This window comes from Xiphophorus hellerii, chromosome 9 (genome assembly GCF_003331165.1).
Source record: "Xiphophorus hellerii strain 12219 chromosome 9, Xiphophorus_hellerii-4.1, whole genome shotgun sequence".
Lineage (NCBI taxonomy): Eukaryota > Metazoa > Chordata > Actinopteri > Cyprinodontiformes > Poeciliidae > Xiphophorus > Xiphophorus hellerii.
The window spans coordinates 20,931,460-20,996,312 of NC_045680.1; the positions used below are offsets into that span (position 1 = coordinate 20,931,460).

The 64,853-nt window shown below is 40.1% G+C and overlaps 4 protein-coding genes and 1 pseudogene across 4 annotated transcripts; 4 read left to right on the forward strand and 1 right to left on the reverse strand.

Annotated features, from left to right (window-relative positions):
• Nucleotides 1-8,009: 8,009 nt before the first annotated feature.
• On the reverse strand, nucleotides 8,010-13,409 carry prdx6 (peroxiredoxin 6). The gene is made up of 5 exons (XM_032571212.1): nucleotides 13,218-13,409; nucleotides 11,895-12,051; nucleotides 9,619-9,762; nucleotides 8,755-8,901; nucleotides 8,010-8,593 (listed from the first exon to the last, which is right to left on the reverse strand). The coding sequence occupies exons 1-5, from the start codon at nucleotides 13,307-13,309 to the stop codon at nucleotides 8,468-8,470; spliced, it is 666 nt and encodes a 221-aa protein (XP_032427103.1). The 5' UTR covers nucleotides 13,310-13,409; the 3' UTR covers nucleotides 8,010-8,467.
• Nucleotides 13,410-14,733: 1,324 nt separating this feature from the next.
• plpp6 (phospholipid phosphatase 6) lies at nucleotides 14,734-20,392 on the forward strand. The gene is made up of 2 exons (XM_032571211.1): nucleotides 14,734-15,378; nucleotides 18,431-20,392. Exons 1-2 carry the CDS (start codon nucleotides 14,895-14,897, stop codon nucleotides 18,796-18,798), a joined length of 852 nt encoding a protein of 283 aa, XP_032427102.1. The 5' UTR covers nucleotides 14,734-14,894; the 3' UTR covers nucleotides 18,799-20,392.
• Nucleotides 20,393-20,619: 227 nt separating this feature from the next.
• LOC116725271 (dimethylaniline monooxygenase [N-oxide-forming] 5-like) lies at nucleotides 20,620-25,709 on the forward strand (annotated as a pseudogene).
• Nucleotides 25,710-28,917: 3,208 nt separating this feature from the next.
• LOC116725270 (dimethylaniline monooxygenase [N-oxide-forming] 5-like) lies at nucleotides 28,918-36,574 on the forward strand. The gene is made up of 11 exons (XM_032571210.1): nucleotides 28,918-29,046; nucleotides 30,707-30,845; nucleotides 30,946-31,134; nucleotides 31,227-31,392; nucleotides 31,737-31,879; nucleotides 32,008-32,204; nucleotides 33,546-33,681; nucleotides 33,773-33,992; nucleotides 34,116-34,188; nucleotides 34,304-34,556; nucleotides 35,568-36,574. Exons 2-11 carry the CDS (start codon nucleotides 30,714-30,716, stop codon nucleotides 35,715-35,717), a joined length of 1,659 nt encoding a protein of 552 aa, XP_032427101.1. The 5' UTR covers nucleotides 28,918-29,046; nucleotides 30,707-30,713; the 3' UTR covers nucleotides 35,718-36,574.
• A 5,448-nt stretch (nucleotides 36,575-42,022) lies between these two features.
• LOC116725193 (dimethylaniline monooxygenase [N-oxide-forming] 5) lies at nucleotides 42,023-47,864 on the forward strand. The gene is made up of 11 exons (XM_032571099.1): nucleotides 42,023-42,305; nucleotides 42,714-42,847; nucleotides 43,421-43,609; nucleotides 43,697-43,862; nucleotides 43,943-44,085; nucleotides 44,177-44,376; nucleotides 44,840-45,073; nucleotides 45,215-45,336; nucleotides 46,547-46,619; nucleotides 46,698-46,767; nucleotides 46,846-47,864. The coding sequence occupies exons 2-11, from the start codon at nucleotides 42,716-42,718 to the stop codon at nucleotides 47,203-47,205; spliced, it is 1,689 nt and encodes a 562-aa protein (XP_032426990.1). The 5' UTR covers nucleotides 42,023-42,305; nucleotides 42,714-42,715; the 3' UTR covers nucleotides 47,206-47,864.
• Nucleotides 47,865-64,853: the final 16,989 nt, after the last annotated feature.

Here is a 64,853-nt window from a genome sequence, read left to right on the forward strand (position 1 = left end):
GTTTATAGTGTTGTACACAATTTATACAAGAAGCGCTACTCCAATATACCAATTGCAAAGACCTGATAATAAAATGACTTGCCATGCTATGCAAGTGTTCTGTCTGCACAGATGAAGAGCTAATCAGCTCTGGATGCTGAATGCTTGAAGCTGCTTGAGCTGATTGATTACTTCATCTAAATTTTATGAATCCTATGGGGCTCGCGTAAAGAATTGAACTTTAAATCCCTTGTGGAGAGCTGATTAAGTATAGAAAAATCGGGATGGAGTTGAACACTTTGAATTTTACAGCCTTAAGCCCAAAACACATACACTGTCCACAAGTTTGGTGGCTTAATACTTTGACACAAAGATATGACAGGATAGACAATGAGCTTCATTTCTTCACATTTGGACCTTTCTTGATTTCTGCGGTAGACCAACATGCATGGAAAGTCACAATAGCAAAGTGACAGCAGTGTAAGAGCTCAGCTTTGTTAAAAAGAAATTTGGTGTTCAGCTGCGATGGATTGTGGTCCCCACCCTTTGGAGATCGGGAAAGGCCAGATCCTGGGCACTGACCCTACAAAGGTTTAAGCGAGGCTAGAGGACATAAGCGGTCGCTCTGTGCAGCTTGATGTTTGGTGTGTGCCTGTTAAGCGACTGAGTTGACCCCAGAATCGTGGCCGCTGGGTCAGTCAGAGGTGTGAAGCCACTGACCCAACGTCTAACCTGGTGTTTCGGGTCTTTCTCTTCCCAGCAGTCAAATCCAAACACACACACAAAAAAAGGAATCAAAGTCACACAGAGTGTTCCCTCTCTGCCATTTCCATCCTCTAAGATCCTCAAGCCTACCTGTGTAAATAAACGCTCCAGTCACCTTCCCTCCTCAACGTCTACTATTTAAGATAAACACAAGGAGGTTGGGGTTGGGGGTGGGTTAATGAGGCCAAGTTTAGGGAAGAGGAGGAGCGAGGAGGGAGTGATGGGGAGCTGGAAAGTGGGGTGGAAGGTAGGGGAGACCCCGGGGAGCTCATTATACTCGGTCGGAGAAGACGTTAACTTGCTAGCACAGATTCAGGCCCACACCTCCAAATGTTTTTAACGCACACACAGAGACTTGTTACTCTCCGGGTGTAGCGTACGCTGTTGTAAAAGCTTTTAAAGCGTGCTTATTGAAAGCGGTAGCCAAGACATCCAACTGGTTTCTGGAGGGTTGAAGCGCCATGAACTAAAATTTCACGTAAAACCACAAAAAAAAAAAGGTGACATTTGTTAAAGAACTGTTCCACAAAAGATTGAAGTTAGTAGATTTTCCAGCATTGGGGGTAAATTTATATTTTTTACCTATTCTTTTAATAAAGAAACAATCGTTTTCAATATAGGCACATGTATTTTATTATTGGCCCGTAAAATATATTTCTTGTTTTTTTTCCTTCCCTAGCCTTTGTCAGTGTTATTCTGGCTCTGTTTATTTACAAGTCCTTGTTTTATGATCATCGCTTTAATTGATAGTTAACTATGGCTCTGCTCCCCCGCTGTTAGATGAACATAAACAAGCACTAAAGCAAAACATATGTGACTCCCTCCACCCCATGTGTACGTGGACGCAACCCGGGGGTGTGAGAGCCAGGAAAGCCAGACTGGTTTCATTATGCTCCAAACTAGCTCATTATGGTTTGGGAAAAATCATCCAAACCCCGAGCTGTTTCCATGGCAATGCCATCTCAGCTCTTCCTCTCCTCTTTTCTCCTTCCTACGGCTTCGGCGCTCGTTTTAGTTTTTTATATTTTTTTGTTTGTCTCATCCTCCTCTTCTCGCCTAACAATCTGAGTGAACACTACACACACACACACACCCACACACACACACGCACCCACACACGCACAGGAAAATGGCACTCTCTTCTCCCAGAGATAAAGTTTCACAGCTACCCTCCCTCTGCCCTTTTACTCTGGCTGCCTCCTGCTTAAAGACAAATAAACCAGTGGAAAAGAAATAGTGGAAAAGAAAACAGCAGGATTTTTTTTTGTCTCTGTCCTTTTCCTTGCTGCTTTACTTGTGTCCATTTTTTTGTTTCTAGAGAGTTTATGCTCCCATGCTTCCACTTGCTGTTTTTTGTTGTTTTTTTTGCAGACCAGGATTGTGTGAGACAAAGCAGGAAAGTGTCACAATGAAACTTTACTCTTTTCATCCTAAGTTACATTGTGAAATTACCTTTTTTTTTCTTGACTTAAATCAAAAACAGAACTGTTTTTTATTTTACTTGTTAACAACAACAACAAAAATGATTCCATTTCAATTTATTTGGGTAGTTCATCCACGAGTGCCTGGTGGTTGACCTTGGTGTCTGGGGATCAGCGAAGTTCTGTCCGATGAAGACCCCTCTAAATGGTCGTCCAGGGTGAAAGATCAAAGGTGGTGGCATGTAAACTCAAGGGCAGGTAAGGTGGGAGGCGTGGCGTTTCTCTCTCCCTCATAATGTGGCCTTTAGGATGTGGGATGCCCTGGACACAGTGAGCGTCCTGTGTAGGGGTGTTAAACTCAGGTTCAAAGCGAAAGTGAAAATTTCTGCTCCAACGCATCAAAAGGAATCAGTGGAGGTAGTTCAGACATCTGATCATATGGATATATGAAAAATATAATCTGGATATATGAAAGAAAGTGACTTGAGTCCTGTTCTTACAACTGGCAATACATTTGTTCATCTGAGCCCAAAAACAAGTTGAAAACTACATGCCTTCCTTTTAGTAAAGCAAAAGCGCAAAATTATTTTAAACGTTTGGATCTACGATGAAGAACTTTCTACTATCAAAAATTAAATCAATAAACCAGGCTCCTTTTTACATTTTATTGAGTGCTTTTGTCTCTACAATTTTGGCCCACGTGACAAAAAAGTTTGGACACCCCTGATCTAAACTAATCGTGCTCCCATGTTTGAGAACACAATGAAGTAGATCAGAGCTGTGCGGTTTCTTCTCATTATTGTACGTTGTTTCATGTTTTCTCTCGGTGACCTTCGCTCCAACCCCGCGCGCACTCTGCACGCGCGCGCGCTCACACAGGGACTCGCACTTTATCATGTGAGCGACCATTTGCGTTGTCACCTTGATGAAGCTCTTGGCGCCTCTCTGGGGGCCGTTTTAAAGCCCAGACATCCTTAGCCATTACTCAGGTGAAACGCCACCGGCTGGTGATCAATGTGTCTCTAATAGCGAGCACGAGAAGGAGCAAAAAGCTAGAGAAAGGCAATGAAATTGATAGAGAGAGATAAAGAGAAGCACCGAGAGTGACTGCACTTTTTACCATCTCGTTTATCACCCTGTTCTTTGGGAGCACTAACCCGCTGCTCTAATAGCCTGTCTGGAGAGAGTATTTACAAGGTGCCATCAAAACAGCTGCATTTATCTGGGCACTTGAATCACACACCTTTATCATTACGCCCACATGCATGTGTGTGTGTGTGTGTGTGTGTGTGTGTGTGTGTGTGTCTACTGAAAGGCCAGTTGACCCTTTCTTTAGCCAGAGAGGGAAGTGTGAAAAGGTGAGGCTCGACTGCGAGGCGGATAATGTTCCTTAAAGTTCAGCCAGATCATGAGGCCATCGCTCCCGTGTCTGTTTGTCTGCCTGACCTTCAGTCTGCTCATCTGTCTCACTGCCTATCAGTAAGACAATCTCCGCCGTAATGCTTTTGATGTGCGGCGCTTTCAGAACGCGAACACTGCATAAAGAAGACGAGGGAAGAAAAGTAAACAAAGAAAAAAAAAGTGCATGTGCAGTTTTTTTTTTGTTTATGCATGGGAAAAGGGAAGCTGAAGAAGCAAAAAAAAAAAAAAAAGACCTTGATAAGAGGATGGAGGAGGGGGACTGATTTTGTGCGAGTGTGTGGGAGACGGGAAGAGCGGAGAGTGCCAGGCGATGCTGGAGGGAGGCTGGGCGTCTGGAAAGCATCAAGCTGTAGCCCAATGCGTGTGTGTGTGTGTGTGTGGGGGGGGGGGGGCGTGCATGTGTGTGTGTGTGTTTTAGTGTGCGCCATGCAGCTCCTCTGGTCTCTGGCTTGTTAACCTGAGGGTCACGGGCAGCTTCAGGTGATGAAGTCAATGCCTGGCACACAAGATGGGAATAAAGACCTCTCCCATGGTGAGCACATGTTCATGAATAAACACACATATTTAGAGGCTTATATGCTGTGGCCTCTCTGCACCACAACTCTTTTAAGGGAGTAGTTTGACATTTAAGGGATTATGCTTATTCAGCATTCCCCTCCCCCCCGAAAGGTAAATAACGTAATAAATTCAGTTCTTATGTCAGAAGGATTAAAGTTGTACCACACTGCTTTGGAAAAAGTATTCAAAACTCTGGAGCTTCACTGCGAAAACACAAAATGTTGTTAGCAAGTATTTTAGGTCTAATTTCTAGTGCAAATATCTTAGTGCACTTGCAATAAGACAAAACTAACTTACAAGTAACTTTTCAGCAAGAAATAGGAGCTCGTTTTAAGTCAATAATTCCTTAATATTGATGAAGTAGAACTAGTTTTAAGTGAAATAATCTACCATAGTTAATATAATTGTTAGTTATATTATAGAACTAATACTTTTTTATAAATATTAAGGAATTATTTACATAATACAAGCTTCTATGTCTTGCTGAAAAGTTACTTGCGAGTTAGTTTTGTCTTATTTCAAGTTTACTAAGATATTTTCACTAGAAACTAGATCTAAAATACTTCATAATATTTTGTGTTTTTGCAGTGTCCCCAGATTGTTCTGCAATCACAAACTTTAATGTATCTTAATAAGAATTTTATGTGAAAATCAATACAAAGTAGTGAAGAAATGTTCTACAAGTAGAAAATCTGGAAAGTGTGGTCCATACTTATAATCAGCTCCGTTTGCTCTACCACCTCTACCTCTATTGACTTCAAAAGTCATTTATTTCTTAAGGAGATTAATTTAATTTCAGTATACACCATGTTCCAAATTATTATGCAAGAGATATTTTCTCAGATTTTCTTAAACGGTCAATGCAAATGATGGTCAGTATAATTTTCAAGTCATGAACTATTACAGTATAAATCAATTTACTGAACAAAGCTCCCAATGAGAACAGTATTTTTTTTAAAAATAAAAAACTCAAAATGCACTGTTCCACATTATTATGCACAGCAGATTTTCTAAACATTTTATGGATTATAAAGAACTGCAAATGGTCATTCTTTGAATGTGCAGCATTAAGTGATCACATGTACTAAAATCAAAAGCTTTTTCAATCAAAAACATCTTAACAGACGAGTTACATGTTAACATTTCTACTTGTGAGCTCTGGTTAGGGGCCCAATAGTAGGTTCATGCACTCTGGAGGATCCTCCACCTTGAGGTTCCAGAGGCTCCATCAGCTTCAAATAACTGTTTGCTGCTTTGTAAGGGCATTTTAACAGCTGCTCTCTTAATCCGATGAATTTGTCTAACAGAAACCTTCCTCGTTATGCCTTTATCTGTACAAACCCATCTTTGTTCTGAATCAGCCACAAATCTCTTCACAGAACGATAACGCTTCAGTTTTTGTTAAGTATCTAATGTTTTTATATCTTGTCATACGGCACTACACTATCTGATGATTTTCGTCAGCAGAGAGATTCTTTCTCTTTCCCATATTGCTTGAAACCTGTGGCCTGCTTAATAATGTGGAACATCCTTCTTAAGTAGATTTCCTTTAATTGAGCTCAGCAGACAAACTAATCAACTCAGCTCTCTGAAATTAATTATAGTGATTCAAAGAGCCCTGACACACAATACCATCTATAAATTTAATAGCACAACAAAAAATGTTGTTTATGACACTTAAATCCAATTTGATAATAATTTGGAACCCGGTGTAAATCCAGTTGTTTGTCAGAGAATAAGCATCGTCGTGACGACCAAGGAGGAGGAAGAGTGTTAATCACTGGTTAGGATTTTCCCCTTCAATGCATCGCGGCAATGATCAACATTATGAAATGCCTTTATTAAGCAATTACTAAATAACACATTGAACATGTCAGAGAAGGTGCTCTGGGCAGCTGCAACTCATCCTCATCACCAAATTTAGATAACCAATTTTTTCTGGCAAAGTCAAAACTTTAAAATCCACATTTAAGAGTTTTTATTCATGCTCTCACAACTAGTTTGTAACATTTCAGATTTGGAGAATTGAGACACCAAAAACCCTCCGCTCTGTATCTGTGTGCATTGTGTAGTCAAAAGAGAAAAAGACCAACAGCTGGTACAATGTGTGTGTGTGTGTGTGTGGGGGGGTGGGGAGGCGGGTGTGTGTGTGTGTTTTGCCTTATGAGGCCTGGATAGGGATCGGTGTCGAATTACACAGGGTAGTTTGGATGAAGAGAGGTGGAGTGAGCGGGCACCACAGCCAAGAAAGTGAAGGGGTGACAGATGAACAGCGTGATGGGAGACGCGGGGAGGTGAAGGGGGGAATCGGTACTGGCTAATTAAGCCAAAGTCTGACATCCAAAGCAGTTCTCGTGCTCTGGCACAAGCCATTGTGGTCAGGAATTTGAGAAATGCATTTGATCAGTGCGGTGTGTTATTTTGGATGACTCCTGGGGACAATGCAGCCACCGGAGAAGTGAGAAGGAGAAGAGAGGCATCGACTTCATGAACATGTAAATCCTTATTTCAGTGCATCGGAGGATGAAACTCCTATTGAGCTCATTTGCTGTGGAGGAAAAAGGTAAAAGCAAAATTCCAGTTCTCAGGAGTAAAAGGGAGCCGAGCATTATTCTACTGGACCCCGAACACCTTGTGACTCCCACCTCGCTCATCTTTCCCTTTTGTCCTCATGGTGAATGTGCGTGTGTGTAAGATGAGTGTTCACCTTTAGACTAAAGGAGTTAATATGATCCCCAGCTCTGCAGTTTTGACAGCTGAATAACCCAACGAAGAAACAGACACCCCAATCTTGGCTTCGGTGTCCTGTCTAGAGATGAAGCCAGCCTGCTGGGAGGCGTTGGGATTCTTCATGAGCGTGCAGCACTGCGCATAAATATCATGAAGTTTTACACATTTCATAACATTTCCGCCTTGTACTTCGATATACGTTATTGGATTATTATGTGATAAACCAGCTAGAAGCAACAAAAGTGAACTGGAAAGAAATTTATACTATATTACACTGATTTTTTAAGCATTTAAAAAATATATATTTTTCCAATATAACATGTTCTAGGTGCAGAATGCCTATAGTCTGATAACTAAATCAAAACCAGTGCAGCTAATTGCCTTAAAAAGTCATTTAACGGAGTCCATCTGTGTGTGATTCAATCTCATGCCAAAGTTGTTAAGAAAACGACAAAGATTTTAGGCCCATATGTAAAAAAAACAAGTGCAGCTAAAACTGCAAACATGGAGGTGGCAGCATCATGCTGTGGAAAAACTTTTGTTTTTATTCCATTCAGTTCAACTAAAACCCAAATACAGGTATATTACTACGGTTTAAGATCCTGCTTTTTTTCAAGCACCATTACTAGGAATCTTTAGGAAGACATTTTGGCACCAGTATGCAATTAAAACATTTCATATAGAATTTTACAACATTCTCCATAAGAATAAAAATGTGTGAAAGCATTAAAAACAAATGTTCCTCTAGAGAATAATGTCTGTAAGTGATAATGTCCTGAGTATGCTTCTTCTTAGCCCCAGGGGTCAGACTCCTCTAAAGGCTCACAAGATAAACCTGAGAGGTCAGGGGATGATTAATGGAGGAAAGGGAGAAACAAAAAAAATATCACAATTCAAGATGGCGGTATTCCCCCCAAGCCCCTACTTTTCACCAAATGAACGCAGAGTTTAGAGAGGGTATGTGAGAAATTAGTATTTAAAATGCAACTATATTATTGTATTTATTGTGGAGCTTCATAAAAATCATCAACTTTTAACTGAGAAGTCAAGCGGCTTGAAGTTTCATCCTTATGTCACCATTTGAAAGTTCTTCACGCTCGTAGTTGCCAAGCAAAACTCAGGGACGATAACGCATACAGAGGAGTTTCAAAAAGTGTTTATTTGGCAAAAAGAGAAAGAACATGATGAGAGAAAGTTGATTGAATCCTGTACGTGCAATGAATGAAAGTCGGCTCTGAAATCAATCTGTTTTTGTCATTCTTAGATGTGGCTTCAACAGTAAATAGTCATCTCAGTTCATGATGCTTCTTGTTCTTAGTCGTTTATAACAGGTCGCTTCTTTCACTCCAACAATAGGATGTTTCTATTCCATGTTGGAGGTGACGTGAACGCTTAGCGCCATCTACTGGCAGAGTACAGCTCTGCAGCGACAGAATAAAAGCTTTATGTTTGAAGGTTGGAGGAGGACATCTAGTGGTTGGTTATAGAACCTCTAAATGTCTACATGCAGAAAGGAGTAACAGATTTGGATGAAAAAGCTAAGCATAAAGCAGCTATGTATATTTTTTAATTTGGTTTGTATTTCTTTGTCTTCAGATCTGAGTGTAGCGCAGGTATTTTTTCCCAGAAGGCATCTCTTTGGTTGTTACTCCGTTGGGGAAGAGAGCGGAAGCTTCGGAATCGGGAAGTGAAGGAATGACCATGACTTTCTCACCAGGCTAATAAGAAACAAAACAAAGCAAAAATAAATCGTTAAGTAAATAAATAAATTAAAAATAGACAATGGTTTGTCACGTCACATGATTAAAATAAGTAGCGTGTCATCTACTTGAGACTGGGACAGTGCTGAGGCTGTGTGTCCGTAATTTGAACTTCGTACCTTCCAGTCGACGGGCGTGGCCACCTTCTTCTGCGCCGTCAGCTGCAGAGAGTCGATGGCTCTGAGGATCTCGTCAAAGTTCCTCCCGGTGGTGGCAGGGTAGAGGATGGACAGCTTCAGCTTCTTGTCCGGGCCGATCACAAACACCTGAAATTAATCCAGACCATATTTGAATTTTGTCTCAGAGAGCAAGACTAAGAAAGTATTTCCTCTCAACCAATCAATGCCCTGAGAATATAAATGCTAATGGATAACAGAGTGTTAAACGTAGAGATGTATAGCTCTATGAAAGAAATGAGGGCGGTAGATAAGGAAAAGAGGAGCTAGGTAGGATACATGAGGAAAGAAAAGGAGGAAGGACACAAGAAAGGAAGCAAGGAGAGGCATACACAAGAAAGGAAAAGGGGGAAAAAAATTAATAAAAATCAGGAAAAAAATCTTTCCCCAACGCCTTTCTAAAAACTTAACCAGAGCCTCACAAAATACTGAAATCCCATTCCATGGTTTCTCTGTCTGTGCAGGAGTACAACACAAGTTCATTTCTGTAAAATTTTCTGTTCAAAAACTGCAACATGTTCTCTGTGGACCTGCAGAGGTTGGAGTCTTGAATCAAACAGAAGAAGGAATTACAGTATTATCTCCGTCTATAAAACGTGCATCACAGAATGTGCTGGGTCATTGCTTGTGGCCTGAACACGTGGATGTTTTCAGATTTGATGCACTGAATTACCATTTAAAAAAAAAAAAAAAAAAAAAAAAGAGTCTGATGTCAATTTTAAGACAAACCTGATCCAGAGAAAATGGTCAAACTTGAATTCTAGTTTTTATTCGTTATTGAAACCAGGCAGAAAGCAGGATTCTTACGCAGCGAGCAGTCAGGGGTAGTCCATCCTTGTTCCTCTCGTCGGGGTCCAGCATGCCCAGCTGGACCGACAGTTCTCGCTTGTCATCGGCGATGATGGGGAAAGGCAGAGGGGTGCCGGCCTCATTGGCAAACGCCATCACATCCTGTAACGGGGCGTCGGACGCATTATGCTTCACACATTGCTTAGAACTACAACTGGAAGAGTTTTCTACAGTGTCACTGTAGCTAGAGGTGCACTGGTCAGGCTGACATTGGTTCTAGCTTTAAGATGAAAACACATTAAAGAGAAACAGCAGTTCTTTAATAGAAGCAACAGTTTTCAATTAACTTCAAAAACACCATAAAAAAGGATGCTGGTTATTAACCTATTACTTAAAATAACACCCACACTTAAAATAGTGGGAGTGGTTAGTTTTGATTCTTTTCTTTTTTTTTAATAATAGCACAGGTGAAAGTCGCTAATGACATTCCAATGGGTTCAGAAAATGGACTTGTATCTGTTCTGGTCTTGTTAGAGCCCAGTGCTGCTTTAAAAACGGCCAGAACACAATATTCTTTCAGAAAGACTTGAACATGCTATAGGGATTCAGGGAACACCCCTAAGCAGGTTTATTTGTCTGACAGATTCCAGTTTGTTGATACAAATCAAATCTTTTCACAGTCCATTTGGGGAGTCCCACAGGGTTCAATGCTTGGAGCAATTCTCTTTACTTTCATCTCCATCTATGCTGATGATACTCAGCTATATCCATCCAAAAATCCAATCCGTTAGGTAGACTACAGGCATGAAGACGTAAAAACCTGGGTGACTAATTTTTCTGCTTTTAAATTCTGATAAGACAGAATCTTTGAAAAAGAAAATAAAAAAAAGAAAGAAAAACTGTTTTGTAAGTCAATTGATCTAGATTACATATCTTGTCCAGGACTGATGCTGCAAAAACTAGTCTAAGAATTAGTTACGTTATGGCTGGACTTCTGTAATTGTTTGCAATCAGGAATGGGAAAGGGGATCCTCCCCCTCTCACATATAAAGCCCTTAATAATCAGGTGCCATCATACATCAGAGATCCAATTGGTCCATATGTTCCCAACAGAGCGTTTTGCTCTCAGACTGCAGCTTTACTGCTGGTCCAAAGAATTTCAAAAAGTAGAATGAGAGGCAGGAACCAGCTTCATGAGGCAGATGTCTACTTTTAAAACTACAAAAGTACAAAGCAAAAACCAGATTCAAGGGCTACCGCTGCCAAAAATGTAACATTATCCTTAAATCGATGATACACTTGGCCGTTACTCCCAGTGTTTAACCATGCATCTCTTCTAAATAAAGCTATTAGCTGAAATTTTGCTGTGACTAATGCGCTCTCTCTCATCCTATAAGCTTGAAAAGTGGCACCAAACTTATCTAAGATGTGTTTCTCTCCTAGACGAAGCCACTAAAGGAGCTACGGCTGCCATTAATTTCGTACTCTTCTGCGACATAGAAAGTACTCTACAATCAATGTTTCCGTGTCTTTTTTATGCGTAAGCTCCGTCTTCTCAAACATGCGTGATTTTCTGCTGCCGCTACGTGCTCATCCCGGAGGAGTGAATGCTGTAAGTCAATGACTCAGAAAACTTAACAGATTAGAGTGATAAGATAGATAGAGTTGTTTGACAATTGGAATAATTTGGAATGCATGCAGGATTGGATTGCATAACTTTTCTTCCCCTCTGCCTTGAGATGACATGTTGTGATTAGGTCCCATATAAATAAACTGGACAGGTGGGGTGGGGGGGGGGAAACAAAACTGTACTTTGGGTGCAGATTGGCAAGAAAATAAACTGGATGATTCCAACCGCTGTTTGTTGCTCTTCTAGTTGGGACGTGCTCAAGCGCTAATGTTTAACTTTACTGGCCATGAGCCAGTAAAGTTCACATGGATTAAACTAAACTTCCTTAGCTTCTTATAAAACATTTCTAAATTAAGAATTTTTTTTAAATTTACCCACCAGAAATAGTAAAATGTATTTTATTGACCAATAAACATTCATGAACTAGAGGAGTGTCTCTACGGTTGAAATAATTGGACTTTGAACCAACAGTAAAAGTCAATGAGCACAAAACGTCAATAAAGTGATGAAATCCCTGATTCAGTTTGAGGTTTATCAAAAATAATCCTGCTTCCCCTGGTCATGAGGACTTCAAGCAACCACGCCATTAGAATGCAAACAACTACCGATCGTCATCGGTCGATCCACAAGCACTCTGGGTCTGCTCCGAGTTAGAATGCTTCACCTTGCTCCAGTTCTTGTGATCCTCAACGCTGTCGATGGACAGGGCGATCATCTTCACCCCGCGCTTCTTGAACTCATCGGCGAGCTTGGCGGCGCGCGAGAGCTCGGTGGTGCAGACTGGAGTGTAATCCGCCGGGTGGGAAAACAAGATACCCCACCTGCAGGAAAAAATACAATAAAATCCATCATCTCCACCGGGCGGATTGACGTCAAGCTTTACTCACGAACATATGATTTTAACAGCACATGACTGCTATTAACAATTGGACCTCAGTAAAGCCTAAAAGGTCAGTGGCACCTCATTCTAGCCACATGTTTGGGAACCTCAGGCTGAGGCACAAGCTTTCTGGATTTATTATTCACAAATCCCCTGAAGTGTTGATAAGAGCAACATAAGTTAAGAAAATGATAATGCTATGGCAGACATCAAAAGCAAACATCACATTGTTTCTTTTGATTTGGCATCACATGCAGTAAAAGGGAACAGAAAACCCCTCGCCCCAAGCGGTATGAGGATCACCTGATGTCTAGCTGGCCAGGATCACACCACTTCCCCCCCCACGACCTCTGGAGCAGATTCTAACAACAAATTATTCAAAATGGGTTTTGTCCTGTGCTTTCCAGGGACTCGAGCTTCCACGTGCATTGGCAGGAACAATCTTAATCGATGAATAGCATAACAGGAAGCAAGAAAATCTAGGACGCAGCTTTAACAGATGACTGCCTCTCCCAATTCCCACCGTGAGAAAGAAATGAGTTAGTGTCCAGCACATGTGTTCATCTGCCTGGCGTCCGCAGGAGGAAAAGAAATCCACAAAATTTGAATTTAGAGGTTGGTGACAACTGGTTTATCCTGTTTGGCCAAGATTGACCAGTTTTATTAGAAAGGAAACATCTAAAAAGATCGTGCAGCATGAGGAAAACATACAGTCCCACCAAATCAACACTATTTTTGAACAAACGAGCCTCAAAGTGTATGTTTTTACATTAATTTCATAAATTAGGCTGTTTTCGAGGCTTTGAATTAGTTCTGTGCTCAGTGAAACATGTAAAATAAAGATTACAGGCAAACAATTCAAGTTATGCACCCTGCTTATATAAACCCATCTATTGTAGCCAGCTGGCATCACTTAACTGGGAAGCCTTACGGAGTCAGATAAACACAATAAAACTACATTCAGAACTGATCTGCCGTAATGTCATACTTTCTACTCCACACTTTAGAGAGCAGGCTTTCACCACATGTTACACATGTTACTCAAAGATGCAGAAAATTGAGAAGCTGTGGTGAGAGGTAGAGCTCTTCCGAGCTGTGCGCACTTACGAGTCGCCCAGAAAATCGTGAAATTTAATCCTTCCGGAGGTCGTGTCCGCCTCAAAGTTTGGGAACACTTCTCCTAGCAGCATCCCAGGCATGGCTGGCTCTAAGCTGAAGCTCACACGCTGAAGTAAAAAGGCTGACAGACCTGGAAGAGAGCAGCAGGCACTGCGATAGCGGCTCAAGGGAGCATGAATGAACCCGGAAAAGGGGGCGTGGTTAAAATAACGCACTCTTTACCGCTGACCAATCAGAGAAGAGGCGTTAAATTCGTCATTATTTCTTTTCTTTTCATCTTTAACTAGAACCTGAATGGATAATGTAAACTATACAAATACAAAAAGTAAGAGAAAGAAGCATTTTATGTATAAAATGTCATAATTTTATTTAGTTGTAAATGTGCAGAGAAAATGACGCTTGCACTCACAGTGTTGAAGAAATAATTTCAAATTATTTCAAAGTGAGTTTATGTGAAGGCATTTTTAGCGATAGTTTTATAGTGATAATGAAGGAAAAAAGCTGGGATTTTCCAGTAAGATGGCAGAGCCCTTGTTTTAGCTGATTTAAACAACTTAAATCTCAAACTTAAAATGTTTATAGCCACGGGATACACTGTTATCATGCATCTTATTGCCTTAGAGAGTACTGTAACACACGTAACGTAACTACAACCAGTGCAGTTACTTTTAGATTGTAACAAGTACTGGCAAATGGAGTGCCTTTAATCAAACATCGTCAACTTTTACACATTCTCTACAATGACAAAATGTGTGCGTAGTATTGTTTTTTTTTTTGTTTTTTTTTTTTTTTGTTTTTTGTTGTAGACCAAAGCAAAGTAGTTACTAACAGTGGAATTAAATTCAACAGGGTTTTGAAAAATATTTCAAAAGATGGGGAAAAAAGTTTATTTTGCTTTACCTCGCAAAACCTGTATACACATTTAAAGAGCCTCAGTGTTAACTATTTGGTGCAAAAAAGTGATTGAACATCGATTTATTCACTGCATGTTTATGTCTGTTTGTATCAGGTTGAGATAGAGCTGCACACGAAAGCGGCCCTTTAAACTATTCAGACTACCAACACAAAAGAGACGCAATTAAAACTGTCAGATGACTTATTACCCCGCGATAATAACTCAGAAATAGTCCAAATAGTTTGGATGTATTTTTTCGTCTTTCCCACTTTCTGTTTCCGTTTATATCATAGGTTTGTGATGCATTTCTATCCTAACGAAAAAGATATAAAACTTCAGATATTTCACGAGATATTAACGTGTGGAAAAACCTCACGAAATCCTTACAATGGCCACCGTAAGAAAGACTTTCAGTACTCAATTATGCCGCATTAACTAATCAGTACATTATTGCGAGAGAACCTTTTGCGTTGCTTCGCAAAATGTAACGCAAAAGAAAAAAAAAATTCCCATGTCCCATAAGGGGTTCCGTAGCGTAAGGTCCAACCAGAACAATGCAACAAACACAAAGAAGACTCAATTTCCCAGGGTCCTCTGCGTAAAGAGCAACAAATATGGCGGTTCGCTTCAAGGTACCCGGACGTGACAGGAATTATCAACAGATGAGCTAAAGGAGCGAAAACCTTCGCAAAGCGGCTGACATTTTTCATTCATCGTTTTCGTGTCATTTTTTTCTTGAGTGGACGGGTTACTAAAGCATAGAAGAGGAAATGCCTTCTCCAAAGGCTAAGAACGCCGGTCGCAGGGATGGCAGCCCGGTGCTCGGCAGCAACTTCGACTTCGTGTCGCTGACCAAGCCGCTGAACCGCTCCTCCCCGCCGCACCTCCTCCAGCGACAGGGCTCCGACCCGACCACCGCTCGCCTCCGGGCCTCGGAGAGCCCCTCGCGTCGCCGAGGCTCCGGCTCCTCCACGGGCTCGGCGAGCGGTCAGGGGCCGCCTGAGGAAGACGGCATACGGCTCAACCCGTCCCTCATCGGCATCTCGCTCAGCTCCCTGCTCGCCATCGACCTTTGGCTGTCCAAGCGGCTCAGCGTGTGCGCCTGCGAGGACTCGTCGTGGGGCAGCGCCCGCCCCTTGATGAAGCTGATCGAGGTATCCGGACATGGCATCCCGTGGCTGGCAGGCGCTGCTTACTCCATGTACAAGAGCGACAGTGCTGCAGGACAGGAAGTCATGCTCAACCTGCTCATGGGTAAATGCGCTCCGTCATGGGTTCATTATTGTAAATAACACAATAACTGGACTCAGTACTAGTTCACATGCAGACAGCATAATAACCCTGCTTTGCTCTGCCTCCACATCTCGCATAATCCTCGCTATAAGTGACTGATGCTGCCTGTCATGATCATAATGTTTTTCTTTAAATGTGGAAGCATCACCTGTCATTGTCACCGCTGACATAATATTCTGCAATATTTCATGGTGAACAACAGGGTAATACAAAACAACCAAATGTTTCTCTAATCTCAAAGAAACAGAAATTTCCCAGATTTATTTATTTACATTAATTCAGATCTTGAGTTGGGATGCTATTCACCTTTGTGAAACACTTAAATAAGGGGGAAATAAATGAGTGCTTCATATAAGCGAAGATCCAACACGTACACCGGAAACAATTGGGTTTAAACGAGATTCTGATCAAGGGAAGCATAACATTTCTAAACCGCATAGGTCCCGATGAAACAAAAAATAAAACCACAAATATTAGAAAGAATGGAAATAATGAAAAGCAAGTAAAATCTACATTTATTGAGTGGTGTTAAAATGAATTAGCAGAAATTAAATAAGTATTCATCTAGTTCATTCATAGAGTTATAAAATCAAGATAGTTAAAATAAAAGTACTCATACTCTCTTGTACATACTCATCCCCCTAAATGTTCTTGCAACTTTACTTTGATTAGACCATGAGCAATAGAAACAAAGGTCTAATTAGGGACAGATTAATTTTATTTTTACTTAAGAGTTTTTGCTAAATTCTAAAACTTTCATTTTGTCCATGGCTTTTAAAGTTTGTAGAAAATCTAGATCACATTAGACCTTTACAAAGAGAAAAATCTAATAATTTAGAACAAATGAAGCCAAGCATTTGAATGCATCACTTATGACGTGACGAGAAATACTTGTTTTCATTAGCATCTTTCTAGAATCTATTCTTCTGAGGGGTTTCCCTGCAGATTTTGGCAGAGTTGCCCCGGCGTTGCATGAATTTTTTAGCACTCTGTTGCTGGCGGACATAAATCCTCCCAAACATCAGGCGCGTCTTTGCAGTTCCTCTAATCAGAGCTGATGGTTTTATTCCCTTTTACGTACTGGGAACATTTCTGCAGCATCATGGTCTAACATTAAAATGCGCTGTCGCCACATTAAGCGGTTGTCACACTGAACAATATTTACAGTCTGCGTTCGGTAACATGAGAAGTAGACGTCAGCTCGGTTCACACTCGGTTTACCCAGCAGACTAGGATGTGATTGTTGGTGTCAGATTATTTTAGAGGTTCACGCTTTGTTTTCGTCGACAGTTTTGATCTGACCGCGTTTTTATTTCCCATCATTTCTAAATAGCTTTTGCTCCAAATACCGATTTGGCAGTTTCAACTCGCATCTCACTAAACACGATTTACCGGCTTCTACTTGCAGAGTAGGAAATCTAAAGTTATGAAGTACAAAGACATCCCATTTGTTGGCACAAAATGATGCATGGTTTGTTCAAAACTGCCTTGTGGAAGTGGACTCCAGGAATATGAAACGGTGAAAAGGCAAACTGACCTTTGAGAAACCTGTTAATGTTAGTGAGATTAATGTTAAAAATAAAAAACAGTGAATGGGTTTTAGAATACCGTACTCTAACTTTGCTCCTCCGTTCATTAAAAACGGTCTAGTGAGCCATAAACTCTTGGAATAAACAGATTAACACCATTAGATTAAATAAACACTAACGCTTAACATTTGCTCATCCTGTCATATTTTGGTCTGATTTAACACCAAATAAAGGTCATTATGACCCAACACTCTTCATTTGTGCAGCACAGATTGATTTTAACCATCTTCTAAATATTTATATATTTTTTACAATATAAAAATTATAGTATTTTTTAATTTAACCTGTTATATTTCTTAATTTTCCAAGCGGCCCCCGTATAAGCACTTCTCGGTGGGATAACTAACCGTGTTAAAATGTGCAGCCACCATTATTCCCATTTTCTTCTCTACTTCAACGTTTTAAGCTCGATGTTCACTGGACCTGTACATCGTCGTGCATTGAGTTGGAGCTGCAACAGAGCCGGCTGTGTTTCTGGTATTGTTGCATGTATGGAGAGTTGCAGGCTGCACCAGTCTCTCACACTGTGTGGACTTATTAGGACACTTGGAGTAAAGCCATTGGGCAATGTTATTAGTAGCACATGTAATTTTAGTTTTAGGTCAAGTCTGTGTAGGAAAACTTGATTCCAGGAGGACTGAGGAGGTGGCGCTCTGAGGTTTAATCATGTCGCATGTTTCTGATGAGGTACTACAGTCTCTTCTGAGGGTCAATAAGCATTTACTGAGTCTGGAAACTTGATTAATAAACTCGGAGTGAAAAATTGTGTGTTGTCAGATTTGAGCAAATGTCAGTTCTGAGACTCGGGCACTTTCTTCACACAGCCACCAGATGGCGCCAAGACAATGATGTCTGAATGACTGAAGTTTGATGGGTTTCACTAATCTTATAGTGCAATCTGTATGTGGAGTAGGGCTGAAACAATTAATTGTGAACTAATTTAGTAAATTATTAATCGTTAACTTGAGTATGCAGACTCAAAAAATGGCCACTGGATGAAAAAACAACATATTCAGCGCAGTAATTAAGCCAAAACTGTAGAAAACTATATGTTTTGCATCTAAGATAAAAACACCTTTGTCTGTAAATATGTTCTACACAGAACTCTTTAAGTTTAAGCTTCACCCGGTTTAGATTTACTAAAGGAATGCTATGGAGTTTAGGTAATAAAATGCTAATTTTCTTATTTCAAAAAGCAATTGAAGTATTTGATTCTTTGCATCTTTTAATGTTTCTCTAACACTATTAAAAGGCTTATTGAGTTAAACAACATATCTGTAGAGTGTGCCACTTTTTTATCCAACTAATTGTCAGAATAATTGATAGATTAAAATAATTGTTCGTAATGTAGAGGTAGTCCTCCTGTTTGTGGTGCAGCGTTGTGATGTTCTTCCATGTCTGCTTCTTCTTCTTCTCTCCCACAGGCCTTCTGCTGGACCTCATCCTGGTCGGCGCGGTCAAAGCGGTGGTGCGTCGGCGCCGGCCGGCTCATAACCAAATGGACATGTTTGCCACCTTCTCCGTGGACCGCTACTCCTTCCCCTCCGGCCACGCCACCCGAGCCGCCATGTGCGGCCGCTTCCTGCTGGCCCACCTGGTGCTGGCTGCGCCGCTCAGGGTCCTGGTCTTGCTGTGGGTGGGCCTGGTGGGGCTCAGCCGGGTGCTGCTGGGCAGGCACCATGTTACCGATGTGCTGTTTGGGTTTTGGATGGGGTACTGCCAGTACAAACTGGTGGAGATACTGTGGCTCTCTCCTGAAACTCTACAGGGGCTGCTCGGGCATTTAGCTTAAATTTAGAGACTGAGAGGAAGAGAGGGGGTGTGAAATGGTTTTGCTTTAAGGGCCTCTGCACATTTTTTATTTTCATTTCTCTGCTCTAAAATTATTTTCATTGGGGTAGACTCAGGAGAAGAGTTCCCCAAAGTACTGCTTTCTGCTACTTTACAGACATTGTTTGGTTCTTACCTTTCATTTGGGTTTGTAGGTAGGAAGCATCTACTAAACATCAACAACATTATGAAACAAACCTAACACTGCGCAGGTCTGTTTTATGTCGCTAATATGTTTGTAATCAGGCAAAACATGGGTTGAGTCTTCTGAGGGGTCCTGAAGCTGGCCTCTGTTTGGCTGAGCAGCTCAGATCATCAAGACGGGTCTCACAGACGCTCCGTCACGCTCAGATCTTTGGAGTTTGGCACTCGGGTACTCTGGGCCAGATAAAAGCCAGGATCCAAATATCTCTGCAGATCATCGTCAGCGTTAATCACAACGTTGATACCGATTAGTTCATGGGTTTAAAGACCAAATTGGAGGAGACTCTGCTTAGCACTTTAGCTAACTCAACTTTCAACCTACCTGTTCACCAGGATACACACGGTGACTAAATACACTTCTAGGGCCAAGTTGTGCTTATGTCTTTAAAAAAAATCACATGATCAAGATAGTTTTTGTTATTTTCCATTAGTTAATGCAGAGGCAAGAGAACATAAGAAGTAGTTTTGAGTTCCGATCCATAAGATGCACTAAAAAATAAAACTAATGCATGTTTAGATGTTTTTCTACTACTGTGGATAAGTCACTGTTGTTAAAGTGAGATTTGTAAAGTTGTTTCAAACATGTGGGTTGGCTGGACCATGTGATACATTACCAGGAGTTCATCAATAATAATATCAGCCATATGGTGTCCTCCTCCTCCTTATTCTCAGCGCACATAGATGATCTAGTCATTAACGTCTAAGATTTCATATTCAGCCCATCACATTCAGAGTAAACCCAATTAGCGTCTTATAATCAATATTGTCATCATGTTTACACTTTTTCTGACTGATAATCTGTTCTGTTGAACTGCATTGATCTGGTTTCCCTGCTCTACCAGATCAGATCTGACCACTGAGGGGATATTTTAAGGATTTGGGAGTCGAATGTTGGGTGTTTACACTTGATCCTTTTGGCCATGTTTGCTTGTATCTGTGGATTTTGCTTCACCCAGCAGCAGCAGTCATAAAGTTCTGGTTCACTAAGCCATATTAATATCAGCGGGAACATGTATAAGTTTTCAAATCTTCTACTTGATATACTCTAGCACTTACAATCAGTCATCCGTCACAGCGCCTCCCTGCTTTGGGTGTCAAGTTTTTTATTTCACTTGATTATTTCCTTTTTAAGTACCTTTTTTAATAATTTAGGGCTAATGAGGGACAAATTCTCATCTGAATTTCCAACATTTAAAGAAAATCTCTGAAGAATATGCAATTAGATAAAAGCTAAACTGTTGTTTTTAAGGACTCTTAAGTGAAACATTTGCAAAAATAATCAGAAAAAAAAATAAGAGAATTGTTAACTGTAAAGTCAAAATTTCTGAGAGACTGTCTAAGCATATTATTTATTTAGATAATCAGCTAACGCTGATACCTTTCCACTCTGCACGGAGAACAGTTTCAGGCTTTCTACACTGTAAAGGACATGTTGCATCGTCATGGCTACCTCCTCAATACCAACATATTCACTGAACAATAATTACAGAACATCTTTAGCTGTACAGAAACTAAAGACAAAAATCATAGATGTGCTGTTTTATTATTATTATTATTATTATTATTATTATTATTATTATTATTATTATTATTATATAAAAGTTTACATGTGTGATGCTCATTTTCTCCTCAATGTCAAACAATCAAATCAACAGAACAAATGTATGCTTTAGTGAAAAAAAACAACAAAAGTCAGACAAAGGCTGAGGTTTCAGTGAAGAAGCGCTACTTTCCTTTTTTCATACGAGAACTAGCAGAAAATGAACTACTTCCTCTACTGCAGGTGTGTCAAGCCTGTGCTCCCGGTTCACACTGCGAAAACAATCCTTGGAAGGTGTCGAGAACTTAGTTTTGTGCTCTAATGATCCAGTATATGGCCTGAAAGTTCATAGAGGTCAGCAGGTGGTGTACAGTTTTGTAACTTTCTTTACCACGTAGAGTAATAAAAACTTAAACATATCTGCCTGTCTGTGCAGCATGCCAAATAGAATTAGCCTAACCAAGAACATTTTCCAGCTTTGCTGGAGCTGATGTATGCTATATAGTGTCAAACACATTTTCATGACTGTGACAAAAACCGAACTAAATCTTATTTCTCTTCTGCAAACTAGCAAAAGTTGCCTTTCTTGTGAATGTGCTGCTGATCTTTGTCTTAAAATCCCTCATCATTTCTTTCTAAGATCTCTAAAGGCAATAACCTGCAAATGGGCCAGACTGACATCCAGGTGTCTAAACATGATGAGTCTTCCTTTAGACTTAAGCTATTATTTCACAGCGTGTGTTTGAGTGTGCATGCTTAGGAGTTCTTTTTTTTTTATCATCATCCATATGATTGCACTTAATATTTACATAAAAACAGAGCATTTCCGCAAATCGTCAATGCGTTGTAGTGACGTCATCGGTGGAGATGACTCAACAAATATGTGTGTTTAATAGCAACATGGGGTCACGGAGGCTGAGGACCCTGGTTTGAGGTGTGTGAAGCTCTGGTTAGCCGTAGTGGCTTTTTGCTGGTTGGCTTGAGCCAGATCCAGACGCTCCATTCGACAAACTTTTCCATCGGCGACTGTTTGGTTGACGCGTGTCAGACTGTGCCCTCTTTCTGCAGCAACGGACCAACGGTCTTCCCAGTACGTGGCGACTTTCCAGATTTCAGCGTCCTTTGCTGTTGCGAATCACAATATGCTGAATAGCACATTTATGACCAAATTTGTTTTATGGTTGTCCTACTGTGAAGAATATGAATAGACTTTAACCTAAGAGAAGCAAAGTAAAATAAGTTGCTACACTGTTAGAATGTGAGTGGTGGATAGATTTTGCACTCATCAGCTGTTTTCGGTTTTGCTTACTGAAAACCCAATATACTGTATTGAAGCTTTATCTTGAAGTGTCCAGATATATGTTGGTGTGATTGCATTGTGTCGTGTCAGTACATTTGCTTCTGCTGTTAAATATGTTAAAAGATTTTTAATTAAATGGACGCAATTGAAACCGCTTACCGTCATTTCTGATGCATGTGTGTGACGTATTATTGGAAAAATCTACTTTATTTTTCAGCTCATAAAGATTTTGGTTTACCCAAATGAGCATGTATCATTTCAGGACAAGATGTTTTTAATTATGCACTAAACACCAGCTTTAATACCGGAGTTCATCATGGTTAGGTTGGGTCAAACACTTTTTACATGAGAGCAGTTCATAAATACTACTGCTACATAATTGGTGGTGAAATATTTCCGTCTGTGAATCAAGATAGTACCAATCAGTCACTCAATTAAGCTAAAAGTTGAAAAGAAACCAAGATGTTGAATGAAGAGATTCAAGATGTTCAAACTATAGATTTGAAGAACAACGGCACATTTTAGAAGTGGAGAGTCTTCATGCAAACACACAGCAAACTCTTCAAATTTTCATTTGAAAAAAAAACAAAACGTATCAATTTCCTTCTAATTCACGTGAATGAAATGAAATAAAAGTTAAACTAAATCATCTGAATGCATTAATCTTCAAGGGAATGTAAGTCACAACAAATGAGAAGGCCCCTCAATATACTAGAAAATGTAGAAAATGCTTTCAATATTTCAGTAGATTGAAGCTGGACATTGTGCATAAAAAAAATAAAAAATCATAATACAATCATGCAGATGGCGTGTGCAGCGAATGCCACTCGTTCACCCGCCAGCCGTCTCCCACCACTTGATTGGAACACAAACTGGACTTTAGTCGAAGAAAAACCTCACTGATTTGGATAAACATTGCTCACGCCAATAAAAGCCTTTTTGGGCAATTGGGTCAGAAAAAAAACCCAATGAGGCTCTGCGATGGTTCCTTTGTGTATAAAAGACTGCACTTCCGGTGATGCTCCTCCAAACTGGACAGAACAGCGGCACACAAGGATCATCACGGTAAGAAAAGGCACACTAGATCTCTGTCCATTTTATAGGTAAACCATTACAGTCCATGTGTGGTTTAATAAGATGAAACTAAAGGGCTCAAGGAGTTTGCATGGGCCGTTTGATTAGTGTTCACTCTTTGAAATGATCTAATCAAAAATAAAGACAACAATCCAGTGCTTTCAATGAATTGTAAGATTGCCTTTGCCCTGATTTGTACTTCTAAGAACCGAGAAGATTTTATGACAGAACATGAAAGCAAAAGCTGATAAGAATATGATGCAGACAGCAGCTGAACTATTAATTGCTTTGGGTGCAAGTAGGCAGATAGTGAAATACTGCAAAGGTGTACTTTTGGTTTAAAATGTCAAAGCATTTACAGAAAGTTGACTTATGTAACGTAAGGACACTAGATGACACAAGGGGAGGAAAGTTGGGGAAAAAGGTTTCAGCAAAGTTGCTATAAACACATTGAGAAATGGGGAAGAGGAAAAGGAAATGAAACCTTTGTTAACAATGGAATTGCTCAACTAAAACTGCACATATGGTTGCTAAAATTGAGTTTATTTTCTGTCCTGTTGCAGCTCCTTCATGGTGCAGAGTCGCATTGATCGGGGCGGGCCCCTCGGGTCTCACCAGCGTCAAGGCTTGCCTGGATGAGGGCCTGGAGCCCACCTGCTTCAAAAGCAGCGACGACATAGGAGGACTCTGGATGTTCAAGGCAAGATGCCATCTTTAGTTGAATTTCCCTATGTTTAGTCAGCAAGTACAACCTCGAGAAAGCATTCACATTCCCGGATGTTTTACACATTTTTCACATTATGACTATGAACTTCATTGTACTTTATTGGGGTTTGATTTTCCGGACCAATACAAAAAGGTGGACAATGGTAAAGTGTTTCTTGAGATTTTGTTCCAGACCTGATCCAGACTTTTATTTTGGTATTTATACAAATCTATTATATGGAAGCCTCTTAGTTTTGCCATGTAATTAGATCCATCCAGATTCCCTTCTGGACCTGGGATGCTCCCGCAGAAGAAAAGCAGCCCTCTTTTTTAACAGTGGTTTTCTTCTTCCTAGTCTCTTTTCCTGCACAGTGTTTTTTTTTTTGTGCAGGAAGTGCCTGAGCCAAGCAGGGCCAGCATCTACCGCTCTCTCACCATCAATATTTCCAAGGAGATAATGTGCTACAGTGACTTCCCCATCCCTGCTGATTACCCAAACTCTAAGATCTTGAAATACTTCAGGATGTACGCAGAGCACTTTAAAATACTGCAATACATTAGTTTCCAGGTAACATAAAACAACCCAATTCTTAAGAAACCTTTATTGGTCGAAATCTGTGCTGCCAAGCCTGTTTCGATAACTTCTGGGTATTTTGCTTTTTCAGACCTCAGTAAAGAAAGTCACACAAAGACCAGACTTTTCTCGCACCGGTCAGTGGGAGGTGGTGAGAGACCAAAGATGGACTGGAGGAGAGGCACATCTTTGATGCAGTCATGTGCTGCTCCGGTCATTACACCTACCCTAACCTGCTACTTAAAGACTTTCCAGGTATGTCTTGGTCTTGTGTTGTTTAGTTTGCACGTATAGTTGGAAAATTCATAGCAAAACGATCATGGCGGATTTTCCAAAACCCAAGAAGCGATTATAGCCCTTAATACTTGTTGCAGGAATAAAGACGTTTGAAGGAAAATACCTCCACAGCTGGGACTAGAAGGGACCTGAGGACATGCACGGGAAGAGAGTGGTGGTCATCGGCATCGGCAACTCAGGAGGAGACATCGCCGTGGAGGGCAGCAGAGTAGCAGAGCAGGTTCTTGTTCTCTTTGTTTTGTCTTTTTTGAGTTAACATCTTTCTGTTACTTGAAGGAATGTTAATTAGTATCTGTTCTGCTGCCCAGGTGTATATGAGCACCCGTCGCGGCGCCTGTTGTGATCCATCAGGTTTCAGATATTGGCTGTCCGGTGGACATGATGTACAACACCAGGTTCATCCACATCCTGTTCCAGCTGCTGCCCATCATCTTCTTCACCTGGTTTGAAGAGAAGAAACTCAAAGCCATGTACGGCCACACAATATACGCCCTCAAGCCCAAACACAGGTGGGTTCTCTCCTGAAAATACACAATGCCGAGCAAAAGCATTTGGAAGTCTATTATGTTTTGTCATGCTACAACCACAAAGAAAGATCAAGTTTTTGATGGTCTAGGTCTTAAAATCTAGTCATCAAAAGCCGGCGTCCTGCAACTGAGAAACATCTTAAAGTTGCAAGACATCAACCCTGAAGGACTGAAGTTGAAGATCCCTAGTCTTTTGAATAAAATCCCATCAAACTCACTGATGTTTATGGAAAAAGTGTAGAAATGTTCAAGGCAAGATTAATTAGATTTCTGGATCTCTTTACTGGGCAGTCACTTTGGTGATGTGCATCTTCCCTTTGATCGATCATTATCTCATCATCTCTCCTAAATCCTGTGTTCCTCTCTCTTTCCTGCCTCCACAGGCTCTTCAGTCAGATACCAGTGATCAATGACGATCTGCCTCTAAAGATTCTTTCAGGATCCGTTATCATCAAACCGAATGTAAAGGGAATTTGTGGCTCTCCTGTGGTGTTTGACGATGGGAGCATGGTCAAACACTGTGAATCTTCCCTAGGAGGAAGATTCTGGAAAAGGTCCGAATTTTTCTCCTAAGTATTTTCAAGAGTCTTTCCACACTCCCAGAATGCTTTTCACTACCTTCAACGTCGTCTTCATTGCAGGTAGACACAATATTTTTGCAATATGTGCTGCTCTGATCAATTTTTGACAAGCTTTATTTGTCAAAAGGGACTTTTAGGGGTTGTAGTACAGCAGTTTTGGAGACAAATAAGGTAAATGTATCAATGACTTCAAAACAAATGATTTGTTGTCAAGTTGGTGAGAAAAAAACATCTGTACACAGATCATACACAAGCATCTAAAAACAATATAAGTTCCCATTTTGTTAAAAGACATTCTGATGCTCTTGTTGGCTGCATATAAGATTCTGGTCAATTTTCACTTTACCAAGTAAGTAATTTTTATTTTGAATCTTCATCCAAAACCACGCGACACAGATTCCACCTGTGGGTTATTTTTAATCACAGGAGAGAAACAGGTACATCTCTTTGCAGGACGTCGTGTTTATGTATTTGAGCTAATCATTTTACCCCGGTTCAGACCAGACCAACATGAGAAGTTGTGAAAAACACCTTTTAATCCAGCTATTGTCCAAAAAGAGCTTTTGGTTTTATTTTTACTTCAGATTTAAAAGTGAAGTGAAAATATTAATCTGGAAGAACTCAAACGGCATCATAGTGCGCCCCCTGGTGCTGACATCTCGCAGTGTATTCTCCTCATTGTGGGAATTCCAAAGACTTGAAGCTGCTGTAAATGTGAATGTCGCTTTAAGAGTCGAAGCTATGAGCTTTTGAAATCCCTCCATGGCCTCTGGGACCTGTGAAATTTTTCCATGCACTTTCACTTGCTGAGAAGGTTTTTTTTTTTTTCTTTTTTTTCCCTCCAGCTCAACACAAAGGGGGGGTTTCGATCAAAGCTACCCAGAACCTTTATCCTCTGGAACTTTTGCAGCCGCCTGCAGTCTGGTACAAAGAGCACACTCGTATGGTTTCTTTCATTAATGAGTAACATTAGCAGCAGATTTTTTTTCTTTCTTTCTTTTTTCAGAAGTTTAATTTTTAAGTTAGGATATCGTGTTTTTTTCTGCTGTGATGTTTTCTCTTTTATTAATCCAGCATAAATATTTACTCATTAGTAGTCCCATTAAGAGTAATCTAAAATACTTTATTCACAAAGAATGTTGATGCACTTAACTCATTTAAGTGCCAGAGACGGGTGGAATTTTCCATCAGCCTGGACAAAGTCTGGCCTGCGCTGTCCACGTTACCTTGACGCTTTTTTTCCCCCGCATGAGGCATTATCACACATCACACATACAGTATATAGGTCTTCCAACATCCTCAAACCATTCTTACTCTACTCCTTCTACAGATTTGGTAATAAATTCTTGTTAACTGGGAAGTGATTTTTAAATCTTTTTTTATTATTTTCTAAAATCAGCCAAGTTCCAAATAAGTTTGGATGCACCAAAGTCAGGGTTCTGAACTTTGACCTTCCCCCCTGGAGCTAGTAGATTGTGCTTTTCCATTAAACCAAAAAGGATTTGTGAGCTTGAATAACCGGTGGAGCGTCGAGGAAGAAGCTAAAATGTGCATAACATAGAGGACATAGGGGATAACATCCAAACCTCAGGTCATTTTGATAACTTTTACTCAACCATAAGAGAGAAAACAGTGACTTGCAAAAGTAATAATTTGATCCAAACCTTCCCACTGCAACTGACTGAATTGATGTCCTGATGGAAGGTGAATCTCCATCACAATCTCAAAGCTATAGCCTCTAGCACAAATTTTCCCACAATATTGTCATGTGTAGCTCCATTCATCTTCCATTAATCAGCTTTTCTGTCCTCCTCACAGCATGATGCTGCCACCACCCTGCTTCACCATGGAGATGCATCAAGTGATGTTCACAGTGATGTGCTTTGCTTCTTTTCTATAACACATTATATTGTCAATGTAGGCAAACATTTTAGGCAGATCACCTTCTTCCCTGTTGGTGCCTACAGACAAACTATGATCAGGACTTAATGTGTCTTTCTTTCAACACTAGTTTTCTATTTGCCAGATTTGTGGAGTGCACAAATAACAATAATTCTGTCAACAGATTTCCCCGTTCGAGCTGCGGATCTCTGCAGCTCCTCCAAAGTTACTATAAACCTGTCTTACTAGGTTTATTCTGTTATATTTTTTCCCATTCCTGAAGGAAGGACATACTTGCAGGGATGGAATACAAATACACTTTTCAGATCTTCATCTTTAAAAATGCTGAACGGAGGGGGGAATGCATCTTCTAGATGCTTCAACAGACTGAGATGTTTAAAGTGTTGATGTGAAGTCTGAACGTCATTCAACGGTAACCCAACTTACCGTCCTTTCACAGGACATGGCCCATAGTCTCAGGTTCGTCAAGAGAACTGTCCTGTCTGAGCACAGACTCTGAAAGGCAGTCAGAGGCAATCTCTGAGTAAACAATAGTTTACTGAAGAGTTGACACTTATAAGTTGGGAAAGTTTTGTACACATTAACCAATTTATTGACTCCATCTACTGTAGACTTACCAAGTGCAATCGGGTTCACATAAAATGATTTGGGAACTATAGCAATGCAACCCAGTCAGCTGTGACCTTGACTTTTAGTCAGCGTGATGAAGGACAGAGTGATTGAGGAAGAACTGTGACCTGCTGAACAGACGTCAGTAGACGGACTGAGGACAGAGGATGCAGCTGCACAGACGAGCTCCACGAACTGCAGAATTATTTTTATTTTTTTAAACTTCGTGTTTTTAGATTCGTTTCACGCTCTGTCGTGTACAATGAGTTCACTCCTATCCACGCCGTCTTGTTTATAACCGCAGTTCGTCAAACGGCGCGCGCATCTAGACCGCGGTGTGCACGCGCAGCCTCTCAAACAGGTTAGAGTAACAGGCGCGTGTCCGAGCGAGCGCACACCAGACATTAGTGATAATTAATATCACTGTGTACTTTTTTATTATTATTATAAAAATTAAAAATAAAAAGCACATCTTGACCAAACCGTGCTGCCCATATTTGTAACGACTCTTGACATGTTTTTTCTTCCTCGGTTGTCTAACAGCTCACGGTTTTCCCGGCATCGGCGGATCAGGTCCTCAAAGTTTTGGACCGCCCCTTTAAAGCCACATGACCCAAACTTAAGAGTACAGTTACAGTAGTCTGTACTACGGCACTACTGATAAAGCTCTAAAATAAAGAAAAAATACTTCCATAAATTAATTGATGGTGTATTTCTCTGATTAATAAAAGAAAAAGTACATGATCCTCTCATCCACAGACTGTATACAGATACAGTCGGGTGTCTTTGTTGCCTGGAGAAAAAAAAAAAAAAAAAAAGTCAGCAGCGGCCTGTATAAAAGTCGGCGCTCTGATGAGATTCGTCCCTTTTCCAGAGACAGGCCAAGAAGCACACAAGGTAAGACAAGTAAGCTACTGCAAGAAAGCTTTTTTTTTTTTTTTTTTTTTTACAGCTGTTACGTTATTTTTCACAATTAAATCCTTTCATCTTTAACATGCCTGCTTTTTAAAGTCATGAAGAAAATAGTGAGGTTATTACAAATCTCGCCATGGTTTTGCACTGTTATTATTTTTTGCATGAATTGTGTTGTTATTATGCATTTACATAGAACATTCCAATTGGTGTATTAAAAGGTTAAAATATCTACCAGCTTTTACGTTTTCTTGAAAAGAAATTTGAATGAGAAGAAAACGCACGCTGTTATTTTCTTTCAACAAATGAAACGTCAGAACATTGTGCAGAAGGTTTTTGAAAATAGTTTTTATTTTGTACATATACTGTATATATATATGTATATATATATTGTCTTTGACATATTTCTGTTTGTTAAAAAAAACCCAATACAATCAAAGTTTCTCTGTGCAAAAAAAAGTAAGGATTAACTTTTCAATAGAAAAAAACAAGACAAAAGTTGCACAAGGCAAAAAAGTTCCAACGGGGAAAGAAAACGGGTCTTAACACGAACTGCACAGATGTGATATAACAATTTGCGGGGTCATTGGGTTTATGTGATTTAAAGCAAAACCTTTGTTCTGCTTCTAGGAACTTGTTTTATGGCTCTGGCTGCAATCAAGAGCAGAGCATTACTGAGGGTTTTATCTGGAAGCCACAAAAGGCTGCCTCCCCTCAAAAGTTGGCCGTGTTTATCAAAACTCAAACTTATCTTTAAGTGCTTGCACTGTAATGATTTTTTTGTGAATTCAGCTGAGCAACAGTTTGGTGCTTTGCTCTGATTTCATCATCACATAAAACTATGATCACATTTAGAAACCACTTTGTAAGATGTTTTTTGCTATAAAAAAAAAAAAAAAAAAGACACATTCATTTACCTTTGTTTCTGTTTACGAGTGGTGCTAAATGCACCATTACCTGTATAGGAGTAACATGAACAATATTTTTTCAAAACTGAACAATTAAACCGGATTGAAGCCAAGAAGTGCTGATTGTAACTTTTTTTTTTTTTAAAGCACAAAAAATGTTTTCTTATCTCGTGGTCATATGAAAAATATTGCTGGAGAAAACCGCATCTAAATCACCTGAGACTCTGCCATTTTCCACCTTCCTCCTCAAGCTGCGTCTTGCCAAGGGAATGTAGTCAAAACTTGTTGAAATGTGTAAGCACACTCCAAAGGAGACAGATCCTTCTAATAGGAAAGAGAACAAGAAGTTCCTTTACACAGCAGAGAAACAAATGGTAGCAGTTTGGAAAAATAAGGTTGGATTCAGGATTTAAACGGCGAGGGGTGAAAACATATTATAACCCCCACATAAAATGTTTTCTTGCTTTAAGCAACCACCTTGACTGGCAGGTCAGTAATGAGTTTTGAGGCATATTTCTGTAGGTTGTATGCTAAAACCCTAAAATTGTGGGGAAAACAGTAATTCTAGTCTGCTCTAAAGACTTCTTTAAAGTGAGTTTATGACACATCATTACTTTAATTTGATTCAACAATTTAAAGTTAATTGAGTGGAACACTGTGACATAGATTTTTCAGTAAAATATTTGATCTTATCCACTGTAACTTATACACTTTTCTGTCTTCCTGTCCTGTTGCAGCTCCATCATGGTGCAGAGAGTCGCAGTGATCGGGGCGGGCCCCTCGGGTCTCACCAGCATCAAGGCTTGCCTGGATGAGGGCCTGGAGCCCACCTGCTTCGAAAGCAGCGACGACATAGGAGGACTCTGGAAGTTCAAGGCAAGAATCTGCTGGCTGCTGCTGTGGAGATCGTTTTAATCCTGCAGATTTCCCTGAGGAAAGCAGTGACTGAGTCACTTTCAATTCTCCGTCTTCCCAGGAAGTCTCCGAGCCGAACAGGGCCAGCATATATCGCTCCCTAACCATCAACATCTGGAAGGAGATGATGTGCTACAGCGACTTCCCCATCCCAGCTGATTACCCAAACTACATGCACCACTCTAAGATCCTGAAGTACTTCAGGATGTACGCAGAGCACTTTAAAATACTGCAGCACATTCGTTTCCAGGTAAATGCACAGGAAGAAGACCTCATTAAATCATTCTGGAGCTTCTCAGAGAGCTTTGTTGACCTTTTCCTTGCTCTTTGTCTATAACTTAGACCTCGGTGAAGAAAGTCACGCAGAGACTGGACTTTTCTCGCACCGGCCAGTGGGAGGTGGTGACAGAGAATAAAGATGGATTGGAGGAGAGGCACATCTTTGATGCAGTCATCTGCTGCTCCGGTCATTTCAACTACCCCAACCTGCCTCTTAAAGACTTTCCAGGTAAAACATGGTGGAAAACACAGAGTCTTGTGCAAGTATTCATTCTTGAACTGTTTGATATTACGCTACAAAAACACAAGTATTATCAAGTATTCTTTTTTTTTTGTCTATCTTCTAGTGAAGTTATCTTATAGTACACTTGAATCCAAACTAACTTACAAGCTTGTTTTAAGTGAACAGGTCCTTGATATTGATTTTAAAAATTAAGTACACTTTCCTTTGGCAGATTTTTCACTTGTAACGTTGGAAAAATGTACAAATAATTTCATAAGTTGCTGTTTTAATGCTAATCATCCTCGTTATTTGCATTCCACACGCTCAAATATTTTTCCAATATGTTCCAGGAATTGAGACGTTTGAAGGAAAATACCTCCACAGCTGGGACTACAAGGGACCTGAGGACATGCACGGGAAGAGAGTGGTGGTCATCGGCATCGGCAACTCAGGAGGAGACATCGCCGTGGAGGGCAGCAGAGTAGCAGAGCAGGTCGAGAAGACTTTCTGGTTTTTTTTACAGCCATTGCCACATTGAAAGTCTTGCTCTCCCTGTAAAATGCGCTGCACACTTTTATCGACGGCTTCATTTACTTGTTGTCCTTGAATCTTTTCCTGCAGGTGTACCTGAGCACTCGCAGCGGTGCCTGGGTCATCCGCCAGGTTTCCGACAACGGCTTGCCGGTTGACAGGTTCAACACGCGCTTTGTCCATGCCATGTTCAAGCTGCTGCCCATGAGTTTTCTCAACTGGCTGGGGGAGAAGAAGCTCAACGCCATGTACGATCACGCGGTGTACGGCCTCAAACCCAAACACAGGTACGGTACTTCAATGTTATGATGAGGGGGGTCAATCGTTGTTTTCTGAGCAGATAATTATTTTCCTCAGCAAAACTAAATTGGTATTTGTCAATCAAATTGCAGCATCTCCTCACTGATCACCCTTTATGGAGTGTCGTCACTCTATTGGGGAGCATGGTCTAAAAGCTACTCCAATCGTCATCAAAGTTTTCTGATTCCAGCTATAGAACAACAAACCATTATGTCCAATCCAGCAGGAGAGCAGCTTGAACTGTCAAAACAAGACCTTGGATAGATAGGTGCCTAAGCATCCACTAGATTGCAATATGTTGCTCAAGGTGCCGCTGAGGGTTAACTCAGCGGCATCTTGAGCCAGCCAGTCTGAGCCAGACTGTAACTGACAACACAAGTGTCTCCTGCTGTCAGTAGAGTCAGTGGGCCAACAGGAAAATATTAACCTCACTGTGGGAAATAGGCATGCATACTTTGTTGCTTTGACATGCACCGCCTACCAGGGGTTAAGCTCGAGTTATCTAGGGGTAAAGCTCCAACACGTGTTTTCCCAACTGTGTTAGACTGTCGGAGCAAGAGCTGTTCTATAATCTGTTCTGGATTTGATCAAATCTTTGTGGGAGTAAGAAACACGACTGCTTAGTATTAAGTTAGAAAGGAATCTTTAGACTACGAGGGCATCAAACCCTTGTTTTGCTAATGTTCTACGAATATTCTACTAATGACTTAACTATTGGGTTCATCTGTGTTAAAGCAGAGAGTCTTGGAGTTTGACACCTGTGAAATTGATTTTAAATCTCTTTGCACTCCACTAAAACTGGGCTGGATAAGATGGGTAAAAAGCCTAGAAAATGAATTCATCTGTAACTCCAGTGTCATAATCTTGCACAACAACTTTTAACATAACTCTGTTTATTCAATCTGGGGTAATAAAAAAAAATGAAAAAGAAAAGAAAGAAAAGAAATGTTAAGATAAAGTATCCAAATTTATGGACATCAATTCCATTGAGATTAAAACATTTTTTACTAACAGTAATCAGTCAGGATGTGGCAGGAGAGAGAAGGGCTAAAGATGTGCTGCAAAGATCCTGAAGTACCAAACACTAGAGGGCAGTGTGCTTCACCACACCCCACAATGTTACACAAACAATGATTCTATTTCCACCATTTCAAAATGAAAAGACAAAAACACGCCAAGAAAATTTTCCCAAGACAATAATCACCATGATTGCTCCTGTATTACCTGATTGCAGTTCAGAAAATAAACTATCTCTACTTGATTTTCAGAGGATTTCATCATGTTTGCAGTCTACTGTTAAATCATTATCTCCTCTTCTTTTTCCTAAGACTCTTCAGCCAGATTCCAGTGATCAACGATGACCTTCCCTTCAAGATTTTGTCCGGGTCAGTCCTCGTCAAGCCAAACTTGAAAGAGATCCGTGGCTCCACCGTGGTCTTTGATGATGGCAGCGCTGCGGAAAATGTTAGAGGAAAACGAGATGTGTCACAACCTTTTGTTTCTTTGAGGGGGGGAAAAAACAACAACCTTCTAACCAATGTATTTCCTCTCACAGGTGGATTTGATTGTGTTCGCCACGGGGTACAACTATGATTTCCCCTACTTGCCGAAGCATGTCATGTATAAGTCGGGGCACCGTGTGGGCCTCTACAAACATGTTTTCCCCCCAGTCCTTGAGCAGCCTACTCTGGCTATTGTGGGATTTATCCATTCTGACGGATCCATCATGCCACAGGCTGAGATGCAGGCCCGCTTTGTCACTCGTGTCTTCAAAGGTGAGGCTTCACTTCAACAGAGGCCATCTTTAAATGGTGCAAATACTACTTACTTGTCCCAACCTCGGCACAGACGTAAAGGTCTGGTTGTTAAATGTCTGCTTTCTGTCTTTGGCCCTTCAGGACATAAGAAGCTTCCCTCAAATCAAACCATGATCAAGGCTGTTGAGAAGGACACCAAAAACATTGAGAAAAAGTACGAGCGACATTCGTTATGACCTAGATGAAAGGTTCTTAACATTACAAGCCTGAAAGCAAGGCTTTTAGTTCTGTTGAAATCGTTTTTAAGCTCACATGTTTTTCTCCTGCAGCTACGTTGTGTCGAGGCTGACGCCACTGCAGGTGGACTTTCTCGAGTACATGGACGACTTAGCGAAGGACATCGGAGTGCGCCCAAGTCTCCTCTGGCTGCTCCTCACCGACTTCCCCCTGTTTATGCGGGTTTTCTGGGGACCCATCACTGCTTACCAGTACCGACTGATGGGACCGGGAAAATGGGACGGGGCCCGCAGGGCGATCTTCACCCAGCTTGACCGCCTGTACCAGCCCCTGAGAACCCGACAGGTCTGAAATGAGTGCTTTGTACACTTCTGGTCAGAAGTTTACATACAGTCATCATCTGCACTAATATTTTTTTAACTGCTTCATTTTTTTTTACATTATAATAAAACGCAGAACCTCATTAATTTTCACAATAATTAAATGGCATATGGACTGCACTTGTATGGCATTTTGACCACTCAAAGCATTTCACACTAGAGTCATATTTATTCACCGATATGCAGTTTGGGGTTAAGTGCCTTGCCCAGGGGCATATCAACATGTGGCAGTAAAAAGCTGGAATTGAACCTACAACCTTCAAATCACAAGAAAACTACTCTACCCATAGAGCCACAGTCACCCCATAAATGAGGGGATTTCTCGAAGTGCTCAAAATATACATGCAAAGTAAACTATAAGAAATCTTACATTTCTAACAGTCAACAACAAGTTTCTGGTAGATCTGTAACCTTGGCACAATTTGAAGAGCTGATTTCAGGCATGTAGTTTCCTGGCACAGATAAAACTTAAGCATAATCAACATATTTTATGTGGGGTTAACGTTGGGGCTATTCCAGAGGCCTAATGTTGTGTAGAGTGAACCTTGAGTGTTGGTCCAATGTGGTTCGTGGGCCGTTCCTGTTCATTTTAACTAACTTCCTGCCATCTGAGAGGATCATTTAGTACAAATGGTTAGAAACTTGGACACACTTGCGCGATCCAAGAGTTGAATAATCCCAAACATACATTGAAAGTGATTTCAGAATGGATCAAACCGGCCAACCTTAAGCTTCTGGGAGGATTCTGACCTACATCTCTGAACCTGTATGTTTAATTGATCATGTTTCGGGAAAAATCCACAATAAATTACCCCTTCAACCTGATTTTTACATCTAAATATTGTTGAATTTGTATTATCATGCCATCTTTAAAGAAAGAATACTTCTAATGGATCATCAAAACACCCAAATCAATTTGACTTTCATGCCGTTTGACGAGTAAATTCAGACAATAACTGTTTGTGTGCTCCCACAGCTGGGGCCTCGGGAGAGCTCGACAGCAGGCCGCCTCTTCAAGTGGAGCTTGCTGCTCGTGGCTGGAGGAAGCGCCGTCTACTACATCCAAGTTCACAATCCCACCATCATCCCCACCCTGATGTCCAAACTCCGTCCACAAACCGTCTAAGAAACCCCAAGTTTAGAACCTCTGATGTTAACTGTGGACATGTGTCAGTCACGCAGCAGTGTAACCCTATCGAACAATGCAGCTCTTTTTACTTTGACATGCAACGCCGGTGACACTCAGACTAGCCTGCACTGAAGTAATGTTTCATATTGCAAAAACTATTGCAGTTTAACTGTTTACAAGCAGGCCAGAACTAAACACTGCAGACCATTGTTTATTGACAAGAAGGGAGGATGTTGAGCCAGGATCAGAAAGCTGACAAGAGTTCACCTTCCTGAACTATGGAAGCAGAAAAGAAGAGGAAGAGACACAAGAAGTCAGGGAAAGCAAAATAAGGACATCAGCTGTTCCTATAATGAACTGGGCTCTGATTATATATGTCATACAAAAAGCATTCCTAAGAATAATGTGAACCTGCTTTGTTCATGTCAAACCCACCTCTTGTGCATTTTTAGGATAGATTCATGGTTGGAACACCAAATTATGTCTAAAGTTCAAACATTCAGGTGGTAACTTGAGGTAAAATGACCAGAGTGTTCTTAGGTTTAAGAGCCGCGGTTTGACTTCTCCATAGATTCCTGCCTCTTGTGGTTTAAACAATTGCCTGCACTTGTCAAAAACTCTGCACAGTTTGTGTTGTAGTTCTTCTCCTGCACCAACAACCAGACGCTGTCGTCACCATAAATATGCTACCATTACAAAACTGTTTCTTTTTGTCATTTTGATATTACATTATTTTTCATATAGACTACTAACTTCTGGTGTTTTCAGTGAACACGAGGCTTTTGTCATTTGAATAAATGTTTTAAAGGAACATTAAAGCAATAGGTGCTGCTAATACTACTTTTCCACCCAGAGTTTGACTGAGTGCTCTTTTTTTTATTTCTTCTTTCTGTCTTAGGCTTATTATCTCTTTTTTCACTCTAAGAAGCAATTAGAAAATCTTAATGTAAAACTAGAAAATTTCGGAAGAAATTTAGCCGGGGCCTGCCAAGGCGCGCCCGTCGGGCATGGGCCCGGCGTCGTCACGCTACAAATTGGCATCGACGCTAAAGAACGCCGCAACGTAATCAGTGGCACGCGGAGAACCGCAAGAACGTTAAGCGAGGCGGACGTGCACCATTCGGTATGATTTAAAATGTTGTCAAGGCTTTTATTTTGGAAGTTTTGTTAAACTTCATTTCAAAGGGCCAAACTAATCCCAAGCGTAATAGTCCTTGGGTTAAAATAGTAATATAATGCTCAAAACACAAGTAGCTGATGTAAAAATATTCAAGGCTTTTATTTTGAAATTTTCAGTATGCTTCATTTTAAAGTTCTGAACTAATACCACGTGTAAGAGTGCTTTGGATGAAAAAGTCAAATAAAGCCAAAAAGAGCAATTACGTCATGTAAAAATATTCAAGGCTTTTATTTTGAAATTTTCAGTATGCTTCATTTCAAAGGGCCAAACTAATACCACGTGTAACAGTGCTTTGGATGAAAAAGTCAAATAAAGCCAAAAAGAGCAATTACATGATGTAAAAATATTCAAGGCTTTTATTTTGAAATTTTTGTTAAGCTTCATTTCAAAGGGCCAAACTAATACCATGTGTAACAGTGCTTTGGATGAAAAAGTCAAATAAAGCCAAAAAGAGCAATTACATGATGTAAAAATATTCAAGGCTTTTATTTTGAAATTTGCAGGATGCTTCATTTCAAAGGGCCAAACTAATCCCATGCGTAATAGTCCTTGGGTTAAAATAGTTATATAATGCTCAAAACACAAGTAGCTGATGTAAAAATATTCAAGGCTTTTATTTTGAAATTTTCAGTATGCTTCATTTTAAAGTTCTGAACTAATACCACGTGTAAGAGTGCTTTGGATGAAAAAGTCAAATAAAGCCAAAAAGAGCAATTACATGATGTAAAAATATTCAAGGCTTTTATTTTGAAATTTTCAGTATGCTTCATTTCAAAGGGCCAAACTAATACCATGTGTAACAGTGCTTTGGATGAAAAAGTCAAATAAAGCCAAAAAGAGCAATTACATCATGTAAAAATATTCAAGGCTTTTATTTTGAAATTTTCAGTATGCTTCATTTCAAAGGGCCAAACTAATACCATGTGTAACAGTGCTTTGGATGAAAAAGTCATATACGGCCAAAAAGAGCAATTACATGACGTAAAAATATTCAAGGCTTTTATTTTGAAATTATTATTATGCTCCATTTTAAAGTTCCGAACTAATCCCATGTGTAACAGTGCTTTGGATGAAAAAGTCATACAAAGCCAAAAACAGCAATTACATGATGTAAAAATATTCAAGGCTTTTATTTTGAAATTATTATTATGCTCCATTTTAAAGTTCCAAACTAATCCCATGTGTAACAGTGCTTTGGATGAAAAAGTCATATACGGCCAAAAAGAGCAATTACGTCATGTAAAATATTCAAGGCTTTTATTTTGAAATTTTCAGTATGCTTAATTTTAAAGTTCCAAACTAATCCCATGTGTAACAGTGCTTTGGATGGAAAAGTCAAATAAAGCCAAAAAGAGCAATTACGTTATGTAAAAATATTCAGGGCTTTTATTTTGAAATTTTCAATATGCTTAATTTTAAAGTTCCAAACTAATCCCATGTGTAACAGTTACTGAGTTAAATCAGTTATATACAGCCCATAGCAGCAATTAGTTCTAAAGGCCAGTTCTCAGTCCTGATCTGTTTCAACTGAGGATAGATAGAACTACAGCGATGCGTATTTGTAGTCCTAATCAGCAGCCAATAGCCTCTTGAGATCCGTTGCTATGTTAAATAAGTTTCACACCAAGGTGTGAAGTGTTAGTGAAAGAGCCTGAGAGCCTCAGAAAATCCTGTCGCATGACTTTGCTCTGAAGCACCGTGACAGAAAACCGTACGGTCTAGATAAATTTCGAAAACATTTTACCGGAGCAGACAGGCGTATCAATGTCAGGACCGATTTTGATACTAATCGTGCGATATTTGTGGGCGTGATGGCGATTTCAAAAATGATTTGGGCTGAAAAAGTTGTCTTGATCTCCCACTCTAATCAGCGAGAGAAGCACTCTAACTTTAGGAAAAATGAGAAAGTTTGGGTCGCTTAGAGGCAAATTGTGGACAAACCGTAACTGGTATCGACGAGCCGTCTTCACTTTCGAAGAGATCACAGACGTATCTACAAAATGAAATTTGAATGGCATTTCTAGGTGAATTTGTGACGACACAGAAAATCCTCAAAAATAGGGTATTTCTAGGATTTTTCCCATTGACTTATAATGGGTTTTTTTTCGCAGTTTTTTGCGAATTATGTCGCCACGTTAACCCCAAATCCCACCAAAAATAATAGCTCCAATGGCGTGAATTTTCTGCACGTTTTGATACCTCATTTGTAGGTGTGCACCCAGCGGTATGAGCCGCATTAACGGTGACGGAAGAAAAATAAAGAAGAAGAATATTAAAGAGACGCTTCTCTCCGACAATAGTAATAGGTTCCTGCCATTGCTTTGCATGGCAGGCCCCAATGAAACCTCTCTTGCATCTCTGCTTATGCTTAGAGAAGCTTCAACAGCAGGTCAAGCATGCGCGCCTGTCTGTTTTGAGAGTGATGAAGGTATTGGCGGCCGGTGGAAGATCAATATCGGAGCAGATTTTGTAATGTTTCTGTTGTCTCACATGTATAAGCAGAAATCTCCCTGCTTGTGGGCCGCTGTTGGCCGTCTTTGTTAGTTTCAGACTCTTTTTTCTGAATCTACGGGAGCAGACTGATGGCATGAACCCCACCTTGATTTAGTACCTCCTTCTGCAGTCAAAAACACAACCAAATAGGCCCACAGCCTTAATGAAGACCATAGAAACTGGCACACATTTTTCGTTTGAGTATTGGTTTAACATGCTTTTCCTCTGCAGCCACAAAAATGGTTGTATTCAACTGATCAAGGCACTTAAATACTATAAACCAGTGGTTCTTAACCTGGGTTCGATCGAACCCCAGGGGTTCGATGAGTCGGTCTCAGGGGTTCGGCGGAGCCTCTGCCGCGGAGGTAAAGACACACTTGTGTAAAGTCGTGATGACGCGCCCCGCTTGGCCATCGCTTGCTGCAGAGGATCATGTTACATTGCTCGGCCAATCAGGGCTGCGGGAATTTAGTGCGCGCAGTATCAGCGGCTGTCGTAGTTCGTAGTTGTACGTCGCGTGGTTTCTTTCTTAATATTTTAATCCATACTAAATATGTCGAGCAAAAGAAGAAGAAAATGAACAGACTTTGCTCTGAAGATGCACTTGCCAAGGTGAAGCCACGCCTCTCTGAACTGGTCTCCCAAAGACAACAGCAGAAGTCACACTGATTTGCAGGTATATGTCATTTGTGCAAAACTTTATTCTGGCCCCCAAAAAGTATTTTGTGGATTCAAAATGACAAAAAACAAATTAAATTTAAAATAAAACAAATAAAGAAAAATTTTAATTCTGTGAAAAAATCCAAATTTATTTTTAATTAGTAAAATAGTAAAAAAAATATATTTTTGGGGGCTGAAATTCTTTTATGGGGCCGAAATATTTTTGGGGGGCCAGAATAAAGTCATACTGTAACTTGCTGTGAGTTCATGGTTTTGTTCTTTGAGCAAGGTGACGTTCATGCATTGCTCATTTTGTGCACCAGCAAAAAACATATACATATGTCTTGAATTTGGAAAAAGTTTTTATTTTATTTATCACTAAAGAAGGGTTCGGTGAATGCTCGTATGAATCTGATGGGTTCGGTACCTCATAAAAGGTTAAGAACCACTGTTTTAGAGTGTTAATTTAACAGATGTGGAAAAATGCATTATCCTCCTGAGACCCGGGCTTTTGTTTGATGTGCATTTTTTATGTCTCCTTACTATTTGGGATTAGTATGACCTAATTTTAGTTGAAATTAAATTTTAGCTTTCTATGTGCTTTTGAACTATGTCAAAACCAATGCCCTCATATAAGGACAATGGGTCTGTTTTTGCATATACATTTTTTCCTTGTCATTTGGGATTATAAGGACCCAATTAGCCTAAAAATGAAATTTTAGCTTTCTACAATAAGTGGTTATCTCAAAACCCAATGTCCTCAGATGATGACATTGGGTCTATCTGTGTGACGATAAGACCATTCAATCAATGTTATTATTTACATCTGTGTTTCACAGTATGTACATTTACTCTGCTTTCTGTCCAGACTTTCATAATGAAGACACCATTGGTTAACAAAGTACAAAACTTTATTTTATACTGTCAACAAACATAAAAGTGCAGATAAAAGTGTGCAGCTTTTGCATGGAAAAGTGCAAACTTTATGAACTTCATTATGAACATGTCATAGCGAGCTCAGTCATTAATTCAAGTATTCCTGCTTGCCTATGTGAAAGGCTTTGCATGGAAAAGTGCAACGTTTATGAGCATCATTATGAACGTGTCATAGCAAACTCAAACAATAATGTAATGATAAAAATGCACAATCTATTTCCTTGTAATAGGAAATAAAAACTTGCTCCACTGGCAAATTATTCTACTTATTTTTTAGTGAAAGTTCGCTTGAAACAAGTGGTGATTGTCTAAAAACAAGTTACTTTTTACAGGATGAGTCTTATTTTAAGTGTAATAAGACTTATTTTGACTAGAAATTAGACATTTTGACTAGAAATAACACAAATGCTCTTGGAAAAATTTTACGTTTTTGCACTGAAGGTAGACCTGATGTCCTTAAAGAAGTACGTCATGTTTACAGACGTTGTAGCTTGCTAATATTACTCAAATATATCAAATAAGCATGCCACGTGAAGCTACAGACATTATTGTGCATAAATAAACTAGTTTCAATCATAAAATTTGATTAGGATTTTTACCTTGTCCATGTTTCTGTCGGGAGCTGCCGTAGAAGACGTTCGCTGTCATCCCCGCCATGTTGTTTTTTTTCAAATGAGTGTAATTTCATTATGAGACCACTAGGTGGTGCAGGCAGGGCCCCCATATGAGGGCAATTGGTCAAAATTCTTACAAATTAAGTATCATGGTGCAGAACAGCAAAAATGTAATGTCCTCATATGAGGATGCAGGGTCTCAGGAGGTTAAAACAATTTTTTTTTTAGTTTAGCTTAGCATCGTTTAGTTTAGTTCAAATATTTGATGTAGCCAGAAGACATATCAGTATTTTCTCAGAGTTGAACACGGACAGGATTTTTATGCCTTCTGAAAACTTACTTTGTTGTTCACAGTGTATAGTTTTATTTTTTCTTTGTATGTTTAAAATCTTGCAAAAAAAAATTTATTTTAAGCGTACCATCTGGTCAACCCTGCAAATAGTTCCCTCAGCACCACGGAGGGTTAAACTCCCTCCTCTGCCTTACTGTTTAACTGCTGACGTAGCCGCAGCGGCTCGGTTTACAGGCTCCAAAGGCTCTTTCAAAACTTCCGGCTGCTTTGCAACTTTGCTTTTACACAGCTTACAACAAAAGGAGAGAGCAGTCGTGCACATGTAGCATTTCTCACAGACTGCAAAATTATGAGCATTGTTGCTAAATAACTGCAAGGCAACCTCCTGCCTCTGTCTCTGTGAAGTCCGGGTGAGTAAAATAAGTCTATTGTCATACATACTTTGCAAGCTAATACTAGTGAAATCATGTAATGATAACTAATTGTTCGTAACTGCTGTTAAGTTCATTTTTGTATTGTTCAGTAACTCACACAGATTTTAGTGTTTGATGTGTCATTTTCACAGCTCATCGAGGATGTACATAACTCTTTTGCTTTTGAATAAAACTTTATTGAAGTTTCTGCAGAGTGACAGATTAAACCAGGGGTGCTCAATACGTCGATATATATACTGTATATATATATATATATATATATATATATATATATATATATATATATATATATATATAGTGATTGCCTAAAGATGATTTTGTTGTGCAAAACTGAAACGTTGCTTTGCAAGATGAAACCTCTCTGACAATCCTGTTTCTCCTCAGCGATGGTTCGCCGTGTGGCAGTAGTCGGTGCAGGCAGTTCGGGTCTGGCCTGTGTCAAAGTCTGCTTGGAGGAGGGCTTGGACCCTGTCTGCTTTGAAAGTAGTGATGACATTGGTGGCCTGTGGAAATTTAAGGTGGGACAGGTGGAGTAATTTTGATAGAACTTGTTAGTCAAGCTGCTACCCAAGTGTCTTCTTACCAAAGAAAAACCTAAGGCTGTTTGCTAAACATAAATTTTCAAGTCAGGCATTTGTTTTTATTTTTACTTTTTTTATTTTAGTTAGCTCTATCTATAATTCTATCAACTCTGGTCAACTTTATTTTTCCCATTCCCACAGCATAATACTGCTTCCACCTTGTTTTTTCTAGCAGAATTGGGTTTAGGTTGATGTGTAGTGTTAGTTTTTGACTTGATTTTGGTCCTGTCTTACCACAGGACCTTCTTTCACACAAATGGATGGTTAAATTGATTCTGAAGGCAGTCAGCTGCACTGAGTTTGATCTAAACGGTTCACTTTAAAGGGAGTTAAATATAAATGCAACCATCTTATTTACATAGACAAAAACATTGAACTCAATGTATCACTTTTTTCTTCCACTTCAGAATCATGCAATCTTTTGTGTTTGTAAGTGCGTAAGGCACAGTAATGGTCTTCTTTAACAGCTCCCGTCTTTATTTTCTTTTTTTCTTTTTTCTGCGCTTGCAGGAGTCTCCAGAACCAGATCGATCCAGCATCTACCGCTCTCTGGTGGTGAATACCTCCAAAGAGATGATGTGCTTCAGCGATTTCCCCATGCCTGACGACTATCCCAACTACATGCACAACTCCCAGCTGCTGCAGTACTTCAGGCTCTACGCTGAGCATTTTCACCTGCTCCAACACATTCGCTTTCAGGTCCGTCCTGTTTCGTTGTGGCCTTTTTTTTATATGAAAAGGTAATTGATCTCTACATTAAGGCTTGCGTTTCTGCACACGTTTCAGACCACTGTGAGGAGCGTTACACAAAGGCCAGACTTCTCAGTGTCTGGTCAGTGGGACGTAGTGACCATGAACAAAAATAACGAGGAAGAAAGACACATCTTTGATGCGGTTCTGGTGTGTTCAGGACACTATACCCATCCGGTCTTACCCCTGTCTGATTTTCTAGGTATTAAGATTACTTCAGTAAATTTAAACTATCATAAAAGCCTTTGCCTTTGAGCTGTTTTGCCATATGTTTTTCTCCAGGACACGAAACATTCCTCGGTAGGCTTCTTCACAGCAGGGAATATAGAGATGCAGATTCCTTCAGGGGTGAAAGGGTGGTGGTTGTTGGCTTTGGGAACTCCGGAGGGGATGTTGCGGTAGAGATTAGCAGATCTGCAGAAAAGGTGAGAACAGGACAGACACAGGAGAACTGCCACGTTGTTTGAGAATCTAAGAGAGACGACGACAACATCTAATATTCTCCACCCTCTTCAGACGTTTCTCAGTGTCCGGGACGGGTTCTGGGTGATGAGCAGAATGGCCCATAGGGGCCTGCCCGTGGATATGACATTGATCTCCAGGTTCAACATCCTCCTGCTGCAGCTGCTCCCCAAGACTTTAATCAACTGGGCAGGAGAGAGAGCACTGAACCAGAAATATGACCATGAACTCTACGGTCTGAAGCCCAGACACAGGTATCACTGTTTGAATCAACCGACTAGTTTTGACTATTGCTCAAAAACAAAAGGAGCTGAATTCAACGCAGACAAATTAGCGTAGCACGCAACAAAAACTTTTATACCAGGTGGACCTCTCTGAGTTTGGTTTTGAGGACCGCTCTGGCACTAACGCTGCAACCAACGAGGTCAATCATTCAGAACCAGCAGCAATGTGGGAGCTGCACCAGATTTTCCGGTCATTAGGTGAAAAGGCATCTCAAACGTCCCTCACAGTATAGTGTATAAGTTCAGCTGAAAAATAATCAAGAGAAAGGTCCAAAAAATACTTATACACAATATAAAACAAGGTCAAGCACCAGACAGGAAATCTAGGAAAGAAAGAACTACAGAAACAACAAAATAAAAATTTAGAGGCGCTATTGCACAGCAGCCTGCAAATAAATGTCAATAAACATCTCTTTTGCAATTTATTTCACAGACTTCTGGACAAAAGGCCTCTGGTCAATGATGATCTTCCTGGTCGAATTCTTCAGGGAGCCCTTGTCATGAAGCCCAACATACGAGCTTTCAAGGATTCAGGAGTTACATTCGAAGACGGGACAGTCGAAGACAACATTGACGCTGTGGTCTTTTGTACAGGATATAAAGGAATCTTCCCGTTCTTGCCCTCTGCTCTGTCTGAAGGGCCACACAGTGAGCTGACGCTATACAAGTAAGTCAATGCAGAACAGTTAAGAGAAAGGTTCACTGCTTAAAGGGGGACAGACAAGATACATCACAGAACATGATGTAAAGCGTGTGCTTTATATTATGAAGATTACTTAATTTATTTACTTTTTTTGTCATAATTCAGAAGAGTGTTTCCTCCGTCTCTTCAACAACCCACGCTGGCCGTCATGGGTTTTTTCCAAGTAAGGGGACCAATCATGCCGATTGTGGAGATGCAGGTCCGCTGGGCTGTTAAGGTGTTTTCAGGTAGACACAATATGTACACACACAGTGACTTACTAAAGTATTCATAGCCCTTTTGACACGATAAACCCACAAACGTCAATATATTTTAAAATAATTGTGTGTGACAGACCCACAAAAGGTAATTCCTAATTGTAAAATTGGTTTTCAGAATTAAAAAAAATAAAAATCTGAAAATGTGTCATACGTTTCCTCCGCATGCATGTGTGGATTCTCCCTCCGACTTCTTTCCTTCAGTCCAAAAAAAAAAAAGACAACTTGAAATTGTCCTTTGGTATGAATATATGTGCTTTCTGGCTCTCTGTTGCTTGTGATGGACTGACAATGGACAGATTGGCAACACAGTAGACACATGTAATGGAAAACACTTGTGTGTGATAGAGAGCTAACACTGCGCTCTCCCATAACTCCCAACATGAATCATGTTAATGGTATGATGGGATACCTTTTACCCAACAGAATCATATAGACTGGTCAGAGTTAATGGGAGCTCAATACGGGGAAGAAAACCTGTGGTAACACTTTATTTGAAGGGTTGTGAATAATTAAACTTTAGCTTTAATAACATAAAGCTACATAATTTTTAAAGTTTAATCAGTAATACTTTTGTAACAAATTTATGTCAGATCATGATTTCTTGGTTAATGTCAAGTTGTCGTAACGAAGACATTTTGAATAATGTCAACTTTGTGTCATGATTTACCGAATGACACTTTATGACAACAGTCATAAATATTCATAAAGACTTACTCGTGTTCATGACAATTGTTATGTCATGGTTATGACAGTCTTATTCACAACCCGTCAAATAAAGTGTTACCAAACCTGTCGGAAAGTGCAAATGACTTGAGACTGAGGCGAAGGTTCACCTTTCAACACATCAGAGACCTCAGATACAGCCACACCGAGGGCTTTGATCAAATTCCAATCATGTTAGAATGGTGTAGTCAAAGCCCAGAGATGAATGCAACTGATAAATTCTGGCAGCACTTTTTGTGTCCCCAAATGTTTTCCACCAAATCCATTCTCACGTTGAGTTAATTTGTAAAGAGTTCAAAACGTCTTTTATATTATTAATCTATCAAATAGAATTCCAATAAATAAGTTTGTGGTTTTCAGAAGAAATCTAAAAAAGTTCAAGCGTTATGTATATCATTGCAAAACACTGTAAATTAATTTTGGGATGAAGAAGATGATATGTTTAATGTTTCAGGTTTGACTTGTCTCCCATCGACGCAGAAAATGCTTGAAGTCATTGAGACTGAAAGGAGGTTAAACATGCCCAGGTAGCCATCATTCTCACACTCAAAGTTGATTTTTACGCCAAAATAAGTTGGCTGACATTCCTTCTTATGGTTTTTAAGCTTCCCTAACCCTCAACAAGCTGTTCTCCAAGTTGATTTCATCCATTACTTGGATTTCATGGCCAAGGAGGTGAGTAGGTCCTAACACTCTGTTGTTTATAGCATCTAAGACACAGACAATCAAATAATAATAAGCGTTTCCTCACAGATTGGTGTTAAACCACATCTTTGGAGACTGCTCCTAACAGACCCAGTCCTCTGGGCAAAGATCTTCTTTGGTCCCTGCACTCCATACCAGTATCGCCTCACTGGGCCTGGACAGTGGGCAGGAGCCAGACAAGCCATCCTCACACAGTGGGAGCGGGTTGCTAAGCCTTTCAGAAGCAGAGCGCTACCAGAGCCAGAGGTCCGGAGGTCTTTCCCGTGTTCTCCCTGGCTAACGGCATGTGCAGGAACTATGGTCATGGCTTTGCTTTTGTCACATAAGATTGTCCCGTTAGTCCAACGTGCCACCCAGATGCTGAGCAGGAGTAAGAGTTTTCTGGGTGATTTGTGGTTCACTGACTAACCTCAAAGACTTGAAATAATCGTCACTTAGAAGAACTGATGTAGAGTCGGCTGGATCAAAGCGACTTCACAGGGAATCAGAGGTGATCTGGACATGGGTTGTCTTGCTTTGTGTTTCTTTACTGAGAATATACAAATAGAGTATACTCATCTTTTCGCCAGACTCGCTCTTCATCGCCAGCAGTAAAACTCGTACATTCTCAGCTCAGCTTACGTTTGCCTTTCTGCAAATCCAGTTTAACCACTTACCTTTCTTGTCCACTGTGGACCCAGAGCAGTTTTCCCCTTGATAGTCTTCTTTTCAGAAATAATTTTTTCACATGCTGCCTGCTCCAGAGTCCAGTTGTGAAAACATGACAGACACTCTTAAGTCTGTTAGAATGATCAAAATCTTAATCGACTAATCCTCACTTTTGTTGGCATCATTTCAAGGATTGGTCAGGACAAAATAAGAGAGTCTTCATCAGCGCAGACAGAACAACTGCATAGTGTAGCATGAGATTAATATTACCTCAACATTTAAATTGTATTTGCATCAATACTGTAACAATGTTGCTATCTGGGCTTTCCATTTGTAATGCTGCACATTGTCTTGACGTGTCAAAGAAATCATTTACGGTCATTCTCGGCTAGAAAATTATATATGCTACGAAGAGGCAATGTTGGACAATTAATAACTTAAAGCAACAAATCTTCATAAGCAATGGAAATTTAAGACAAATATGTATCACTTTCACAAGGGTGTGATTTTCTTTGTCAGTGATTATCTTGCCCTTTCTTTTAGTTTGACATAACACATGTGTCAAACTCGAGGCCCGGGGGCCAAATCTGGCCCGCCGTAGCTTTTAATGTGGCTCTTTAGATTCCAAATTGCATCAATAACTTCTTCCAGTTTTTCACAAATCTACAAAATTGATACAAAATTAAGAAATCTCCACATTTCTTTTTCTAATTTTACTGTAGATTTTCTCAAAATTGGTCAGACACACATTGAGTAACTGCAGCCTCACTTGATGTCACGTTATAGTCTGCAATTTGTATGGAAAGTAATAAGAAGAAGTAATAAGAAGTCACATTTAACGTCATACATTAGACAAACATAATTCCTTACAAACATTTCTAAATTGGCACCACAAAATCTGCAATTTTGACTGAAAAAAAAACCACTAAAACAATCACAAAATCTGGGAAGAACAGCAATTTATTGATATTTTAGCTATTTATTGGGTTTCATCAATACATTCTGGCGAAACCGGCCCTTTAAGAGCATTCAGGTTTTTGAATATGGCCCAAAATGAAAATGAGTTTGACAGAAGGCTGAGGTTTCTGGGGACGAGTGTAAATACCAACACACTTGTGGAGTCAGCTGCCGCCTGACAGAAGACGGCAGAAGACACCAGAGGTCGATCCCAGGAATGGACGATGACGGAAACTCAAACTGTGGAAGGAGAGCGGACACAAGGTAAGGATGGGGGCGGGAATCTGAATATTTACATCACAAGGCTCAGGCCTGGTTACCACTTATCGTGAACAAACCATTTGACATTCATTTCAGAGTACAAGCATCTCTAAAGCGTCTTCAAAGCAAGCTGCCCTGCATGTTTTAGATGTTACCCTGCTATAATTTCAATTCGTGGCTGATTGACAAGTTTTTGCTGAACTGCAATCATCTCAATCAGATGTCTTAAATCACCTAAAACGTTCAGGGCAGGTTTGGGAAACACTGCTGTAAAAAGCACCTCCTAAAGGCTCCTGATTGTTCTCAGCTTGGGGTCAGATCTGTCTGTCTCCCTTTTCACACCCTTCCCCAGTAATCAATTCCTGTCATAACCAGAATTTAATCTGCCAGCAATTTTACTGAGTTTTCCAGCTAACCCTAAGGAAGAATTTTAAATAGCAATTATTATTATTTTGCTTTTCAATTTAAATGAAGCTTAAATTCATTTAAGCTTAAATTATCTGTAAGAGAGGCAGAAAATACTCTTTGGATTATGAAAGTTGCAGACCTCTAGACTGTACCCTCTCTCTCTCGCCAAACACTGTTGATTGATCTGCTTTTGTGCTTCAAGAAATGAAATCTGATCTTCAGGCAGCCCTGTCTGCATTTCTGCAAGTTGAAACACAACCAAGTGGTTAAATAGGAGGACATGCAGCTTTTCTAAACCACTTTCTCCCAGGAGAGAAAAGGTCAGGTTGGTCAACTCCGTTAAATATTTAGCTTGTGTAGTGGCCATTGTTTGCCAAACCAAACATCCAATGAAAGTCCCATCAAGCCACTATAAGGCACTTGGGTAAAGTTTTTTGTACGCCGGCAAAAGAAGGTTCATTGTCCAAACTTGTTGATTGTTCTGGATGATTTATTTTTCCTATTTCAGCAAACAATTACAGAGTTCAAACTTTCCTTTGTTCTCATGCTGCCTCTCTTGCTCTGGTAAAAAAAACCATAAGCCCCTGCTGGTCCTTTACCAGGCCCCTACACTTATAGAAAGTGGACTGACCCACCTTACTTCCTGTCTGACTCAGAAAGAATAAATAAGAAAAATAATAAAACAAAAGATAAATAGAATCAACAATTATTAACCTGTACATTTACTCTGTAAATAATACAAAAAATAGAAATTTAAGAATAAAACTAACAAAATTCAAATGGATAAAGAAATAAAGAATAAATAGCTCCCACAGCTTGTATATATGTATACAGTATATATATATTTTTTAATTTTTTTATTGAAAACTGAAGTCATAAGAAGAGTAGGGATATTCTGAGTCCAAGATTAAAGGGATTAAGATGGTTGCTATATAAAATTACTTTTCAAAGGGCAGCTTTACCAAGAGTTTCTTTAAAATATAACCATTCTAACAATTATCTTAAACTGTTACATCTGTTTTTGGGGCTGTGGGAATTCAGTCAGTACTTTTCGCTGTGATTTTTGGTTTGTAAAGCAAAGACTTCCAGTGTTTATGTCAATGGTTTTATGCAGGAGTCTGAAATTTAACAATTCACTATGTTCCTCTAGAAATATAACTATTTTATAATTTTTGACAAAGAGCATGTGTTGCTTCAGTGGAACGGTGATTCTACTGTGTAAGGAGAAAATTGACAGTTCAATGAAGCCACGTTTACCAAGTGGAGGATCCTGGTTAGAACTGAAAGCCACTTTAAGCTCAATGGTTTGTGTGAAAATGAGTTTATTAACCTTTGAGGGAGGATATTTTCTCCAGTTGTTGTTTGATTCTTTATTTTAAAGAGGCTGAGAATCACCTGTTGGATATTAAACACTTGATTTTATTTATATAGTGTGTAGCTCCAAAATGTTGTGATTAGAAAAGGCAGAACTAAAACTTTCCATGCAGTGGCTCTTTCTGATAAAGGCAACCACCCACGGCGTTCTCATTCGAGGGCATGGGACAACGACCTTTGTCCTCTACCACCACCCAGGATGTGAGCGCTATGGCAGCGCCTAAGGTGTTAATTAACCTGTGGGGGGGTGATTGACGGGAGGCGCCGGTATGGTTGTTCGCCTAGGGCACCTGACTGCCTCCGTTTCCATGTTATCAAATCACTTTCTAAGTTTTGCAACTTTAAAAGTTTGGTTAGACAATTTAATGACTGTCTGTAAACTCAGTGGGTTGTTTAAAAAAATATAGACACCATTTCTATAAATGTAGTTGTATATTGACTGCTGGTTACTTTCTCCCTCTTGTGGTCAAAAGAAAACAAGTGGTTGTTCTCGCCCGTCTATTAACGTGTTGCATGTTTCCTTTTCAACTTTCATAATGTGGATGGAAACAAATACAAAGATTTATTTTTTTTGTGACTATTAATTAAAGGGAGGGAGGATTAATCTCTTGTTGTTGTCATCAACAAACTCAAAAGCTGAATGTGAGAAAGTCTTAAATTAACAGGTGCACAAGATCACATTTTCACATGTCTCAATATTTTCAAATGTATTTATTTGATCCAAATCTTCCTTCCAACACTGATTTGTGGTCTTTAATGACAAAACAGGACCAGCTAAGTCATTAAAGCAACTGAACCTCCTGCACAGACAAATTAAAGGTACACATCATTCAAATGAACAGAATTAAAAATCAGACCACATTCCCTGACTTTTTTCTCTTCCTGCCTTGTTTCTCCTGTAGTTTAATCTGGTCTAGCTGATCAGGATTCCCTCTGCTGCGAGCATCGCTTCTTCCACCAGAAGGTGGCAGTGATGGGCGCCGGCCCCTGTGGTCTGAGCAGCATTAATGTAATGCTGAAGGCTGGGTGTCAGAAAGAGAAGGAGCTTCTTAAAGAGACAAGGCGTCAAACTGCAAAGTCAAATTTCTTTGTTTCGATACATACAACCACTGGGTGCACCGATTGCAGTTTTCTGGCTGATGGCCAATTACCAATCTTTTAAAAAGCTTAACCTGCCGATTCCGATATTGGCCGATTCCAATTTTATTTTTTGTCTGAAATGCTGTTGAGTTGGCAACAGTGAGGTCACTGTTGATAATTGTAAACGTCCAGACATAAGTCGGTGGGCCGGTCTGTCAGTCAAACCTTTCTTACCGGAGAGCAAATTAGGACAGTGGATGATTCTTAGGCCTTTGCCAAGCTAGATAAGATCGGTGGATAAGATCGGCTACATATGTAAAAATCGGTCAATCACCGATCTCCCAAAATTAAGGAAATCGGCTGGCCGATAAATCGGTGCACCCCTAGATGGTAACATGGTTAATTTATTGTGCAATAAAATTGCACTATGTGCCTGGAATCACATAATACCGCTCTTTTAAACTCTGCAGAGCTTTCACCCATAAGGATCCTCAGTTAACTCCATGTTGGAGACTAATTTTCAAAGTAGGAAAGCCTAGAAATATTTTCTCTATTATGACATCTGGTCTATCATCACATCAATACGCATCTGTGGGAAGCAGATATAGCTGCACATTACTAATAAGTTGTTCATCTTGGTCCTGACATTAGCCAATACCATGTCAGTTATGGGCAAATGCACTCTAATTCAATCAATCTCAAACACAACACTTGGTACCTTCTGAGAAAGAAAAGAAGGGGAGACTGACGAAGAAAATAGAGCAGAAATGGAACATAAAGAGGAAAAACAGAGAAAAAAGTTTTATCTCAAAGTGTGAAGACAGAAAAGAAAGAAAAAGAACACAAAGAGTGAAACCCCTTTTGCCATCTCACACAGAGAAATAAAAATTTGTGTAGTTACCAGGGAGGATGCTTTCATCTTGGTGTTTCTATAGCAACACTTACCATTTTACTGAGAGAAGATATTATTATGCAACATGTAAGAAAAAAAACACAAAATGCTAAAAACAATTTGATAGGTGTGATGATTACATGTTTGTTGCACTAAAGCAAAAACCCATTAAGAGTAGACAATTTTATTTAAAGAACTAGAAAATTCCTGAAGAAATTTAACCGTGGCCTGCCAAAGTGTGCCCGTCGGTTTGGACCCAGTGTTCGGATGGTAAAAATTAGCATCAATGCTAAGATTAGCTACTGCGCAAGACAGTGACCTGACCTGAGAGAAAAAGATGATACAGGCTAAAATTATTGCACCGCCTATGGCGGTGCACTAACCAGAGGGAAGTATTAAGGCTTTTATTTTGAAATTTTAAGTAAGCTTCATTTTAAATGTCCAAACTAATCCCATGAGTAACAGTGATTGGGTTAAATCGTTTCTATAATGCCCAAAAGAGCAATTACCTGATGTAAAAATTGTCAATGCTTTTATTTTGAATTTTTTAGTAAGCTTCATTTTAAATGGCCACACTAATCCCATGTGTAACAATGGTTGGGTAAAATCAGCTATAAAATGCCCAAAACACAAGTAGTTCTAAAGGCAGACTCAGTCCTCCTCTGTAGTAACTGACAGTTCTGCCATGTTGTAGTTCTAACCTGTATGTTCTGCCATAGTTAGAACTACAGTGATGCGTTTTTGTAGTCCTAATCAGCTGCTCTGCCCTGTCCTGTTCTTTGTTCTGTTGCTATGGTAATGAAGCTTGTCTGTCAGACACTCAGGGCTGACAGAATTCCATTTCTTTGAGTCAGCCAGTTTGACTGAAAAAAGCAGTCCTAACAACTCCTTCCCGTTCGCGAACCGTGATACGTACTTGAAAACCGTTTGAAGCATCTGAGAGGGCTATTTGTCGTCTCCGATAGTACCACGATTCATATTCTCTACCTCACTCACAGTAATAACAGCAATGAGAGAAAGATGGTGTGCGCTGAGCTCAGAAATTGGAAGTCAATCTGTGACTATCCTCAGAGGGATATTGAGGCTTTTATCTTGAAATTTTCAGTAAGCTTCATATAGAATTGTTGTTTGGGTTAAATGAGTTATTTACTGGCAAAACAGCCAGTAGTTCTAAATGGCAGCTCTTAATTGCTTTTAATTGAGTGTTAGAACTAGAGATATGGCGTTTTTGTAGTCCTATCTATTAGCATTAGGTTAAAGGCTAATGCTAATAGATAGGCACTATCTGCGCAAGCCAGTGCCTTAACCTGAAATAACAAGATAATGCAGGCAAATATTAGGCCCCAATAAAGAGACGTTCTATTGGGTGTGGAACAATAGGTGCCTGCCATGCAATGCATGGAGGCAGTGACTGACTTGCTTTGCAAGTCAGTGTTTTCAAGAAGGTTAGGGATGCAAATTTTCTAACCTTGAAAAGTTGAAGATTTTAGAAATTTGGAATGAAGATGATGTCATGGAAAAGAGAACTTCCAACTACAAACACTTGTTTGGATTCTTGTTGGAAAGAAAGAAAATGGTTAAAATACCAGTGGAAACCATTTTTAAAAAAAATAGTACTTAACAGTTGATTTCTTTTTACATAAAATCATGGTAAGTCTGGCTATTTTTAGACCAGGGGTCACCAACCTTATTGAGACTGGGAGCTACTTCACAGGTTCAGAGCAACACGAAGGGCTACTTGTTTGATACAGACATAAATTTTCTTTACAACAAAAATTCATTTAAGTAAATATGATTACATGCTGCCTGATCATATTAATGTTAGGGACTATGCACAATAGTTATCAGTAAGGACAGCTATGGTTAATTGCTATATTGTGGTCAGACGTTCTTAGTTCAGAGTTTTAAGTTGGTGAGGTGGGGAACGCCGAAGCCTAAATCTTATAAGTCAGTTTTCTTTTTCTGTGAGCTAAAAATGATGACTGGAGTTTCAAATGATGAACCTGAGGTTCATCATTTGAACCTCAGGTTCTGCTTGAGCTTTTTACAGTGCACGGTTCTGGCGGGTTGTCGGTTTATTAGCTTTTTTGTGATTTTGCGAACTGAACAGCTGACGGGTCACCTGCGGGCTGACACAAGCAGATGTCAAAAAAAAATGTCTGACAGATTGGAAGGTACAAAACTATCACTGCACCTGACCTGCAGGAGCACAACCACCTCTCCAACGTGCAAACATCGGCACAAAACTAAACCACTAAAGCATCGCACCCTTTTTTTTTTGTTTTTTACACAAACGATGCTAAATAATAAAGACATTGAAGCGAAGCAGTGAGATCCACGGAAAGAGGAGGATTGGCGGGATCTTAGAACTACGGGAGGTTCAAACTCCACTCATCATTTTTAGCTCACAGAAAAAGCAAACTGACCAATAAGATTTAGGCTTTGGGTGCCATTTGACCCCCACAGACTCACACTGATGTGCGCTACATACACTGCTCAAAAAAATAAAGGGAACACTTAAACAACACAATATAACTCCAAGTAAATCAAACTTCTGTGAAATCAAACTGTCCACTTAGGAAGCAACACTGATTGACAATCAATTTCACCTGCTGTTGTGCAAATGGAATAGACAACAGGTGGAAATTATTGGCAATTAGCAAGACACACTCAATAAAGGAGTGGTTCTGCAGTTGGGACCACAGACCACTTCTCAGTACCTATGCTGTCTGGCTGATGTTTTGGTCAGTTTTGAATGTTGGTGGTGCTTTCACACTCGTGGTAGCATGAGACGGACTCCACAACCCACACAAGTGGCTCAGGTGGTGCAGCTCATCCAGGATGGCACATCAATGCGAGCTGTGGCAAGAAGGTTTGCTGTGTCTGTCAGGTAGTGTCCAGAGGCTGGAGGCGCTACCAGGAGACAGGCCAGTACACCAGGAGACGTGGAGGAGGCCGTAGGAGGGCAACAACCCAGCAGCAGGACCGCTACCTCCGCCTTTGTGCAAGAAGGAATAGGAGGAGCACTGCCAGAGCCCTGCAAAATGACCTCCAGCAGGCCACAAATGTGCATGTGTCTGCACAAACGGTTAGAAACCGACTCCATGAGGATGGTATGAGGGCCCGACGTCCACAGATGGGGGTTGTGCTCACAGCCCAACACCGTGCAGGACACTTGGCATTTGCCAGAGAACACCAGGATTGGCAAATTCGCCACTGGCGCCTTGTGCTCTTCACAGATGAAAGCAGGTTCACACTGTGCACATGTGACAGACGTGACAGAGTCTGGAGACGCCGTGGAGAGTGGTCTACTGCCTGCAACATCCTTCAGCATGACCAGTTTGGCAGTGGGTCAGTAATGGTGTGGGGTGGCATTTCTTTGGAGGGCCGCACAGCCCTCCATGTGCTCGCCAGAGGTAGCCTGACTGCCATTAGGTACCGAGATGAGATCCTCAGACCCCTTGTGAGACCATATGCTGGTGCGGTTGGCCCTGGGTTCCTCCTAATGCAGGACAATGCTAGACCTCATGTGGCTGGAGTGTGTCAGCAGTTCCTGCAAGATGAAGGCATTGAAGCTATGGACTGGCCAGCCCGTTCCCCAGACCTGAATCCGATTGAGCACATCTGGGACATCATGTCTCGCTCCATCCACCAACGTCACGTTGCACCACAGACTGTCCAAGAGTTGGTGGATGCTTTAGTCCAGGTCTGGGAGGAGATCCCTCAGGAGACCATCCGCCACCTCATCAGGAGCATGCCCAGGCGTTGTAGGGAGGTCATACAGGCACGTGGAGGCCACACACAATACTGAGCCTCATTTTGACTTGTTTTAAGGACATTACATTAAAGTTGGATCAGCGTGTAGTGTTATTTCACTTTAATTTTGTGTGTGGCTCCAAATCCAGGCCTCCATTGGTTAATAAATTTGATTTCCATTGATGATTTTTGTGTGATTTTGTTGTCAGCACATTCAACTTTGTACAGAACAAAGTATTCAATGAGAATATTTCTTTCATTCAGATCTAAGATGTGTTATTTGAGTGTTCCCTTTATTTTTTTGAGCAGTGTACAAGATGTTTTGGCACAAAAGAACTTTTTCTTCTCCATAATTTTGTTAATAGTAAACAGGGTTGGATAATAGAAATACAATAACTTTTCTTTTTTTAATTTAAAGGAAAATCTCTCAGTGCGTCCAGCTGTACAGCTGCTGCTGCAACAATCCAAACTCTCAGTCACTTGTGGGCAATTTAGAATCACACAGAAAAGCTCCAAAAGGGAATCAAACTCAAAACTCTGAACTAAGAACTTCTGATCACATAATAGCAATTAACCATAGCTGCCATGGTAAATTATTACTGATAACTACTGTCAGTAGTCCCTAACATTAACATGATCAGGCAGCATGTAATCATATATATATATATATATATATATATATATATATATGATTACAACACAATGTTTATAGTTTTCAAATGTTTTATGATTACCAGTCTCTAAAAGGTTGGTGACCCCTGATCCCCTGATCTAAGGAATCTGGGTGAATGGGAAAGACAACGATATGCTTTAAACTTCTACTTTAATAATTCTGTCTTTTCCACTTTTCCTTCTCTAATGTCTCCTCCCACTTAGTTAATTAAGAAAACAGAGAAATAAATATATGGTAAACTGCTCTAATATTCCCTAAGTAAACATGCTCTGATCTGCATCCAGAAGAGCTTAGAAAGTTCTCAATTAACTATTGTTCTATTGTCCTTTCTGCAAAGAAAATATCATAAAGCATAACTTATTTTAAATACTTCATGTGAATAGCTGCACATTTAATATGCATGTCTTAAAAGTCTTAACTGTGACATTTGTAAAGCATTTCTTGAGGAAGCAATGATAGTTCCCCTCTCTGCTGTCGCCATCCCCAAACATCCTGGTACCAGCAACCCCCCAAGCTCCCCTCTCTGCTGTCGCCATCCCCAAACATCCTGGTACCAGCAACCCCCCAAGCTCCCCTCTCTGCTGTCGCTAACCCCAAACATCCTGGTACCAGCAACCCCCCAAGCTCCCCTCTCTGCTGTCGCTAACCCCAAACATCCTGGTACCAGCAACCCCCCAAGCTCCCCTCTCTGCTGTCGCTAACCCCAAACATCCTGGTACCAGCAACCCCCCAAGCTCCCCTCTCTGCTGTCGCTAACCCCAAACATCCTGGTACCAGCAACCCCCCAAGCTCCCCTCTCTGCTGTCGCTAACCCCAAACATCCTGGTACCAGCAACCCCCCAAGCTCCCCTCTCTGCTGTCGCTAACCCCAAACATCCTGGTACCAGCTACCCCCCAAGCTCCCCTCTCTGCTGTCGCTAACCCCAAACATCCTGGTACCAGCAACCCCCCAAGCTCCCCTCTCTGCTGGCGCTATCCCCAAACATCCTGGTACCAGCAACCCCCCAAGCTCCCCTCTCTGCTGGCGCTATCCCCAAACATCCTGGTACCAGCAACCCCCCAAGCTCCCCTCTCTGCTGGCGCTATCCCCAAACATCCTGGTACCAGCAACCCCCCAAGCTCCCCTCTCTGCTGTCGCTATCCCCAAACATCCTGGTACCAGCAACCCCCCAAGCTCCCCTCTCTGCTGGCGCTATCCCCAAACATCCTGGTACCAGCAACCCCCCAAGCTCCCCTCTCTGCTGGCGCTATCCCCAAACATCCTGATACCAGCTACCCCCCAAGTTCTCCTCTCTGCTGTTGCTAACCCCATACTTACTTCCAGTGACCTGAAATTTTTGTCAGTAATTAAAAAATCCAGGGTGGCACCCAGTACCTCAGCGTTCCTGAATTATACATGTCAACAAAAACACGCCCAACTCTCTGGAATATATTTGGTTTTGGTGTTTCTTCCTCCTGGGGTTGATCAATTTGTGGCTCAATCTTGTTTTTTTCCACCCTGGATTTCATTCTGTCCATCTTGATTTTACAAGACACAATCTCCATATTCAATTCCTCGTTCTCCCTAGTAAGCCACAGCAGTTTTTCAGACTTTTCTTTTAAAGACTTTTCCGCATCAATTTTTGCCGCGGCCCGCTTCCGTTCTAGTTTTGATTTCAATTGTTGCATGTTGCAATAATCATTTTGCATTCTTTCAATTGTTTTCCTCGCTTCCTCCAATTCCAAATTAATTTTAACAATTTGTTTTTTATAATACTGATTCGAATTTATGAGTTTGCTATTCTCTACATGCCAATTTATTGGGTCATCAGTCCTGTTCAGTCTCTCCAGTTTCCTCTTCAGAAGCTGTTCTGTTTTCTGAAGCTGTTCTTTCTCCCTGTTCAGCTTCACCTGGTTCTTCTGGAGACTCTCTAATTTTCGTAATATGAAATCTTTCTCCGCCATTGTTTCTCTCTCGTTCGAACCTTAAACTGCAAATGAATTTCTCTGTGGAATCTGGGAATACAAAGACAGTCACCAGTGATGTCACAAACAGGATGTGTGACATCACAGTTCGACATCATAGCCACAAGAAGTCTGTTGGGTGTGGGGGGGGGAAGGGAGGATGTTTTTTAAAAAAAAAAAACTTTATTAACACTGTATGACGACAGAGAGAAACATTTGTTCTGCCTCAAGAAAAAACAAATACAGATAAACATGTTCAAGAAAAAGAAAAAGCTAAGGGGCTTCGGTTCCCAACTGTACATTCAAAGCAATACAGATTTCAATTGTTTTAATATCTATTTTTTGTCTTTGATGGTCGGGATATAAAACTTAACTTCATGGTAAAATGCAGCAAGGCATGGCTTCCCCTACCTGGAACAATGAATATGATATTTAGCTAGTGACAATAAAGGATTTATCAGAAACTCTGAATTGTTGAGCTTCTAGTGAGGCCAAGTAAGAATCTTCCCATAACAGCATAAATTGTGCTTCTACGTTGTTGTGGATAAAGTCACATGTATTGCTAACTAAGGCTAGGCGCCTGACTACAAATATGGTAATAGGCAGTCAGAAAGGTTAGGCTGAGGAGCCCGAGTGTGAATAAAACACCAAGAGACAGGTAGTAAGTTTAAGTTATTGTATTCAAGCTTACAGTTTTGCATAAATTTATGGACTAGTTCGGCAAACATCAAAGAAGCTCATAAACCGACGACCCACCAGACCCGCATACGGTAAAAAGCTCTGCCAGGATCCAAACAACTGCTCTCTTAGAACTACGGGAGGTTCAAACTCCTGTCATTCATTTTTATGTCGTGTCTCCCAGTCCTCCCTCATCGCCCCCTGGTGGTCCCAGTGCTCCCTTGTTCCTTCGCAAGTCAGTCACTGCTCTCCTTATGCATTGCTATGGGCAGGCCCCAATTATCTTGAGACATTTTATTTAAATTGAATGGAAACAAAAATCAAAGAAGGCAAAACATATATATGTATCACCACATGCTTTTTGAGGAATTAGGAAGCTACAGCAGAAAAAAGCTTCTGATCCCAGCCAACAAAGAGGGCTGAGACTTCAGAGAGGACCAGCAGCAAGTTCTATACCCATACCAACTTATACCAAGTTGTATTACCTATGCTGAAACGTTTTCTAAAAAAAACACACAGATGCAGACTATTCAGGCAAAAACTTCTTCTGTTTGACAGTTTTTTTTTCCCATAGTGTTTCACAGTTGTTGCTTTAAGTTTTATCGTGACTCTGCTTCTTGTCTTCTACATAATAAAGAGATAAATACATGAGTAAGTAAATTAATAAAATTTGCATCACTTCACTAAGAGAGCAATAATGTTAATGTACAATGTTTTTTGTGAGCCATATGAGCCAAGAGCTGCCTGCTTTTTCCTATCTTTTACTCATGTTGGTTTATCTGACGCCCCATTAAAGGTAGATTCAAATGTGAAGTTAAAAATTTTCTGAAACATCAACTTCCGTCAAATCTATATGTAGGCTATTTCTCATTTGCAATACATCCTGTTACATACTTTGCACGTGCCTTAGAATGAATGATGTACAATTGACAGTGTGATGCCATCATTTTTTTTTCTTATGACATACTTAATCGTTGCTTGACCAATTAAATTTGAGCCAGCTGGCATTACAAACTAACTTAATTGTAATACAACTGGGATTGAATTGGAATGTATGTAACCTGTCTTTACAGCTAGATTGATTTGAAAAATTTGTTTCTATATGAAATAGAAATGTTTGTTTTGATATGTCTTGTTGTAAACCAGCTCTGTATAAATAAACTCAGTAAATTGACTACGAAACGTTGCCGTTTTAGGAAAGCAGACCGATGCAAAAAGGTTTATCCAAAACTTGAGGTCATCCATCATCGACGGCCTGCTTGTGTGCATCCATGTAGGCAAAATCACACTTGCAGCTCTTTAACCAACTGTGTCATGTACATGCGTGATTTGTTCACTCTGTTTTTTACTTTTCATATAAGCCAAACATGATTTATCATTCTGTTTAGCTGTGACACATTCCTGGAGGCTGGGCATTGGCTGAGCTACTGCTGCCAACAACTTAACATTCTCTCTTGATAGATGATGAAGTTGATCCTAGTTCTCTCCTAGACAAAATCACTAGCTGAGCTTTTGTTGTGACTAACTTTATGTGTTCTCTTTCATCCTACTGCCATTAAAACTGGCTTAGAGCTTACCTGTTAATGTTTCTCTTCAAATGAAGATGCTAAAGGAGCTACTAATGCCATTAACTTCTTCCTTTTCAATAACATAGAAAGTATTCCTGGATCAGGGATTCTGTATTTTTATGCATGTGCTACGTACTTTGAATTGAACCAGGTTCTGTTGGAGGTTTCTTCCTGAAAGAGGGAAGTTTTTCCTCTCCACTGTCACTACATGCATGCTCAGTTTGTATGAGGGATTGCTGTAAGGTAAAAAACAACAGAAGCAATTTTCCATTGTACATTATCATCCAGGAGTGAATATTTCAAGTCAATGACTCAGTGCAATCTGCTCGGATTTTTTTAGATAGAAGTTTATTTTTTTAACTAAGTTGAGTAATTAACTGAAATTGACTGAATTGTTTGATAACCAAAATCAATTGAAATGAGAATGATTGGATTGAATTGATTTTTTTTTTTTGTTAAATACTTTGAGATGACATTTGCAAATGGCGCAAATTATATTAACTGAGTTGAACCTGAATTTCTCAGGTAACATAATTAACATAAACATTGCAGCATTGCCACATGCTGTGTGCAGTGGGGCCTTAAAGGCTAAAGGTAAAGAACTGGAATACCTCACTAACCATATTAATAGTAATGACTGGAGCTATGATTTAGATGTTATTGCTATGCAGTCACAGTCCAAGCAAGAATCCTTTGCAAACAATGTTACTTTCATGATGCCCTTCAGAGAATAAAATAGATTGAGCTTGATGTGAAAGAGAACATGGAAACAAAAGAGTGCAGTTCCGCCACAGAAACCATTTAGGACAATATACAATTTGTGTTATGACGACCACATATATCATGTGGTAAACAAGATCACTGCCTGTGCTGTCCCAATCCTCTTTTTCTCTTTTTGACTTTGACCATGTTGATTTTCCCTTCTGGTTCACTTTTTGATGTTCAGGCCTGTTTTCCTGTCTCTGTCTTCCTCCCTCTCTCGTCTCCAGTGTGTTCAAACCTGTTGCGATGGTAACTGACCTGCTACAAGAACGCTGCTCTGTGTTAATGTGTCCTTTCATTTTTTTTTATTATACTGTATCATATGTATCTACTGTATATAGTTGGTGATTTAACAAAAACAAAATAACAAAAGCAACTTCTTTCAATTACTTTATGTGTATCATGCAGTATTTATAATATTAACATTATTATTATTATTACTATTAGGAGTAATATGTTATGTAGTATCTGGTTGCAAATTATTGGCGCTAAAATACTACATAGAAAGACACAACAAGGTTAGGATTTGCATGCACAAGGCATTATGCCAGAGGATGGGTGTAAGTACAATTGACAAGTGGTATGAGCACAGGACTGAGAAAGTGGTTGACAATGAGGATTATATTGTAATGTGGAGCATTACCCGCTCTAAAAATCATACCTGTGCCATCTCTACAAAGCAGCCAGACCTTATGCTGTAAGAATAACAAAATATGTAATTTGCTTGATGTGTTTATCCCAGATGACAATAACATCTTAAAGAAAATGGCAGAGAAAATAACAGGCTAGAATCTTGAGATAGAAGTCAATTGCATGTGGAACAAAAAAACCTGAGTTAGGCCACTTGTAATTGAAGCGGTAGAAACAATTAAAAGATTGCAAGAGCAACTGGAAAACCTCCCATGCAGAGTAGGTGCCAAAGAAATGTGCTGGTAGGGAGCGCTCGCATACTTCAACGGGTACTTGGCTGAACACCTGTCTGAGACTAAACCTGAGGGACCTTTTTGGCCTGGTGAATAAACCTGAAATAAGGGAAGAATGCTGAGAAAATAAAAATGATAAGAGCAAATGCTAAATGCAACATAAAAAAGCAAATTGGCCCATTTACAGCTACAATGTCTGAGCGTCCAATAGAAATGTTAAATCAGCTTTCACCATAAATGTTTCCTGCAGATTTTAGATTGTGAATCAGAGCATCTTTCCTTGCAGTAGGTTCCTGGAATGCCTCATCCTGCACATTGCCATGTACATGCTCAAGCACATATTTTCACAGACCATCAGGCTGGCAGCAAAACAATACCCCTGGAGAAATGTGGAAGTCTCTGCCTTGTTCAAGGGCACTTTAGAACGGTTTTGGTGAGCAGTCACTTCTCATTGTAGAATGCATCTTTTCAAAAACTTGTTTCACAAATGATAGAAGAGAGGTTTGGCAGGTAGTGCGGTGTCACTAGACTCACTTGTGATTCAGCTCCTCGTTCAAGGGCACTTTTACAGGCAGCCACTGACTAGACCTATCACACACTAGAGGAAAGAGACTTGTTAGATCTGGAGGTTTTACTATCCCCTTGCCATATCAAGAACTGTATCTTGGGAGTGGCTCTAGTGGGTAATCTGAAATTAAAGTGCAAGGTCACAGGTATTTAGGTCACATGGCATTTAATGCCCCCAGAAACCAATATGACGGTACATTCCAAATTAATTGCTGGCTTAGAAGTAATAAAGTTCGTTATGGCTTTAATGAACATCTTAATGTTGTACATGAAAGCCTGTTTGAATGAAGGCCTGGAGCCAACAAGCTTTGAAAGCAAAGTGATCAAATCATTTTAACATTACTATTTGTTTTAATTTATGCTATCAAATGTATTGGTGTAGAAAGCAGAAGATGTTTTCATATAGTTAACACTATCATAGATTTTTATTTTTTATTTTTTCTTATAGTTTTCATATGCTGTAAACCTGAAAAGAAAAAAATGTTTTTTCTTTTCAAACAAACATCTACCAGTGTGTGATTATCAACAGCTCCAAAGAGATGATGGCTTTGATGCGTCGTCCCTCCTCCTGCAGAACCAAACCAACAACATGCACCACGCCGAGATCTTGCTCTACCTCCGTCTGAACGCTGGGACCTTCAACCTGCTGCAACACATACTGTACGTCTGCAGGTCAGTGAGCTAAAGGTTTACATAAATCAAAGTATCTACTGTACAAGCAGGTTGATTTTCATCAGATTTACCTAAAATGTTTATCTCAGACAAAGGTGGTCAGCTTGAGGCAGTGGCCATACTTCGATGTGAAAGGACAGTGGGACGTCCAGACGGCAGACGGTCGGAGGCAGACGCATGTTTTTGACGCAATTATGGTTTGTACGGGACATTACACCCAACCACATCTGCCGCTCTTCCACTTTCCTGGTAAAACCCGTCGTCAGCTGCTATTAATTCAGCTTTTAATGTTTGGGACGCACTGATCATGTCGTTTCTTCCCTTTTATTCTTCATTCCGTCTCAGGTACCGAGAGTTTCAAGGGGAGATATTTCCACAGCTGGGAAAACCATTCTTCCAACCCAGAAATGGAATTAGACCAGAGGATACTTATGTAGCAACCCTGAACAGAAGCACCTAGTTTACATACTTTAGATCAACATTAGATTATTTGTCTTCTTCTGCTCTTTCCTTTGATTTGTTATTTTGTTTGCATTTTCTTTGAATTCCTGCAAAGAACTTTGTATTGCCTTGTTGCTGAAAATGTGCTATATAAATAAAATTACCTTACCTTACAAAAATATCGACTCAGAATACTGTTGAAATTACAACAAACTTATTTCAGTTTTTCATCGCAACAAGAGTTCTTGTTTGCTTAGCAGTTGCTCAATGAGTATTTGAGTTGATTTCAGGCCAACTGGGTTTGTATAAAGACTTTTTTTTACAGAAAGTACAAAATTCTGTGCTTATTCTTTAGCTAAAACAAATAAAAAATTAAACCAGGACAACCAGGACAAAGCTCAAACATTAAGACCGGGGCATGAGAATTAGTGTCAGACAATAATGAATGATTA

Coding starts and splice junctions, on each gene's coding strand:
- prdx6 (XM_032571212.1), bottom strand. CDS start 13,309: ATGCCTGGGATGCTGCTAGGAGAAGTGTTCCCAAACTTTGAGGCGGAC. Junction 12,052..13,217: donor CACGATTTTCTGGGCGACTC/GTAAGTGCGCAC, acceptor TTTTTCCTGCAG/GTGGGGTATCTTGTTTTCCC. Junction 9,763..11,894: donor ATCACAAGAACTGGAGCAAG/GTGAAGCATTCT, acceptor GCCCCGTTACAG/GATGTGATGGCGTTTGCCAA.
- plpp6 (XM_032571211.1), top strand. CDS start 14,895: ATGCCTTCTCCAAAGGCTAAGAACGCCGGTCGCAGGGATGGCAGCCCG. Junction 15,379..18,430: donor CATGCTCAACCTGCTCATGG/GTAAATGCGCTC, acceptor TCTCTCCCACAG/GCCTTCTGCTGGACCTCATC.
- LOC116725270 (XM_032571210.1), top strand. CDS start 30,714: ATGGTGCAGAGAGTCGCAGTGATCGGGGCGGGCCCCTCGGGTCTCACC. Junction 31,135..31,226: donor TGCAGCACATTCGTTTCCAG/GTAAATGCACAG, acceptor TCTATAACTTAG/ACCTCGGTGAAGAAAGTCAC. Junction 31,393..31,736: donor GCCTCTTAAAGACTTTCCAG/GTAAAACATGGT, acceptor AATATGTTCCAG/GAATTGAGACGTTTGAAGGA.
- LOC116725193 (XM_032571099.1), top strand. CDS start 42,716: ATGGTTCGCCGTGTGGCAGTAGTCGGTGCAGGCAGTTCGGGTCTGGCC. Junction 43,610..43,696: donor TCCAACACATTCGCTTTCAG/GTCCGTCCTGTT, acceptor CACACGTTTCAG/ACCACTGTGAGGAGCGTTAC. Junction 44,086..44,176: donor TTAGCAGATCTGCAGAAAAG/GTGAGAACAGGA, acceptor CACCCTCTTCAG/ACGTTTCTCAGTGTCCGGGA.